This window comes from Microplitis demolitor, chromosome 8 (assembly GCF_026212275.2).
Source record: "Microplitis demolitor isolate Queensland-Clemson2020A chromosome 8, iyMicDemo2.1a, whole genome shotgun sequence".
Taxonomy (NCBI): Eukaryota; Metazoa; Arthropoda; class Insecta; order Hymenoptera; family Braconidae; genus Microplitis; species Microplitis demolitor.
In genome coordinates this window covers 4,161,518-4,233,606 of record NC_068552.1, presented here as the reverse complement: position 1 = coordinate 4,233,606, position 72,089 = coordinate 4,161,518, and the positions used below count along the sequence as shown (strand labels likewise).

Below are 72,089 nucleotides of genomic sequence, written 5' to 3'. Positions count from 1 at the left end.
TATTTTGATCTAATTTTTCTAAAATAGTTTTCATCATAGACTCGAAATTATTTAATAAAGTAGAAGACTCAAAATCTACATTTTTACTAACTGGATTTGACTGTGTTCAATTTTGAGTGTGTTTAGAATTATGAAAATTTTCATTATTGTTAAAATTATTATTTCTATTGAAATGATTGTTTCTATTGAGATTATTATTTGCAAAGTTATTGTTAGGTGGTACGGTAGAAGGCTGTAAAGTCTCTATACTATTTAATTGATCTGTTTCTGTACTTTTGATAGAATTTAATGGACTACGTGTTTTGATTCTACTGTTATTTTCTTTACGATTTTTAAAACGAGGGTTCAGCGCATCAGCTGTTGACTGCCAGGCTCTGACCCGCGTGTACAATTCCGCGTAAGTCACAATAGTCATATCCGAAAATTGTTGTAGAAACTGAGGATTAAATCGCGAGGTTATAATTCGAATCTGCTTCATTTGCGATAACGGATCTTCTAATTTTGCAAATTCGCTTTGCATTCGATTGATAAATGCAACTCCTGTCTCGTCGCTGCTTTGTTTAGCCGAATATATCCCCTGCAGCACCGACTCGTTTGTTTGCTGAACCTGCCAAATCTTAAAAAATTCTTTGAAGGCCACCCAGCTGTGAAATAAGCCTTCGTTTTGGTAATACCACTCGAGTACGTCACCGCGAAGTGTGTTGGTTACCACTGCATGGAAATTTTCAAAAGAAATATCATTGCTGATCATCCGCTACTCGATTATTTTTAAATATTTTCTGGTGTCAATGGGAGAGGATCGATCATGAGACGAAAATGAGACATTCCAAGATTTAACAAGACGACTGGGATCGTACAACCGCATAGAGTTAGACCCACTCATATTTGAATTCCCCGCTGCAACTGTATAAGTATTATGCCAGGTTGACGGCTGAGCATGTGGGTATGCCTGTACTGATTAAGCTTGTGTGTAGGTATTTGTGAGTGCGGGTGCACTATTATTGCTAGGTGGATGAATGTATGTGTACGAGAGTGTCGGCTGAGTATTCATGTGCACTGGTAGCGTATGAGCTGGTGGTGGGACCACTAAGTGCGCGTACGGTTCACGCGCAGGTAAGCCAGACATGGCGAACTGCTGTCCGTTCGCTTGCGTTGCCGAAACGTGTGCATGTGGCTGTGAGATGACTTGGCAAGTAGAGAGGGGGTTTGCTGCCTGTGACGTCACAGTGGCAGCAGGGAACAGCTCTCTCGGCATCCACATGCTCGATGCATCTGGTTGAAAAGACGGGGGTGGAAATTGAGTACCTGGGGGTCGCAAAACCGTGCTCGATATACGAAGCAAGTGCTGACGTTCTGCCCGCAAAGCTTCAATTTCTGTCTGGAGGCCCGAAACTACATTTTGTAATACGGCAGCGTAGGTCGTATTTTGGGACTCTGAAATTGGCACAACCCCACTAACATTGTGGTGGTGGACGCTAACATTACCGCCCGAACTAGTCGTACAAACATTGTTATTATTATTAACAGATTGACTTTGAGTACAAAGGGTACTATTATGTATCTCATCGTTCTGCGTAAGATCTACTAGATCATCCATTGCGCTTGATGCGGTGGGAAAATGAATAAGATTACCCGGATTGTTAACCGAGGTGACTGGGAGAGATGATTGTGGAATCGGCGTTCTCGGTAGTGTCATTTTGGCGGGAAAACTGTCTCAGTAAATTCTTTTTGAAATAATAATTTATAAAAGTTTATTATTAATAAAATTTTTTTTTTCTTAATCCGAACTGATAATAATCTTGTCGGATTATAAATAGATTTATTTAATCAGGAATTATTGTAATTCGAGTCTTTCCAAAACTATCAAGATTATTTATTTATTAATAAATTAATAGTTTATTTAAGTTATTAAATTTCTTGATGACTAATAAAAATTTTGTTTATTACTGTAATGACATATTTTGGGTATTGAAATTTTTAATGACTCCTAAAATTCTTATGTATTATTGCAAAGATTCTATTGATAATTTACTTAAATGCTTAGTTTATTCGAGGACAATTTTGTCGAGCAAAAGATATTTTATTTTAAACCGGAAACGGATATAGTAATCTTTTGTGTTGTACAGAAAATAATAAATTTCTTTACTTAGAAAATATTCGAACCAAAGTTTTATTTTAATATTTTAAGTATTCATTTTTATTAGTTACTTTGGTTTGTCTGTTGTGCGTAAGCAGAGAATAATCAACTGTAAAGAGTAAATACTAGTTTCTCGGGTTACAACGCGTGTAGCTAGTATACGCTCAAGGTCAAAGTATAACGAAATATTTATGGGAACGAAACCGGCACACAATATTACAATGATGAATAATTTTTAAAATAAATAATTTATAATAAATTGATAATAATTAGAATAAATAAATTGAAAAAGCAATTAAATATTTTATAAAATTTTGATGCGGATAATGAATTATGAAATGTAATGGAACGATGAGTGTAGAAAAATGAAATTGTTAATACTGGTAAAATTTTGGAGATTATAACTGAAAATTGTATAAAATTTTTGCTGCAAAACCGTGAGAAAAATCAATAGAATTTCCAGTTGCCCGTTTGAATTACTGCAAAGTCCCTGTTCGAGCGCCAGTTGAGACAAATCGCTTTTATTTTCGCGATCTTTACCAGCAGCCACCAGAATTCGCGGGTTGAACCCTGGCTTAGGCTGGCCTCTAACAAATTTTTTTATTTACTTGGACAGAGCAGTGGGCTGGGGTTCTTGCAAAGCAAAGACCCGCACTTATTCAAACTCGACAACGTATATGAAAATTCATCAACTTACCTCACGGCTTATTATTTATAAATTATTTCTTACAATTACTTCAATTATCTTATGCAGCTTAATCAATAGGTATTGGATCTTATTACATAATTTTACCGAATTTTAAAATATGAATGAAAGATAGTAGGTAGAAAGGAAAGTATGCAAGTTTACTGCCAGTTATAATAATTTCAATTACTTACAATCAATGTTCTCGCAGAATACAATCGATATGGTCCAAATAACAATGAATGGCCACGTGAAAAGCGTTGGTTATCGCACTGATTTTAAGCTTTTTAATTAATATGCTGATACTACAGGTGTATCAGCGGTAACGTAATAATCAACTTAATAAATTAAATATATTTTATACTAAAATAATAATAATATATGATATATAATGAGATCGCAAGCTAAGTTGCCAGTATAATATAAAGTATAATAATAAAAATAAGTAAGAATGAATTGATATAATGCAAGTGAATTGCCAGTTAACAATTAATTAATTTTGAATATTCAAATACGTCTAAACGCTACTAGATCCAAGATCGAAGTCTAAGTTGTCTAACCGATAATTGAGGGTCTGGGACTTGCCTCTGAACTCTGTCCCCACTTCACCCTTACGGTCATGCGTCAACGTGAAAATAAGTCATGTGACCACGGCACTATGACTTGTGTAGTTTCAGACGACAAAAAGACGGGGAAAAATGGGAACCGCAAGGCTGAGGACGACGAAGACAATTCACATAGTCTCAATGTATATATATATATATATATATATATATATATATATATATATATATATTAGGGTGATTCAAAAAATAACAAATTTTTTTTTCTTCTCTCAAATAGGTTCCAAAGTTTCATTTAGATATAAAAAGACGCCTGTGAAAATAAGACCTCTTACTATTAACATTAAGGGGTTCCGCATTGCACTTTTCTATTTCCCATAAGAATAATATAGAAAAATTTTTTTTTGCATGTTCTGATTTTTATAACTAGCTAACGATGCATTATAAAAAAAAATCAACAGGAATGGTTTTGTAGGAAATGGAATGTTCTACAAAAAAAATTTCTTATCATTTTTTGATAAATCCATTTGTTCCAAAGTTTTCCGAGGTCGAAGTTGAATTTATATTAAATTTTGAGATCTTTTTAGTTTTCCGGTGAAACAATCAGACTTATCACAAAATATCATAAGACCTTTTTTGTAGACATTTTTATGTCCTACAAATTATTACTTATAAAGTTTTTTCGAAATCCGAATTGTTTTCTAGTTATTTTTATTTTAATCTCAAGTTCTTAAAATCGATCAGAAGATTATTTTTTTTTATGTGCTTGAGATTAAAATGAAAATAACTAGAAAACAATGCGGAATTCGAAAAAACTTTATTCGTAATAATTTGTAGGAAATAAAAATGTCTACAAAAAAGGTCTTATGACATTTTGTGATAAGTCTGATAGTTTCGCCGGAAAAGTAAAAAGATTTCAAAATTCAATATAAATTCAACTTCAACCTCGGTTAACTTTTGAACAAATGGATTTATCAAAAAATGATAAGAGACTTTTTTATTAGAGCATCCAATTTCCTATAAAGTCGTGCCTGTTGATTTTCTCTATAATGCATCGTTAGCTAGTTATAAAAATCAGAACATGCAAAAAAAAATTTTTCCCTGTTATTCTTATGGGATATAGAAAAGTGCAAAGCGGAACCTCTTAATGTTAATGTAAAGAGTCTGATTCTCACAGGCGTCTTTTTATATCTAAGTGAAAATTTTGAACCTGTTTGAGAGAAGAAAAAAAAATTTGTTATTTTTTGAATCACCCTAATATATATATACATATATCTATATATACATATATATATATATGTATATATATATATATATATATATATATATATATATATATATATATATATATATATATATATATATATATATATATATATATATATTAGGGTGCTTCGTTTCCGGCAAAAGTATGTTTTTTTGTTGGTCATCAAGCAAAATATTGTTTTTTATGCTAAAACAAAAATTCCTGCCAAATTTGAGCTCTTAATTCCAATCCTAAGTACTTTCCATTTGATTTCGAAGATATCCCATTTGAAAAACACGTACATTAAATTACTTTTTTTTTTAACTTCCTAATACTCAGTTGCGTTTTATAATATCGACGCGGTTTCGGTCTCAAATTTTAGGGCATTTGGTGTTCTTCAAAAGTACCCATATTAACTTAGCTGTAATTTCAGCAGGTTCACTGATGTCAGCTGAGGAAGTCATTTTTCGTATCAAATTGACCTTTATTGGCTTGCAGAACGTAAACCAATGAATGGACACCAAAAATGGAAATGGAAATTTTATAGGAAATTTTATTCCCTTCAGAAAAAGCCATATGAGTCAAGTCTCTAAAGTCCATAGTTCCCGAGTTATAGGCGTTTTAATAATTTAAAAAATGAAATATCAATGTCATTTCTTTTTTTTTTTTTATTATTTTTTTTAAATTATTAAAACTCCTATAACTCGGAAACTATGGACTTTAGAGACTTGGCTCATATGGCTTTTTTTTAAGGAAATAAAATTTCCTATAAATTTTCCTTCTACATTTTTGGTGTCCATTCATTGGTTTACGTTCTGCAAGCCAACAAAGGTCAATTTGATACGAAAAATGACTTCCTCAACGGACATCAGTGAACAAGCTGGAATAACTTTTAAGTTACTATGGGCACTTTCGAAGAAAGCCAAATGCCCTACAATTTGTGATCAAAACTGCGTCGATGTCATAAAACGCAGCTGAGTATCAGAAAGTTAAAAAAACAGTAATTTAATTTACGTGTATTTTAAATGGGAAATTTTTGAAATCAAATGGATGTTACGTCCCAGCCTGCTCGTCAGATGTCTCTGACTATTTTTAAATACTAATTATTAAGAGACCGATCTGAGACCTAACTAATTAATTAAGATGTATATTGATAATTTAGCAAGTTGCATAATTAATAAGTTACTCTATATTATAGGATATAATATAATGTAATAATATAGCATAACATAATAATATAAAATAATATGATATTATTTAGAATATTTGAAACATATTGATAAAGTTATTTTTCTCTTAATATTTGTTATGTATAAATAAACGCTGACGCCTCGAGTAAATCCTCGAGACGTGCAGCTGCACAAACATCTATTTTGTTCTAAGATAACTTTTGTTCATAGATAAGTGACTCATTTGTTAATAATAAAAACGGAGAAAGCGTGAGAACGGAGAATGGATCATTCGAGAATATTGCTTATCACGATCCACCCCTCTATATCGAACGATGCGCGGGCCTGATGCCCAAGCGCCTCGTATTGATAAGAGACTTACTCTAGTTTTTCTCGATCAAGAGAAGTCAGTCTGAAATATAGAATCATAGAGAGCAGTCAGGCTCAATACTAAATACTCAACTTCTTTCTCACCCTTTCGAAGTTATTGTTAGACGAACTTTAACAATTTATAAATTGATTCAATTGTATATTTTCACATTATTGAAATTATTCTTTTACAATTGAATAAATCAAATTAAGATATAAAATAACAACCAGTTTATTTCAACCACCGAATGGTGGCTGTTCAACCCCTACTAAATAATTATTTATAATTATATGTAAGTTCTCATTACGTCCAATTCAAATCGACCGCTCAACCACGCCAGCGCCAAAACATCAACCAGGACGTAACAACTTATTATATAATTAAAATTGGTGGCAGCGACGGATTCGAACAGCCCCCGAATACACTGGTAAAATCTCAAAAATCCGAAAATTTTTTTTTACAAAAATTAACATCAAGTTCTCAAAGTGAAATTGAGCAACACAAAAAAAAAATATTACAAATTTTTTTTTTGTCGATATCGGAAATTTTTTTTTCCTAAATAAAAAAAAAAAAAAGAAGTAAAATTGTGAAACAGAAGTGAAAAGTTAAGTGAGAATTGAAGTGAGTGAAATAAATAATAATAAAAATCTAAATAATTGAAATTAAAAAAAATTCAAAAATAATTAAGATAAAATAACAAAATTTTTTTTTCTCGTCGAACATTTAAATTGAAAATTGAATTTTTATTATTCAAGATCTGAAATTAAATTTTTTTTTTTCTGCTCTCAAATAAAATAATAAACAAAAAAAAGTATATAAATTTATAAAAATCATATACATCAAGAAAAAAAAATAAATAAAATTTTGTGAATTAAAAATAAAATTCATAATAAAATTCAAGTGAGTGAAGTTAATGAAGAATTAAAATTTAAAATAAAATAAAACTACCAATATCATTCACGACACCCGACGGACGCAGTTCAATATCAACTACAGCTGAGAAATCTACAGTCATCACACATTCTGCTCAACGTGTTTCCATCAACCTTCCGACGGCAACGAAGATCTCTATATCGACTACAATTACCGATTCATCTGAAATTCAAACCTGTAAACAACTAAGTAGTAAGTCAATTATATTGTTAAAAGTTTTTTTTTCTGTCTTTCGAAATATCTATATAAACAATAATGAGTCTTGAACAAATGGAAGTTTCCCTTACGGAAACCCAAAATGAAGTACTAGCGTTAAAAGCTCAAATCGAACAATTACTAGCAGAAAAACTTGAAATGAAAAATAAATTTGAAGAAAATTGTCAAGCAGCTATTGCTCAACAATTAAAAACACATTTTGAAAGAAATCCACCCGTGGGTACTTCACACCAATTACCTCCCAATCTTAATTTAACGAATAATTTAAGTGCAAATAACAAATTCGATTACAAAGAATTTTTCAAAACTATACCAGACTTTGACGGTATGAGTTATCCAGTAGAATCATTCATACAGGCATGCAAAGACGCGAAAGAATACCTAAGAGAAATAAACGAGGACGCGCTCGTTAGAATATTAAAATCCAAATGTAAAGGCGAACCTTTAATTAGAGTAAGCGGGTCAAACGTAAAAACAATAGACGAATTTATTGCATTTTTAAATTTAAATTTTAGATTAAGCAAACAAGTTTCAGTTTGGTTAAAAGAATTTAATGACTTGGAGCAAAAATCGAGTGAACGCGTAATGGACTTTTACCATAGAGTGAATAAACATTTACAGGACACTTGCTCAGAAATCGCGGATACAGGCGGTAATAGTAAAGATGAAAAAATAGTTTTGGCTAAAGAAACTGCGGTACAAGCATTTATTTCGGGTTTAGAACCAAGACTTGCTTTATTTTTACACAATGACGAATTTGCGGATCTTGCTACAGCCGCTACCGCAGCAATTAAAGCGGAACAAAAATTACAGCAAATGAAAAATATAAATAAACTTTTCAAGCCATTCGATAATAATTCAAATAAAAATTGTTTCGCAATCCAAGACCCAAACCCACACAACACAATTAACCAAAATAATCACCAAATTCGAAATTTGAATCCTTATCAGCAATTTAATAAAAATTATAACAGAAACAGTCGTGAAAAATCGGAACAGGCTAACAATCAAAATCGAAACAACCCAAATAAGTTTTGTAATTTTTGCAAAAGAAACAATCATAATATTGAGGAATGTAGAATTTTAATTCAAAGAAAGAATATTGAATCTAATCAAAGTATGAACAAAAATATTCTTCAATGTGATTACTGTAAAATGAACGGTCATTCAGTAAACAATTGTCGTAAGAAAATTTATAATGAAGGAAAACGCGACGGTTTAAATGCAAAACCGAGTACAGGTACGGGAAACGACCAAGCGTTCCCTCGAGTCGGCGCTCCGATGGGAAACGTAGCAATTCAGCGCCAAAATTTAAACAAAAACTAAGAATACCGACAGAAACTTATTCCGTGGGTGCCATGTCAATTGATTATAAACCTACGTCAATTATGTTCAGATCCAAAGATATAATATCTAGCTATGGGAAAATTTTAGTAGACACCGGATGTAATTTAAATTTAATAAAATACGGGGAAGTAAAATATAAAAAATTAATCGACGTATCATATTGTTACAAATTAAACGGTGTCTCCGAGGCTATCACTTTGGGTAGAATAAAAATACAAATTTTTAATAAGGACACTTATTTTCATATAATACCGGACGAATTTCCTTTAGATTATACGGGCATACTTGGCATGGAATTTTTACGAGAACACGGCGGAATAATAAATTTAGTAGACAATACGGTAACATTTCAACATTTGAATAATCTACGAATATCATTAACAGAAGGAGAATATTTCGTTTTAAAAGCTCGAACGAAAACGGCAATGTTTGTTCGAGTAGATAGTAAACTTAAAGAGGGTTATACACCTCGTATCGAATTTTAAAACGGTATTTACGCGGGCGAAGCTTTAGTGAGTAATAATAACGGAATTGCTTATTTGTACGCAATAAATACTCTTGACAAAGATGTAAAAGTAAAAGTACCCGTAATTCCTCTGTATCCATTCGGGACAAGCGAAGACGAGGATACTACTTTGACGCATGACGACACAGACAATTACGATAAAAGTACCACGGCCGGGGAAAATCGTGTCAACAAAGTGTTAAAACTCTTGCGTTTAAAACATCTGAATGAGGAAGAGCGTAAAGCAATAGTTTCTCTAGTAGAGAAATACGCTGACCTATTCCACATTCCAGGAGAACCACTGCGCGCTACAGACACTGCGGCTCATACTATACCCACTATCGATGACGTTCCCGTAAATACTCGACAATACAGACACCCTCCAGCACAGAAAGACGAAATAGAAAAACAGATAACAGAACTAATGTTAATAGATATTATTGAACCTTCGACCTCACCATATAATTCCCCTTTATGGATCGTACCCAAAAAGGCTGATTCTAAAGGCAATAAAAGATGGCGTTTAGTTATAGATTATCGTAAATTAAATGATAAGACTGTTAAAGATGCATATCCACTACCGTTGATAAATGATATTCTTGATCAATTAGGTGGTGCGATTTATTTTTCAGTATTTGATTTAAAATCGGGTTTTCATCAATTAAAAGTAGATCCTAAAGATAAGCACAAAACAGCATTTACAACTCCTCATGGTCATTATCAATTTAATAGAATGCCATTTGGACTTAAAAATGCTCCAGCAACGTTCCAAAGGTTAATGGATTTAGTTTTACGCGGGTTACAAGGAGCAGATCTCTTTGTTTACTTAGACGATATAGTCATTTACGCACGTTCTCTAGAAGAACATAACACTAAATTCGAAAAATTAGCCGAACGTTTGCGAAGTGCGAATTTAACTCTACAAGCCGATAAATGTGAATTCCTAAAAAAAGAAGTAATTTATTTAGGCCATCTTATATCTGCCGACGGTGTCAAGCCTGATCCCGATAAAATTAAAGCGATCAAATGTTTCAAAACACCTGAAAACACAACACAAGTGAGAGAATTTCTTGGACTTGCTGGTTACTATCGGCGATTTATCAAGGATTTCGCAAAAATCTCTAAGTGCCTATCCGATCTTACAAGCAAAACGCAAGATTTTCATGGGCGCCTGAACATCAGATAGCTTTTGAAACCTTGCGCGATAAACTATGTACAGCTCCGATATTGCAGTATCCAGATTTTTCGAAACCATTTATTTTAACGACCGATGCTTCGGGCTATGCAGTTGGAGCAATTCTCTCACAAGGCAAAATTGGCGAAGACACAATTGTTGCAGCAGCTTCTCGTGTGCTCAATAAACACGAAAAAAATTATTCGACCACCGAAAAAGAAATGTTCGCAGCCTTATTTGGTATGAAAACATTTAGACCGTATCTCTATGGCAGAGAGTTTACTCTTGTCACCGATCACAGACCGCTGGTGTGGGTAAATAATATGAATGACCCAACATCGCGTGTAATGAGATGGAGAGAACGGCTTAAAGAGTTCGAATATACCGTGTTATATAAGGCGGGAAAAATAAACACAAACGCGGACGCTTTATCGCGTAACCCAATAATTGAAAACCGCGAAGTTTATCCAATTAAAATTAAATGGCGACCTGGAAAACCCGGAATCGCTAGGTTGAGGACTTCAGATCCTTCAGACGATGGTAAAGTCTTTAAAAAGAAACCTAAATACAAAACTAATTCAGAGTCAATTAGCTCGAATAACGATAAAAATAAATTACCTACAAATTTTAACAAAAATAATAATTCAAGTTCAGAGGAAATTACTCCAAGTAAGAAAATAATTCGCGATAAAAATAAAATTGCGACTAACTCAGTCGACGGAGTTAGAAAAATAAATTTAAAAATTCAAAATCTTGAGCAAAATACTCAAGCGGTCGGTCTAGAAGATTCGGTCGAAAAACGTCAAATTCTTGAGCCAAAAACTCAAGCGGTTGGGCCAGTCAGTAACAATACTATGGACCCAGTCGTCAAATCTGCTAGCGACGGCAATAGGATTAGCTACCCTAGCGACCGGCGATTAGTTAAAAATAATAAAAACGGATATATCGGTAAAAATAAAAATTTAAAAATGAAAAGATCTGACGTCAGACGATATAATCCATATAAAAAATTTTCGAGCACTGAATCACTAAGCGAAGATGATTTAAGTAAAAATAAAAATGATAAAATATTCACAAACTTGGAAACAAATAATCCTCAAGAACTAAATTCAAATTCAATCAATAAAAACTTCAATTCTAAAAATCAAAATGAAAATAATAAAAATAAATTATATTCTAACGGAAATTCAAATCGCATGCGTAATTCTAACGAGAATGCAAAATTAAATAAAAATTCTAAATGCAAAGTCGTATCAAATCCAGAACCAGATAAATCAATAACTCTTCCTGATTATTCTGACGAATCGTCGTCATCAGGAGACATGTATGATGCTGTAACTCTGAGGAAAAAACTCATTAAAGACAACCCTTCGTATTTAAGTGACGAATCTGATATGACAGATTTCGGTTCGTCTTATATTTCTAATAATTCTATAAACTCTCCAAAACATAAAAATTCACGTAATTTAACACCATCACCTCAATCTCCAAATCCGCAAGTTGAAAGTGGTAAAACCACGAAAACTCCATTGTCATTACCACCCAACGTACAAACACAAGCTACATCTACACACTCAAATCCAAAAATACAGACAGATAAGAAAAATGTAAAAATTAATAAAAATAAATTTAATCCTTCTCAAATCAAAAGGACAACTAAAATGGCAGAGTTTACACCCTCTCCTACAATACGTTCACGTAGAAAAATAAATAAACAAAGTAAGAAAATTGAAAAAATAATTATTCCAGAAACTTCTGATGACGAATCAAACACTGACGAGACAGAAATGACTTATTCAAAAATATATTCAGAAAATTCAAACGACATTAGTACTGAATCACCTATCGAAACAATCCCTATCACTCCAAGAACTCCTATCACACCCAAATCCGTAAATAAAAAAGACATGGGAGGTGCAATTTCTTGGTCTTCTGACGAAGGAGGCGATTATCCAAAAATTATGGACGTCTCTGCGGTAATTCATAATGAACCAGAAAACAACATAAACATGTCAACTAACGACATAGGAGAAAATTCTTTTGTAATTGAACCCATGACAGTAGAATCACCCGACGAAACAAAAACCATAAAAACTAACACAATAACACAGGAAAAAATAGCCAATAAAAATACAGAAAAGACAAAAACAAACACTACAAAAATAAACCCAAATTTAACAGACGCAGACAAGAACAGACCTCACGGTACTGATGCAGAACAAACACATACTAATAAAATTACACCAGAACTACGTAGATCGACTAGAAAACGTAAACTCAAAACATGTTCATGCTGTACAGACTACGACGAACATACACATACACAAAAACAGATTCCGAATAAAATACAACATCTTGCGAAAAATTTTAAAAATAAAACAAAAAAGCCAAATAATAAAAATTCACAACCCAAATTACCAGACATAATGGTTACTCTAAAAGCAATTAAACGTCAACAAAATTTAAATAATAAACGAACTAATGATAGATTGTCAATAATAAACGAAAATACAAGCCCAGAAAATTCACAACAAACTACATCACGTAGAGAATCACAAAACCCTACAGTAAATTCACCTGCTGATCGAAGTTCAAAATCGCCTGAACGAATAAATTCATTCAACGACCTGAACTTCGATCAACAGATAAATTCAGCTGACGACGAAAATTTCGAACAGATAGAACAAATAAATTCATTTAATGACCAAAATTTTGACCAAATCGAACAGATAAACTCATCTGATAATGAAATAGACATACGACAAAATTCGACACAATTAAATTCGGACAGAAATCAAAACAAATCAAACGACAATGCGATCATAATAGCAAACGACAATTTATCTAACGAGGAAATAGACTCTGACGGTAATATATCTATAATTTCAAATACTTCAAACGACTACAGTAACGAGAACGTACACGAAACAAGAGATAACTTAGAAATGCAGAAAAATTGTTATTTATGTTTCATTAACGCCGATGGTACCGTACCAAGCGAAATTGGGAAACAGTTTTTAGTGTCAGGATATTTAAAATTAAGCCCTTTATCTAATTATATAACAGGTCAAGTAATCAAAATGGGAACATCTAAAAAGAAAGTACTCGCGTTGGTAACTCAAAGTGATAGTCGAGATACACCAACTGAAAAAGATTATTGTAAAGCTTTCAAAAATTTAAAGTTATATATGGAAAAATCAAAAATAAAATCAGTTAGTATTTCTCAAGGTAGAAGCAATTTATCAAAAACAGTTTGGACGAAAATTAAAAATATTATTGCTAAAATTTTCAAAGGTAGCGATTTAAAAATAATTATTTGCAAAGATGAAGTAATAATACCTCCAGTAGAGGAAAGAGAAAAAATAATAGCCGAAAATCACGAAACTTCAATAGCAGGACATAAAGGAGTAACTAAAACTTATAATAGAATTAGACAAAAATATTTTTGGGACAATATCAAAAAGCATGTTGAAGATTTCGTTAGGAAATGTATTAGTTGCCAGAAAAAGAAATTAGTTAGAATAAAAACAAAACAGCCGATGGTCATTACAGACACATCCGCAGAAGTATGGGATAAATTAGCATTAGATATAGTAGTACCAAATAAAACTTCAGCTAACGGATATTCATATATTTTAACGATGCAAGATGATCTTTCAAAATACTGTTTTGCAATACCTTTAGTGTCCATGACGGCCAAAGATATCGCGATAGCATTAGTCGAGAATTTTATATTAAAACACGGTTGCCCGAAAGTAATTTTAACAGACCAAGGTCAAGCTTTTATAGGTAAAGTAATGAGTTGCGTAGCCAAAATTTTCAAAATGAAACAAATTAAGACAACAGCTTTTCATCCTCAATCAAATGGTTCTCTCGAGAGAAGCCATCAAGTTCTAACTGATTATATTAAACATTTTACAAGTCACGATGATTGGGATAAATGGTTGCCTCATGCCACTTTTGCTTACAACACAAGTGTACATGAAGGTACGAAATTCACGCCGTATAAATTAGTTTTTGGTAAAGAAGCACGATTACCATCAGAATTTTCCTATCTAGACGAGATTCCTACATACGCAGATTTTGTTAAAGAACTTGCAACTAGATTATTAGAATCACGGAAAGAAGCAAGACAAAATTTAGAAAATTCAAAGCAAAGATCCAAAGTACGGTATGATAAAAAAATTAATCCAGTAAATTTCAAAATAGGCCAAAATATATTCTTAGTAAAGAATCAGAGAGATGGTAAATTTGATGATAATTATTTAGGTCCGTATAAAGTTACAGAAATATTTCCTGATAAAAATGATATAGAAATCGAATGTAAACCGGGAAAGAGAAAAATCATTCATTGTGATAGAGCCAAAATTGCTTATAAATAAATAGTTTTTTTTTCCTCCCAGACACATGCGTCTTTTTGTAGATACATTGAAATCTGTACCTCTCATATTTCTTTCTTTCCTGTTCTACTCTTTTCTTTTTTTTTGCCTTCTCACACAATATATATATATATAGAAAAAAAAAAAAAAAAAAAAAATCATGTTAATAACTTTTATAATTAATGAATGAATTTACTTTCTATACAGAAATTTTAATAAGAATGATAGTACCAATATTATCTGCTATGAATTGAAATTGAGTAATAATGCTAAAAAAAAAAATAAGCTTCCAGTCTATAAACTTTCATCAAAAAAATTAAAAATAAAAAAAAAAATAAAAAAAAAAAGACAAAAAAAAAATAATTTTTTTTTAACAATATATAGACTCAAATAGAATTTTAATATAAAATTAAGAATTCGTAGATTAAGTTTTTCTTTATATATTATTCAATAGATAATTTTAATGCAAATGTATATAGAATTTTAAGCAAAAAAAAAAATAAACAAGAAAATATGCAAAATGCAGGAAAACAAAAAAATTATATGCAAATATACAGAATTAGCACATGAAGGCAGAAAAGTCGTAAGTAATACTAAGAAATAAATATATACAAATATTTAGATATAATATAGATACATCATTGTAATAATATAATAATACTTATTAACATTAATAAACAAATTCAGAAAACAATACTAAAAACTCAAAAAAAAAAAAAAAAAAAAAAACTAACTAAATAATAGAAAGAAAAAGAAAGAAATGAAGAAATTTTTATAACCTACGATAAAATAATATATTTTAAACAGTAAAAAAAAAATTAAAATCATAGTAATAATTACATCAAGAAGACCGAAAAGAAATCACATTCAAATAATAGTTTGAGGTTTTGGAATTTCTTTTCTCCTTAGCATAAACTTCTTACAAACATTATATCTTAAAGTTTTTTTTTGAAAAAGAACATATTAATAATTTAACAAGAAAATTTTATGAATTTGTCCTATTCGTAAAATCTTTTTTTTATATACGCATATAGTCTACTTTTAAATAATTTGAAAAAAAATTAAATTCAATAAAAAAAAAAAAACACGGTAAATAATTTTATGAATATATAAAATATTTTTTTTTTACAAAAAAAAATATAAATTTTTACATAATTTTTTTTGGCCACAGATGCGGCATACGTGACGCATAATTTATCTCAATCGTCAAACAAATAGGATTAGGAAAAAAAAGAACATCGTCATTAAAATAAAACCATAAAAATGTTTACCATGGTTTACAAACAGACGGATTAGAAAGAGAATGGATTTTTTTAAATGTCGCCACTAAAAAGGTAGGCGTCGAGTCATAGGTCACAGGTCGGTACTTAGATTTCTTAAACTCGAAGATGGGTAAAATAGAGTTACAAATAAAACAATAAAGAAAATAAACTACATTTACAACAAGAGCTAAGGCCCAGAACAAGCGGGGCGCTTGTCTACCGGGTGGGGAGGTGTTACGTCCCAGCCTGCTCGTCAGATGTCTCTGACTATTTTTAAATACTAATTATTAAGAGACCGATCTGAGACCTAACTAATTAATTAAGATGTATATTGATAATTTAGCAAGTTGCATAATTAATAAGTTACTCTATATTATAGGATATAATATAATGTAATAATATAGCATAACATAATAATATAAAATAATATGATATTATTTAGAATATTTGAAACATATTGATAAAGTTATTTTTCTCTTAATATTTGTTATGTATAAATAAACGCTGACGCCTCGAGTAAATCCTCGAGACGTGCAGCTGCACAAACATCTATTTTGTTCTAAGATAACTTTTGTTCATAGATAAGTGACTCATTTGTTAATAATAAAAACGGAGAAAGCGTGAGAACGGAGAATGGATCATTCGAGAATATTGCTTATCACGATCCACCCCTCTATATCGAACGATGCGCGGGCCTGATGCCCAAGCGCCTCGTATTGATAAGAGACTTACTCTAGTTTTTCTCGATCAAGAGAAGTCAGTCTGAAATATAGAATCATAGAGAGCAGTCAGGCTCAATACTAAATACTCAACTTCTTTCTCACCCTTTCGAAGTTATTGTTAGACGAACTTTAACAATTTATAAATTGATTCAATTGTATATTTTCACATTATTGAAATTATTCTTTTACAATTGAATAAATCAAATTAAGATATAAAATAACAACCAGTTTATTTCAACCACCGAATGGTGGCTGTTCAACCCCTACTAAATAATTATTTATAATTATATGTAAGTTCTCATTACGTCCAATTCAAATCGACCGCTCAACCACGCCAGCGCCAAAACATCAACCAGGACGTAACAGGAAAGTACTTAGGATTTGAATTAAAAGCTCAAACTTGGCAGGAATTTTTGTTTTAGCATACAAAACAATATTTCGCTTGATGACCAACAAAAAAATTCTTTCGCCGGAAACGAAGCATCCAAATATATATATATATATATATATATATATATATATATATATATATATTTGGGTGATTCATTTCTGCAAAAAATTTTTTTTTAAGTGCTCAAGCTAAATCTCAATTTACATCGAAAAAAAAAATTCTGACCAAATATGAGCTCTTAATTCCGATTCTAAATACTAACTATTTTAATCTGATTTTTTCTCATTTAAAATACACGTAAATTGAATTGCTTTTTTTTTTAACTTTCTAATACTCAGTTGCGTTCCATGATATCAACGTGGTTTTGGTCGCAAATGGTAGGACATTTGGTGTTCTTTAAAAGTGCTTGTAGTTACTTAGCTGTTATTCCAGCGGTTTCACTTATGTCCGTTGTGGAACTCATTTTTCCTATGAAATTGATCTTTATTGGCTTGCAGAACGTAAACCAATGAAAGTACACTAAAAATGCCAATGGAACTTTCATAGGAAATTTTATTCCCTTCAAAAAAAGTTCTATGAGCCAAGTCGCTAAAGTCCATAGTTTCCGAGTTCGATTTTACTCTTTTTTTTTGTAAAAAATAATTTTTCTTCACTTTTAAAAAATTTCAAACGTATACTTGGCGCTAATTTATACAGAGAATCTGTTTTTGGTAGGATAAAAATAATAATATACTTATGATTAATAAAAATTTCGTAGTAATAATTAAATTTTCGCGGTGTTCAGTGGGAAACAAGTCGTGTGATTCGCATATGAGAAAGCAAATGTTCAAAATTAACCCACGCACTATTCTACCCATAAGAGAGGGGAAAATTCAAATTTTCCAGTGCAAATCTGGTAAAAAATAGTATGCACACCACGGAGGAAGTTATTACTTCCCGACCCGCGAGCTTTCACCTTTAGCTCGTGTAGGCAAATCACAAACAGGGGTTGAAATATCTTGTTTTTCTCGCTCGGTCTATAATATACTGCACGGAGAAAAAAAAAGCGTGTTTATTCCATTTTCGCATAGGTAATTTTCCAATGGATACTTAGGTATTTTTACTTTGTCAATAAGGACATTTTTCCTATTCGACATAGTAAATTTACCAATGTCTACATAAGAATTGTACCAATGTTATGTCTATTAGAGTGTTTAAAAAAATAATCGATTTTTTTTTCTCGAAGAACAATGAAAAATCGACAGAGTATCGCTAGATAAATACTCTTCTAAAAGTTAACTCCTTAATATTAATATATAAAGGTGGCGCTTCACAATTTTCTATTTTCCATCGGGACCAAAGTTGACCTCTGTTTTACCGGAGGCCGTTCCTGCGCCCTTTCGGGCAAATACGCGCTGCGAAATCATCCCCATCTTTCAACCCAGACGACACCTTTAGCCGAAAAATAGTCAAAAAAAAAAAAAATAAATAAAATTGAAATCTGGTTTTTATCTTCGAAATTTTTTTTTCTGACGTTTTTCGGCAAAAATGGAAGAATAGTAAAAAAAAATTGATTTTCCATTTCGATGATGATCGCTTTTTGAAAGAAACAAAACTTGTTCCTTTAATTCTTTTGTAAAACTTTGATCAATCGACCCGGAAAAACGGCTCTATAGATCAATTTGAAAATTTACAGGCTTATAGGGGATACAGTAAGCTAACAAAAAACTTGAAACGCAATAATTCTCATGTTTGCGCAAAAGTCATAGCTCTAAAAAATTATTTATCCAAATGTACCGGAACTAGAGATTTCAAGCTATACAATGCTTTTTTTAAAATCTTGATACGATTATTTTTTAGAAAGTGACAGCCTTGCAAAAAGCACTAAAAAATTTCTTAAATTTTTTAGTTCCTTTAATTTTTGGCATGAGTGAACATTTAGTGAGTTTTACATGAATGTCGTATACGGACTCTATATAGGTATGAAAATATGAAAATATACATCATTTTTGGCAACCTATATGTTCCTCTATTTATTGTGTACTTTCCCATATATATCTAAGATATATGGTATTTTTATGCAAGTTTCCTGTTGCAGCTACAGGGAGCGTCCAATTGCTGCAACAGAACTAAGTCATGTAGCAAATACAAGGCCGTGTCCTGTTGCAGCAACGGTTTTCTTTTCCGTATAGAGTTGATGAATTTCTAAGTCAACTACTGTAGTACATAATTTAACCGGAATGATCGATCCTTACCGTTAATAAACGACATTCTGTAGAATCAGGGTTTAGGTGCTCTATCGCCGAAAAGATTGATGGTGTGAATCATTGTATTGTTGTTAAACTTGTTGGGGCATAAGAAATATGATATCAAAACTTCTTGCTTCCAGAGCCATTCCAACGCTTTCCATGCATCGCCGCACTGGTTCCTAATAACCAAAAATGTTGTCGTGCTGCTCCAATAACTTAATTTTATGAAATGATCTTTGATGTGAGCGATTCCATGTAACCAACACTGAGAAAAACATTGTTTTTTACAGCAAGACCATTATTATTAAGTAATATTCCAACTCTACAATAGTTGGAGAAACAATATAATAACATTTCTTTAGTTATCATAACTATAATACGCGTGTTTCTTAATGGGATAGAAAAAGTTAAATTTCTATAGCTTTTCATAGCTGAAGAAACTAATATGTTACGTCCAGCTTAAATGCTGAACATTATTATTTCTCTTTCTTTTTTTTTTTAATTTATTTTACTTAAATTTACTCATCGAAAAATACGTGGCGACCAGATTTTATTTTTTTTTATAACCCTAGAGTGATAAGAAATAATGTAGTTGTAAAAAATATTTAGAATTAGTAAATTTGTTTACTCTGACGCACGTAGAAATCCTAGAGCAAATAACCAAGTGCATTTTTAATGACCCCTCGGGTCATAATAGAATGAAGGCCAAAAGAACATCTGGAAACACTTTTCGTAAAAATTAACAAAAATATTTTATCAACAAAAGTGTACTTACAATATTTTAAAAGAAAATTGAAAGTTTAACAATGACTCATTGTTAAATAAATAAAATAAACAAAGTATGATCTTATAAGCCCTTATATTTTTAAGTGAATTTTTGCAGATAAAATTTTTTGTGTCCACGTAAACGTAAAGCAGATACCTAAAGAAATGAATTTAATGACACGCAGTCCAAAATATTCAAATAAATAAGTTAATTAATAAAATTCAAATAAATGAAAATTATAAGAGTAAATATAAAATTTTACATAAATTGATTAAATTAATAAAACTCAAATAAATAAAAATTATAAGAGTAAATGAAAAAATTTTACATAAATAATTAAATAAATTAATAAAATTTAAAGAAATAAAAACTATGAGAAAAAATTATAAAGTTTTATATGAACAAATGAATTAATAAATAGAATTTACATAATAAAAGATTCATGCAAACAGATATAAATTTTTTTTTAAATAAGTAAATAATTAAACCAATAAAACTTAAATAAATAAAATTTATATAAATAAATAAAAGTAAATAGTCATAAGGAAAATTTATAAAATAGATATACATTTCTATTAATAAAAATAAGTTACAATATCATAGAATATTGTGTATGTGGGTGTATATGTGGATGCGCACACACATAGGTCCGCATCAGGGTATGCTTTTACCACTTACCTTGCGGAAAATCCTAGGGAAAGGGAAAGGACTCAAGGGAACTGTGTTCCGATTGGACACAGTTTTCCCCCAAACGATCCACCAAATAGGACCCGATCGGAAAATATGAAAAGTATAGACACACATCAATCACTCTCAGTTGTTAGTTCCGGGTCAGTAACGACAGGAAAGTATACACTAGTTCCGTACTAGTTTTTCATTCACAAGTGTTCTCACACTTTGTTGTTTTATTTAGTTGTTCAAGTGTCCTCACACTTTATTTTATAACTATATATTAGTGTTTAGTAAATATTGTTTCAGTTAGTGAATAATTAAATTAAAAATATCAAGTTTACGTCAAATCAAATTGTAACCGCGAATAGTATAGTACAATAAACTCAGTATAAGTCAGAAGTATACTCTAGTCTCAACAACTTCAGGTACTGTAAATTTAAGTTAAATTTTCTTTGTAATAGTAAGGGAGCCCAAGCGGGGATTTCGGGATTGACTAAAGCGCGGCAGATTAATATACAGGGGGATACCTTGTACCCGGTTAAGTACCTCCACAAAACATGAGGCCCATATATAAGGCCGCCCGTGAAGGATACAGGATCAGATTAGTAAAAAAAAATTGACCATCAGAAATTCTCGAGCGCGTCAGATTAAGGTAGGGTGAGTTAATTACATCCTAAAAAGTGTATATTCCACTAATCTGACAATTTGAGAGTGACGTAAAAAAAGGGGAGGACAACTAAGTTGTAAAAAAAAACGTCATCTCGACATTCTCGAGCGTAGCTAAATGTTTTTTTATTTTGAAGGAAATAATTCAAGAATAATGAAAAATATATAATCTGACGATTTCCGCAAGCCGAAATAACAAAAATTCGTCGATAAAGTTAAATGCGTGCAGCTGCGTGATGCCTACATTTCCTTCTCCGGATTTCTATTCCTCTCTCACTCTTTCTCTATCTATTACTCTCTCACTCCATCCCCACTCTGGTTTCTGTTGCCATGACGCGATCACAGCTGATCATAAAGACTCGTTCGTGGCATACTGTTTACAACGTGTTTCCAACGTTTTGGTTTTTTTTGCTATTTTAATATTATTTGTGTGAATTAAAGTTTATAAATATTTAATATGAGTGATATTAATTTGAAATGTGTATTTTGTGGAAGATGATTCTACAGATGAAGATGATGATTAATTAATCTATTAATTATAAAACATTCAATTGTTTTAAGCTTTTTTTTAAGTAATTTTCTTATAAATACATGTAATCTACTAAAAAAGCATACACTTATTTATTTGCATGCTATTTCCTGAGCTTTTTAATTAATTAAGTTCAATGATTTAAAAAAATAAGAAAAAAAATTTTTTTGAAAGTGGTTTTTTTGGAATAACTTTTAACCAGCTTCATCGATTGAATTTAAAAACTAATTCGCCTTTGAGCTTGAAAAACCACGTCGATCGCCACCAAGCTGGTCAAAATCGGTTGATTCGTTCGAGAGATATCGTGAACGAAAGAAACCCGAAAAATTGTTTTTTCGGGATTACTCCGAAATTTGTGGTTCGATCAATTAAAATTGCAAAATTTCTTATGAGGATGATAAAACTGCGTCGAATGGTGCCAACCGCGTGAAAATTGGTTGATCCATTCAAAAGTTATTGCGGTTTGAAAATTCCAAAAATAGTGTTCTATGAAACCTCTATCAGACTTTCGAGCTGGGAGAACTCAAATGCATAGAAATATTATTTCTTTGAACTTAGCGAGCTCAAAATATCACATAAATTATATTTTGAGCTCAAAAATGTCATAAGTACAATTTCAAGCGCTCAGAAATGGAATTAGCGGGAAGTTGCAGGGATGGCCTTTAAAGTGAACCGTTTTTCTAATTTTTTATTGTCAGATCAGGCGAATCCCTCTAGATAATCGTCAGATTATGAGACAGTACGTTTAGAACATAAAGATGAACCATATATATCTTAATCTGATGCGCTTGAGTATTTCAGAATGGCGATTTTTTTTGCACATTATGAAAATGGCTGCGAGTTTGCGTCCCATCGAAATCGTCAGATTAGTGAATGAGAGCTTTTTTTTTTGGTGTACTTAACACTCCCTTAGAAAATCTGACGCGCTCGATTAAATTTTTTTTTTTTATTTTCAATCCTTAAATACAACCACCCGCATCATGCAAACGATCAGATTAACGTACGTACATTATTAAAAATACGTAGGGCATTGATGCTATCAATATCTGATGCGCTCGAGGATGTCCATGCAACAGTTTTTTTTTACATATTTAAAAATCTATGGCCGCTTCCCCCACCGATGTAAAGGTATACATCATATAACATTTTTTTCTTCTTATCATCTAAGCTTTGCTCCCAATAGGTCTCTACGACGCTCGAATAAATCCCCATTTAGCCTCGTGGGCTCCCCTACTATAATCAAACAAGTTTCCAACCAACAAAATCTCCTACGAATCATTTTACGTTATCGAAGTAATCTAATAGCGAATATTTTATTAAAAAATTCTAATTATACGAGAAAAAGTAGGCACGTGGCCACCTTTATCCCCGTGTTAATTTTGAATTTATGATAATTTGTGTCTATGTAATTAGCGTTGGCGGATCGCCTCCTAATACATTTATAAAATATTTCAAATTTTGAGATCTGTTGTAATCATAGCATTAAAAATTTTAATTGTAGAATATATAATAGTTGAATTCATATTTACAACATTTTTTTTATTTCGAAAACCCTTCCAGATAATTACTCAGTGTGATCCCGGTCTATTGGTCGAAAGACTAGGGCCGAAAATAATAATAATAATAATAACTTGTCCAACATCACAGTACAAGCTACAAGTTGGACATAACAAATATATGCATGCACTACTTACAATGTTTCTTATCAATCCCTGCGCATGATCACAAAGATCGTTTTACCACTTCGACTAGAATTTGCGCAAGAAATTTTTAAAGACATTGTTGTAGCAGTTTTGGCCTGATTTTATAAAAACGGATTGAATAAAACTTTTACGCTTCTGCTTTTGGTTTTAATTACAAAGTCGTCAGCTAAAACTTATGCAAGATTTCACTGCAAATATCATATACGACTTGCACATGTTATTACATAGAAGTATGTCCTAAATATTTAATATATGACACATTATTAAAATAACAGTTGGAATTTTCGTGAAAAACTTACGCGAAAATCTTTCATGAGCACATTTAGACATGACTTGCAGCAGATTTGTTCAAGATTGTCATAGAAATAGTCGAATATGTTGACAGCAATGTAAGTCGAATAAATGTAACTGTAAAAGTGGTTGAATCAATTCCTTGCTAATTAAGTGAAATCGAGATAGCTACCGAATTGTTTTTTTTTTTTTACTATTTTATACTTCCAGTCAGTATGTTCATTAGCTCAAAAGTTGAAATACGGAAGAGATGAACTCTAAATAGTAACTCTAGATTAAAATGTGAATAATTATATAGGATCAGTATTTAAATTCATTGTCTATGCAAAAAAAATTACTAATGAAACTTAAAAAATCGTAACGGATACTTAAGAAATTGACGACACGTATTAGATAATTTACTATTTGCAATTTTTAAATTTCCCATATTGACACCCAGGCTCCGGTTTATAATTTCAAACAATATTTTTTAAAGTTTGTTTTTTTTTTCGTGTACTTATATATGTAGCGTCCCGTATGAAAAAAATATATATGTTAAAAATATATTGTAAATATCGGATATTATATGTTGCCAAATTGACTATATTATTAATTATATGATACTTATATAATACATAATATACTTCTTTTATATACAATAAATTATATGATCCATGCTTAAAAAATCCAATAGATTCTCATAAAAAAATTTTTATGAGAATGAATCGGTAAAGTTGTCACGTAGCGATTCGAACGTGAATCGCTGCGCGCGCTTTTCCATCTTGCCGTGAATTTAACAACACTTCCTAGCTCAAATTAAGCGCATTTATTTACTATAATTCATTATTATTTAAATATTTATATTATTTTGATAGATTATTTTAGTATGATTTAATTATGGATTTATTGATATTATTGTTTATTATGTTTATATATATGTTTTGATAATTATTTTGAACTTATGTACTTAATCGATATTTTCATTTCAGTCAGTAGCACGCGTGTATGTAGAGTATACATAAAAATATCGACCAAAGTGAAAGTCGATATAGTGGGGATAAAATTGAATATGTTTCGTCGCAACCTTACTCATATAATTTATTTTAAAGCATTATTTTCATATTGATTCATTTACCGATTTTTAATTTTACTCATGCAAACAAAATTTATTATGTTTAAGAAAAAATGATAATTTGTTACTCTGGGAAATATTTTCAATCTTACTAAGTCATATTTTATAACATTTCCATTTTTTGTCACTGAAAATTCTTATCTTAAGAAACCGATTGTAAATACATTTTAAGCCGATTTCTTATATTGCTAGGGAACACTTGGGAATTTCCAAGCACTTAGTCCTGTTTCCCAGACCTTAACATCCCAAAATAATACAGCCAGTCAGAGTGAATCTGCGCAGGCGCAGACTTCTCGCGTCAACTTACACGCGCTAGTATCATCCGAGGCCCTACTGGCCACCGCCATAGTGGATATCGTGAATCCACAAGGAATTTCAAAGGCATGCAGAGTTTTTTTGGATGCCGGTTCCCAGGCTCATTTTATTACTGAAGTTACAGCTAACTTTCTAAAGCTTGACCAAACTGAAGTAAACATATCGGTCAGTGGTGTCGACGATCTAAGTACAAATATCAAGTACGCCACTCGCGCTATCATAAAATCGCGATTCAATAAATTTTCTAAAAATATTGAGTTTTTGATAATTCCGCAAATTAGCAAAGCAATGCCGTCGGCTCCTATTGATCTCGCTGGGCTGAAAATTCCGAAAAATATCGTTTTAGCTGATCCAGAGTTTTGTAAACCTTCCTTAGTAGATGCACTTATAAGAGTCAATCTTTTTTACAAGCTTTTAAGCGTCGGACGAATTAAATTGAAAAATCACCCGGAGGCCATTTTGCAAAAAACTCAGCTTGGGTGGGTGGTCGCTGGTGGTTTAAATTCTTCGTTTAAGAAACCAAATTTATCATTCCATCTTATTTTCAACAACCAAGTTAATAATACTAATCTCACCCGATTTTGGGAAATAGAAGAGCTTCCCGCGGCAAAAATTCTGTCCCCTGAAGAACAGTTGTGTGAGGAGCATTTTCTTCGCAATACTACCAGAGATACTACCGGTCGATACACGGTTCGGCTGCCATTTAACAATAATGTAAACAAACTTGGTGCTTCATACCCTTCAGCTTTGCGGCGTTTTCAATCACTTGAGAAACGTTTGGTGCAAGATAAAGAAATTGGAAATGAGTACACTGCCTTTTTGCAAGAATATCTAGATTTGGGTCACATGTCGCTTGCAACCGATTCAAATGTTGAGGACTCGGACTTTTATCTTCCTCACCACGCTGTAGTTAAAAAAGACAGTCTGACTACCAAAACTCGGGTCGTCTTTGACGGTTCTGCTAAAACTTCTAGCGGAATATCCCTAAATGACGCTCTCATGGTCGGCCCTAAGCTGCAGGACGACTTATTCATTTTGCTTATTCGATATCGGTCTCATACTATTGTTCTTACTGCAGATATAGAGAAAATGTACCGTCGAATTCGGGTACATCCTGACGATACCATATATCAAAAGATATTATTTCGAGGCAATCCTTCTAAACCTATTTCTACGTACATACTCAATACCGTCACTTACGGCACAGCATGCGTTTCTCATCTTGCCATTCGTTCTCTGCAGCAGCTCGCTAGCGACGAGGGTTACGCTTATCCTCACGCTGCCGTAGCCCTAAAGCACGATTTCTACGTTGACGACCTTCTTACTGGCACAAATACTACTCCGGAAGCCGAAGTGTTACGCGATGAGCTAAACGAAATTTTGAAAAAAGGTGGCTTCAACTTACGAAAGTGGGCTTCAAATGAGCCCTCTCTCTTATATAAGTGTGACGAGCACCCAGTCACGACTCATATGTCACTTGACCCAGGCACGTCTATCAAAACTCTAGGCATTCATTGGAACGCCAAAGAGGACAGCATATTCAATAGCGTAAATGCCTGTAAACTAAAAACAGTCACTAAACGCTCCATTTTCTCTCAGATAGCCAAACTGTTCGATCCTTTGGGCCTGCTAGGTCCCGTCATATTACATGCAAAAATAATTATGCAATCCTTATGGAAAACTGGCGTGGCTTGGGACGAATCAATTCCAGTCGACTTGCACACGTCATGGACTGCTTATGTGGAGCAGTTTCCATTAATTTCTGATCTACGTTTCAGTCGTTGCATTACCATTGCTGACTCAACTAACGTTCAAATGCATGGTTTCTGTGATGCCAGCGAAAAGGCGTACGGTGCCTACCTTTACTTACGATCGGTGGATCAAGATGACAAGATCCACGTAAAATTAATTTGTTCTAAATCTCGAGTGGCTCCGGTTAGCTTGATTTCATTGCCTCGCCTAGAGCTTTGCGGTGCTCTTTTGCTTGCTCGCCTATTCCATACAGTAAAACAAGCACTCTTAATTAACATCGATGAGATTTTTTTGTGGTCTGATTCTACAATAGCCTTGCATTGGCTAAACACTCCCCCGCATCGCTTAAAAACATTTGTCTCAAATCGCGTTGCTGAAACTCAGAGACTAACAAGCGCTTGCCATTGGCGTCATGTTGCCTCACTTGATAACCCCGCGGATCTTGTATCTCGCGGCCAACTTTCATCTGAATTCGTCCAAGGAGAGATCTGGCAACAAGGTCCTTCCTGGCTTTGGAAGGAGCAAGTATTGTGGCCTAAGACTATTTTAGCTCATATCGATCTGCCTGACTTAAAACCTGATATCTCCACCACCACTCGCATGAAGCTAGAATTACGCGGTCATGATTTGATTGAGCGATACGAATCATTTGAAAAGGCAACTCGCCTCGTCGCTCAACTTCTTCGCTTTATTAATAATTCAAGATGCAAGGAGCCTCAGCGTATCCGCGACCACTTAACTCCTGTAGAAATGACGGCTGCCCGCGATACCATAGTCAAACTGGTCCAGATGGCTTCTTTTGCTACCGAAATAAATTGTTTGAAGAAGGGTATTCCTATCCGCGATGGTAGTAAATTAACTCCCTTAAATCCTTTCCTTGACTCCAATGGTATTCTACGGATAGGCGGCAGACTTGCTTAATCGGAAATACCTGAGGGGCAGCGTCATCTAATGGTGCTTCCCAGTAATCACCACATCAGACGCACTATCATACGCGAAGAACACGTACGTCTAAATCACGCCGGGACTCAAGTTACTTTGTACTCTTTGCGCCAAGTTTACTGGCCTCTAAATAGTCGTAACATTACTCGGAAAATCATATATAAATGTTTATAATGTTTTCGAGCCAAACCTAAGCTCGCTGATCACATTATGGGCGATCTACCTTCCTATCGGGTATCCCAATCACGTCCTTTCCTGCACGTTGGAGTTGATTACTGTGGGCCGCTATATATGAAAGAACAAAGGCATCGTAATCGTCAAAAACTCAAGGTCTATGTCGTTGTTTATGTATGTATGTCTACGAAAGCGGTTCACCTCGAATTAGTCACCAATCTTACTACGGAGGCATTTATAGCCAGCCTCAAGCGCCTTTTTGCTAGGCGTGGAAAGTCTACCGATATTTATTCAGACAATGGTACCAATTATGTAGGTGCCAGTCGTGAGCTCAATGAGCTATACGCTTTGCTTCATTCCTCTGAGCATAAAACTCCAATGCAGCATTTTATGCATCAACAAAAAATTAATTGGCATTTTATCCCCCCCCCCCCAGGGCACCTCATTTTGGAGGGCTCTGGAAAGCCGCAGTTAAATCCTTTAAAAACCATTTTATAAGAATTGTAGGAGATACTCTGTTTACCTACGATCAATTGGAAACATACATAATAGAAATAGAGGCAATACTAAATTCTCGTCCGATTTCCCCATTATCATCCGATCCTAACGACCTCCTGCCTTTAACACCTGGCCATTTCCTTATTGGTGGTCCACTGACAACTTTTCCACAGGTTGGTTTCACTGACACCAAGTCTAACCGGTTGTCTCCGTGGCAGCATGCTCAACTAATGAAGCAACACTTTTGAAAGCGATGGTACAAGGAGTACCTGCATCAGCTCATCATGCGTCCGTCTCATTGCCAAAAATCATCCAATTTAGAAGTCGGTACGCTTGTTTTGATTTCAGAAGACAATCTGCCACCGCTTCAATGACCCGTAGGTCGCATTATTGCAGTTCATCCCGGTCGAAACGGTGTCGTACGAGCCGCGACGATCGAAACTGCCAAAGGGGAATACGAGCGCTGCACCAAGAAGCTGTGCCCGCTACCATTCGAAGATGACTCCACGGCTCATCAAGATTGAACTAAATAGTTCAAGGGGGCGGAATGTTTCGTCGCAACCTTACTTATATAATTTATTTTAAAGCATTATTTTTATATTGATTCATTTACCGATTTTTAATTTTACTCATGCAAACAAAATTTATTATGTTTAAGAAAAAATGATAATTTATTACTCTGGGAAATATTTTTAAACTTACTAAGTCATATTTTACAACATTTCCATTTTTTGTCACTGAAAATTCTTATCTTAAGGAACCGATTGTAAATACATTTTAAGCCGATTTTTTATATTGCTAGGGCACACTTGGGAATTTCCAAGCACTTATTCCTGTTTCCCAGACCTCAACATCCCAATTTTACTATTTTAAAAGTATTGTTAAAAGCATCTGCTCCATAAAAATGGCTGTTGTACAGCTAATTTTTTCTTGTATAATTGCAATCCCACTTCCTTTCCAAAAAGTTCTCTTTACGGTCAAAATATTATGGCTCTAATCCCTTAAGCCCCTCATAAATCATAACTTCCTTGTCCTCAACTATCTGCATTGCTCAACTCTGACCTCCCTACCTAAACTCCGTCGGTCCCAGTTAAATTCCCACTTACAAACCTAGCCAATTACCAATGGCCAGATACATTATCCCTCTTTTCACCTTCTTGCCCTTAACTGCCCAATAATTTCCTTGCATTTTCCCTTAGTTACTTTTCGCCACTAAAATAACTCCGCCTCCAAAGAACTTCAATTATTTTTAAATATAATTATTTTGTATCAGTAACTCACCAGACTTGTAAAGAGCAGCAAGCTCAGTTAAATAAAGTACCTAAGATTATTGTATTTTTTGGTTTTCATTACTCGAGCCAAACTTGCCTTTATTTTTTTTTGTATTTACTATAAATCATCGCATCAACCATTATCAAATTAATGTCATTACTGCGGTAAACTAATCGCGGTACAAAACAGAATATTTTTCCCCAGCCATGTGGTGCACTGAAATAATTATTATGCTATCGTTTAAAGGGTTAATAATTATTATATTTATGTTAATAAATAGGAAATATTGTTTAATGTATTATTATGACATAATAATAAATATATATATATATATATATATATATATATATATATATATATATATATATATATATGTGTAAAATTATTATGGATATATATATATATATATATATTTGTTTCGTTGTCATTCCACATGGTGCATGCATTCTCGCTCGAGATTTTGTCCGGTGATCTCTCCCCTGATTGTTATTGGTCTTGACCGTTTTGTAAAAAAGGGCTGACGCCCTCGTGCACCAACCCAGCCTAAGAAGCTGGTCCAGGCACACCTTTAATTTATTTATAATTATTTATTATTTTTAGTTATAATTATTATCGTTATTTATAATTTTTTTTTCAATACACTTGGGTGACCACATACGAGTCCGGGTTTGTTTCACGTCTCCGTCGTGAAAATAAAAACGGTTCACGTTATAAACTACATAACAAAAGCATAGTTAATTGAAAAATTGATGTAAAATTTTTTTTTCAGTGGATTATTATTAATCGATGTGTTTAGAAAGAACCAAAATTTTTTTTATTTCTTAACATTTATATTTAATCGGTTCAAATAATTTTTTTCGATTATGCTATTGATTCTATCAACGCGCGTGCATGCGCCACTACCGGTTTTTAGTCCCATTTTCACCGCTAAATTAAAATTATAAATATTGTTGGTACAGTTCGGGGAGACAGGACTTTTTTTTGGAAATTTCCTGCTCTTTGAGGATCTTTTTACAGATTTTGGATATCTCAAAGTTATTGAACAATTTGTAAAAAACCAAACCACTTTTTAACTTCCCGCTAAGAAAATCGACGATTTTCAAAAATTTCGGGAAGTTATTGTTTTCACCCCGATTTTCGAAAATCGAGTTTTCATCAGATGTAGACGTTTTGAGGTCCTAGGAACCTATTCTGACTCTTTTCAGAATGATGTCCGAGTGTGTGTATGTGTGTGTGTGTGTGTGTGTGTGTGTGTGTGTGTGTGTGTGTGTGTGTGTGTGTGTGTGTGTGTGTGTGTGTGTGTGTGTATGTATGTAAACTCTTTGTAACTTTTGAACTAATGAATCGATTTGGATGGTTGAGGTTGCGATCGAAAGAGCTTGTTGGCCATCAACTTTCCTAATAATTTCAGATTATTTGATCGAATAGACTCGAAAATATTTGCGAATTACGAAAAAAAAAAAATTTTTTTTTTTAGTTTCTTATTGATTTCTCAAAAACGACTTATATGATCGACTTCAAAATCTAATCAGCTCTAGTACTCAATAAAACGCGTCGATTTCCACCTCAAACATCAAAATCGGATAATTCGTTCGAGAGTTATCGCGGGAGAAAGAAATGATGAAAAACGGTTATTTCTAAATATTTTCGAAACGACTGACGCGATCGATTTTAAATTTTAATCAGCTCTAGAATTCGATAAAACGCGCCGATTGCCACGTCAACTATCAACATCGATTGATTAGTTCAAAAGATATCGGCGTTGAAAAGTTAAAAAAATAACATTTTATGTTATTTTTTCCCGATAAATCATAATATAACGTACTAAAATGTGCCCGATATCATACCAACTCATCTTTTTTACGGTTTCTTTTGATCCTATAATGTCATCGAACTTGGTTTTTAGTTTAAATCATAATATCAACATAAAAATCGATAAAACGTAGTTTTTAATATTTTTATCGGATATTTCATATTTTATTGTTTCTTACATGAGTCAAAACTTATTTATATCTTGATTTTGATCCCTGACATTGCTTTCTGCCTCAATACACTTATTTTACTGAACATAATCAGGAACTAACTTTTAAAAACCGCTTCATTGATGATTTTCGATTCTTAAATTTTCAAACTTCAGCATAACAGATAACTTGTTAGAGCTTGAAAAGATCGTAAAAAAACAATTGCATGTGATAGCATTTCCGAGCTCGAAGAGCTCGAAAATATATCTATACTAATGTCTTCGAGCTCTTTGAGGTCGAAAACAGCGGGAAGTTTTGGGGCTGGCCCGCAGGGTCAACTGATGCCCAGAATTTTTTTTTTTTTTACTGAATTGTTAATAACTTACAATTTTTGCCAAGCCCAAATTTCAACTTTAATTTTTTTTTATAGATGGCATTTCGAATCAAATCAGACCTCAATCATAATTTTTGGTGGTCTTGGACAGATTTTCGTCAAAAAGGCACTTGTTGACTAGACTGATATGTTTATATGCGTAAATACCGTAACTTACATGAGACAACAAGTCATTTAACATACAAACGGGAATATGATGAATTTTATTACTTTCTCATAAAATTCAATTATTAATGACAGGATCATTTTCTCATGCGTTCTTATTAAAACAGAAATTTTGTAAATTTTATTATTTTCTTTTAGAATCCAATTATGACTGATAAAAATATTTTCGGATACGTTCTCATACAAACGGGAAGTTTATGACTTTTATCATATTCTCATAGGATCTAATTATAAGTGACAGGATCATTTCCTCATACGTTTTCATTAAAATAAAAATTTTGCTAATTTTATTATTTTTTCATAGATTCCAATTGTAAGTGACAAGATAATTTCCTTATACATTCTCATCCAAATAGAAATTTTGTCAATTTTTTTATTCTCTTATAGATCCCTATAAATCCCGTGAATATTTCATCCCATCTAACCTTTTAAAAACTTATTTTTTATAAACATTTGTATTTTCCGATAGATTCTTATAAAGAATTCCTTATCAGAATCTATGAGAAAATAATTACCTCCTATACAATCTCACAAAATTCAGCAAGTTATATGAGAAGAAGACTCCCGCTTCCCATAGAACTCATTGATTCTTATAAAATTCCTATGAGAATTTATAAGAAGCTATCGGATCTTATGAGATTTTTTAAACAGGGATGCTACTTATAATAAAACATTCGTATTTATTATAAATTAATACATGATATATATGACCTATTATTTATGGTTATTACATGATTTTATTATATTTTAAAATATACATTTACTTATTGTATCTTACAATGTATTATCTATCATATAAATTCCGATATATGTTTTATCTATATATGCCCAAATATATTCTTTAGTATATATATAACATATACACCGTCAAAAATATGCAGAGAACATAGAGATTAAATCCGAAGTGAATGTCAAGCGGATGATTTTTGACTTATTTAATTCCCTTAAAGTGAAATTTCTTTAAAGGAGAATTTATTCTGCATTAAAACGTGGATCGGAGTAAATATGGAGATTATATTATTATAGATATAAATATAGAGATTACATTTATATCACTCTAAACCACTCATCTGAATGAAAACTCCGTATTATTTACTTTGTATGTGGAGTGAATTCATTTTTAGCTCTTGAATTCCGAGCGAGTGACGGAGTGAATTTAGATCAAAGTAAATCCGAATCATATCGCCTCCGAGTTCACTCCCGAATTTTATCTAATATAATGTAATAGGGGAACCTGGAGAACGAAGGCCCCCCTCAAAAATTAGGTAAAATTTTTTTTTATTTTCCGTCAAGTTGTGACCTCTATAGTGTTTTCATCATATTTTAGGTCAATATGTGATACATGTGGTAAAAAATTGTAACGGGAAAAAAATTTTTTTTTCCTGGGGCACGGCGGCCCCCTCCCAAATTTTTTTCGAGTGGTCCATTTCACCACACATATCATATATTGGCCTAAAATATAATAAGAACATTATAGAGATCACAACGACGGAAAATAAAAAAAAAATTTTTTTATAATTTTTTGGGAAAGGGGCTGCCATGCCCCAGAAAAAAAAATTTTGTCCGATTTTCTGCAAAATTTCGACTGGTTCTTCCGAAATAGACGGAAAATAAACGAATTTAATGGTTAAAAGCCACAAAAAGAAAAAACCGGATTAATAGGGTCGTCGTGCCCCAGGCTCCCATGCATAAGGAATTATAATAAAAAATATTCGCAAGTATATTTTATATGACAAGAACAATATTAATCAATGTAGGACAGATTATAGGTGATCGATCCTATCGATTTTTAAGTAGAGTTTTGAAGATGTGGGTGTAAGCACCTTTATTTTATTTGTTTATACGCCATAAGTATATTATAAAATATTTTAATTCTAAAATGACTACTTTAATGTAACTCTACTCTAAATTATCTCTACTATTAATATCCGTACAACAAAATAAAATTAAATTGATATGTAAGAGTAGAGATACATTAGGATAGAGATATCTAAGAGTAGAATTAAATTTATATACAGATATAAATAGTAAACGTGTTATGCATTTGCACATTGTCATCAATTTTTTCTCCAATTCCCGAAAACCCATATGTGAATATGTTACATGATAATGCCAACAATGAACGAGTTAAGAACTAGTGCAGTCAAACTTACAGTGACTATGGCTCTTATCACGCATATCGAGGATTGATCAAAAGATAGTTTAGGACTTACAGTCATCTAATGAGCAATTTCTTAAAGTTAGTAAGAGTTTTAACTAGGGTAAGAGCACCAGTACCCAGCCCCTTACCAGTAGCCAGCTGCTCATATACTTTAACATTGGCACAGAATATATATATATATATATATATATATATATATATGTGTGTGTGATTCCACGGTGTATTCACCGAGATTCCATGGTGTATCCATGGTGATTACATGGTGTACGTGGAATCACGGTGGGTACACCGTGTAACCATCGTGGAATCATGGTGATAACATGATAAAAACCCACCGTGTAACCGCCGTGGATCCACCGTGATTCCACCGTGTTTCCAGGGTAATTCAAAACCGCGAGGGAAGTGTGGTGTTAAAATTAACTTAGACTGGTATAAAAGGGTTAATGAGAATGTGACAATTTTCTACCGAATAATAATATTCAAATTAGCCACAAGTGTAGCTTTGTAATCATGAAATAATAGTTATATACTACTGTTTATTTAAAACTATTAGAGTGAAAATATTGAACTGACAATAACCCAATTACTTTATTAACCCTCATCACTGGCTTGGACTAGAGGGTTTGTTATATTTGTGAAAAATTATTCAAAACGGGTTAATTCATTTTTGAGATCTTAAAGTTCCTATACGATGATCAAAATAAGTATACTTTTTGAGTTATCTTAGAACGGACAACTTTTTTTCTTTATACATATGACCTCAAGATTATAAAAGCCAATCTTTTGCGGGAAAAATAATAGAAATTACAAGTTATGAACTTTTGAATGAAAAACTTTGTTTTCCTTGATTCTTAAGCTTTAAAAATTTTTCACAAAACCCCAAATGAATTTCATACATTAAAACTATATGCGTTCCAATTTCTTTACATTAAATATTAGCCTAAAATTTTTAAGTCTAAGTAATGCATACACGGAAAAAATATGCGCTGCAACAAGACACAGTCCTGTTGCAGTCTATTTTTTTCGTGTACAATCAGATCCAGAACATTCTAAAGTTGCTGGAGTCTATATGATCCCATCTTAGAGAATGTGCTACATTTCAGAGGGATGAGTGATTAGAGGGTTAATGTAAATTCAATATTTTGACTCGGTGGTCCAAACATTTCACATAAAAAACAAAACACCAAGATTTTGTGAAATTTCAAAAATATCTGAGATTAATTACATACCTAAACTTCGAGTAAAAAATCGTAATGAAAAAATTTTCTATAAAAAATAATATTTCAAATTTATTCCTTACTTTTGATAGCTTTTTTATGGTCTTCATATCCAGGTGCAGTCTATTTTCTGAAGCTATTACTTTATTATTATTTTCAAATGAAAACTTTTTTATTTGTTATGTTACGTCGTTAAAATGATTATTAGACGAAAGACATTTATTCGAAGGTATTGTATTCTTGATCCTGTAATTATCAATATTACCAATAATTTTATTACAATAATATTAAACGATGTTAGCCTAGTTCAACCCCATTGTTGTTAATTAAACCCGTTTACACACCGCTTTTCGTACACCATACACAGAAAAAAATTAATTTCTTTCAGTCTTTCAATATTCAACTAAAATTCATGTATAGATTAAATAATTTTAAACTTACTGACTGAGTAAAGTTTTTTTACGCCAATTATATTTTGTTTTTATAGGAATTTCGTTGGTACTTCCGAATAATATATACTTCTTATAGGATCCTCGTTTGTTTTTTTCTCTATCTTCTTTGGTTTTATTTTTTGCCGTTGTGAAATAAATAAATTACATAAAATTTACCAATGCTTAAATAATATTCCTTATGTATGTATATAATAACAAAATTTTTATTACTTTTACTTTTAATATTAAAAATCATTAATTTTTATCGTTCTTATAAATATATATATATATATATATATATATATATATATATATATATATATATATAAACTTTAATTAAACACGAAACAGACTGCAAAGATTTAGAGACCGATTTATTTAGGAAAAGAATAGTCACGTCGATGTCAACTCCATACTTCAACTTTTCAAAATATTCGCTTTTCGTCACAAAATTCATTTTGTTTTTTGTATTTTAACTTCAACTGAGCACTTTAAATAAATTAATTGAGCACTGACTTTTTTACTCAAACTCTAAAAAGTTTTATGAGCAATCAACTTTCTTCGATATTTAAAATAAGAACGCTTGGTCTACACTGAGTCTCCAAAGCAACTAAAAAGATTTTGAACGCATATTGTCACTGAAGTACTAGTGATACATTGTTTATACATCTCCAAACACTCTTATTTATATTACATATATATATATATATATATATATATATATATATATATATATATATATATATATATATATATATACTCGATACAATCTTTTCTTTTTAACTTATATCTATTAAAGCCATTTTGAAAGTTCACTTTAAAAAATCCTTAATCTCCAAAAACATATCGATTCACTCAATTACTGTTATCATCATCATCAGACCACTCAATATCATATCCCACCGTGTATAATTCTTCACCAAATTCAATGAGTTCTTGCTCGAATTCATTGAGATTTTGCTCAAACTCATCTAAATTATTGTCATCAACATTAAGCTCAGATTGATCCAATTCATCTTCATCTAACTCATTCTCATCAAGCTCAATATTAACACTTTCTTCTAGATCATCTATTGTCAATAAATTATTTAATTGCTGCACTTCATCTTGATTTCCCAACGTATCTGGCCATGTTTCACGTAAAACTCTTGTCATGAAATAACTTTTCAACGATGGTACGGTTGTGTCATCATAAATGATACGAAACCACCATAAGAATTTTTCGTGGATTATTTTTAAATTTGCAGACACCCCATTAATTGTGATTGTGGCTCCATCAATCCCTAGATCATTGAGTATAATTGTGAATAGTTGGCTGCTAATTCTTTGTTGTAGTTCTTCTATGGTATATCCCATCATCCATTGATATGGTAGCACACAATCATATTCGAGTAATCTGTTAATAAAAAAACCATTTCGTTGTATTGTTGATGTCGAATCTTGATATTGAACTTCAAGATCCAACCAAAATTCCGATAAAAGATCACCAGTAAAAAAATATTTTGTTGAAATAGGCTGTGTGTCACCAGGGATTTTAAACCACCATGATAGTTTTTCATTTATAATCGTTAAAATAGTTGGACTATTATTGTGCACAATAATTTCACCGTCAAACTTATCATCATCATCATCATCTAATCATTTTAGTTCTTCAATAATATTATTGATTATGGCATTAAAGTTATTATTTTGCAACCATTCATGTGAAAATATGGCTTCATATATTAACGCATTCCCCATAATTTTTAATTTATTGTTCCAATAAAAATATTGAAAAAATATATAAAATACTTATAATAAATATTTTATTATCTTAGAACTGTTTTTTTTGTTTAAGATCACTGTATATTAGCACACACTAATTACGCACTCTAAATAATCGACCAATTAGATATTTTACAACTTAGAACAAATCTCTTTTCTTCACTCGGAATCACTTTTAGTATTTTTTTAACGATCTTTTCAATTGAAGATAGAACAGAAAAGTGATGCTTAATGACTCCACTGGAATATTTGCTATAGCGTCACAACTAAGACCATAAAATCAAAACAATAAATATACAGAGTGATGATTAAAACTAAAAGCATGTTCCTTTAATGTTAGTTTATTGAGACGTATTTCTTAGATCATTTGTTTATTACATTCTTTACAATTTTTAATCAACTGAACTTCATTAAAAAGTTCATCATAGTCTATTAAGGTAGGATTATAATGATTATAACAGGGTCTGTATCCGATCATGTCTCTATCATTTTTCATAGCAATCGGTAATTTTTCCCAAACCTTATCAATTTTATCAGAAGCAAATTGTATAATAAAATTTTTCGGCAGCATATTAATATCCTCTGCTTTTATTTCTTCAATATTTCTTTTCAACTGATAAAAAATTTTTATAGACCTTTCTAGTGATGGCTCCCCAATATAATTCTTTATATACCACTTTTTCAGGATTTTAACGTTGTCCAAAGCACAACAGCAGTTGCTAGTTAATTTAAAGTTTTTATGATCATCGCATATCGATAATGTTTTATTTTTAATTCCAGGACAACCCAAATTTTTTAAATTAACAATGGTCTTATTAGGTCCAATAATTTGACGTAGCCATTTTTTCTTCTCTTCGCCTTTTACATAAATATATTCGTTATCCTTAGTTATATACTTTATTACAGCTTCCAAATTATTGTAGGGTAAATCACCAGCATTCCAAGTCATTCCATCATGGTAATATTTGAGCCAGTCATTTAGTCGCCGATAATGTTGAGACAATAATTCCCACGCGTAAGGTGGTTTAAACAATACATGTGATATTTCTTCAACATTCATTGTATTTTTCAGCGTTATAGAAACGAGTTCTTTTATAATAGAATTATTTTCAGCACCTCAGAAACCCTGCACGTCTAATAAAATTTCCATTTTAAAACAACGTATCAATAAGATGTACAAGAAAAAACTAATCAATTAATGCTAACATTTTAGCTAATATAGTATTTTTATTATATTATGAAAACTTCGCATCCAATCAGGTTCTCCGAATTGAGAATATTATTATTCTTTGGTTATCATCCGTCATCACCTTCATCAATGATTATTCTTATTTAATTCTCAGAAAAATAAATATTGCTGCATAGTATCTGTCATTTATATTGATGAGGATAATAATAATATTATAAATAAAAAAAAATTTCACGCTTTTTTATGACTATATAGCCAGTGAGCTGATAGTTGAATAGATGACGCGCTCAAAATATCACATGACGCGGATGATAACACGTGATACAGACGTAATTGAATAATAAAAACTTATGGTGTTGATCATTTTTTTTAACGAACCATTAGTAAGCCTCTGTCTCAATAGATGGCGTTAAGAACAGCGCGCGTAATCATGAGAATTACATATAGTATAAGAAGATTTTTGAATTGATATCAGTTTCATCATGGATTCTTCCAAAGATTTAACAATTACTCGGGTCATAAGAAACTTGATAACAACAGTAGCTGAAGCATATGATGAACTTTGTCAAAGCGGTTCAGTAAATAATGAAGTATCTTTAAGATGGACAAACATTTGTATCGATAATATTGATTATTTTAATTCAATATTGTCAGATCCGCGCTCTAGTGTTCACGAGAAACGGTGTGTACAAGCAAACATTTCACTTTTATATTGGTACAATGAAAGGTTTATCCAGTTAAGTGGACAAGTTATTGGTGGTGATTTAAATAACAGAAATTTGATACAATGGCAAGACTTAGAAAATGCCTTCCAAAATCGTATTAAAACTGGCTGCATAGTGAACCTCGGTCACACTGTTTTGCGTGAATTTTTAAATGATGCAAAAAATGTTGTGCTCGGTAAAATTGAAAATATTTTAAATCAAAAAGGAGGCCTCAAAGTGAGTACTATACTATTGAGTAATTTTCAAAATATTAAAAGTGATACAACTGTAGAAGAAACAAAATCATTTCAAACCAAAAGTGATGAAGTTCTACCCGCGAAATCACTTAACGAATGGTTTGATGATAATGTCTACGATAAGCTGTTAAAAAAAGTAGAAGAATTTAATCAAAAAGATTCAGGTTGGAGTTTGAATGAAATAATTAATCTAACTATCAACATTTCAAGGTATGTTTTAATCCCATTTTTTTCACAAAATTTTTTTGTCTCTGATTTATAATTAAAATATTTTAAGGTATGCGCCTTTGCAAGCCGGTTATTCTACATTCATCAAGCTGCCTAAATATATCCGAGACAAAAAAGCAGTGCTGAATATTGAAAATTATGATGAGTACTGTTTCCTGTGGTCCATCAACTCTGCTATATATCCATATATGCCAGCTCATCCCGAAAGAACATCATCTTATCCTCATTTCAGCACAGTGTTAAATTATCGAGGTATTCAATTTCCAATTCAACTAAAAGACATAAGTACTTTCGAAAAACTTAACAATTTATCAATAAATGTTTATGGCTTAGAGTCAGATTTTGTAAAAAGAAAAAAAAATAAGTCTAATGATATTGTACCATTATATTTAAGCGATAATATAAATTCAGCTAAAGCAACGATTTATCTGTTAATGTTGGAGACGAATAATAATAGTAATGAAATTGATGACAATCCTAGCAATTATAGACCTATATTTCATTTTGTTTGGATTAAAAATTTTTCACGTTTAGTTAAAAATCAGTTAAGTCAATCTCATGCTAAATTATTTTTTTTGTGATCGCTGCATTTGTCATTTTAAGCATGAAACTGCTTATATGAAGCATCGACTAGATTGTTTAAAGTACAATAAGGTTAGAATGAGATTACCAGAAAATGATGAGAAAATTATGCGATTTAAAAATTATAAACTTAAAGATTCAGTGCCCTTTGTTGTTTATGCTGATATTGAATGTACTCTTAAATCTGAGTTTGATGAAGTTCAAAAGCACGTCCCGCACAGTGTAGCTTTTTATACCCACTGTAGTTATGATAATTCACTATCTAAATTTGGAATAAATCGTTCTGCTCATTGCATAGAATGGTTTGTCCAACACTTGAAAATTTTAGGGCGAAAACTTGATAATATTATAAAAAATGACGTTAAAAAAATGCATCCACTTAGTACTGCCGAAGAAAATTATCATAAAACATCAAAAAACTGTCACATTTGCGGTAAACCATTTGTAGCTCTCAATGAAATAAGATGTTACGATCATTGTCATTTTACTGGAAAATATCGGGGTCCTGCACACAATTCATGTAACTTAAATTATAAGCAATCTCATACTATCCCGGTAATATTTCATAATTTATTTGGTTATGATTCCCATTTCATTATAAAATCTTCAGTATCGGTTTTCAATGGTGCAATTACAATTCTACCGGTAAATAAAGAAAAATATAAATCTTTTACTAAAACTATCTAAAATACAAATGTTGAGTTACAATTTATTGATTCACTTCATTTCATGGCTTCTAGTATAGAAAAATTGGCATCATATCTTAGTGATGGTGATAAAAATATAACACATCATTTCTATCCTGATCCTGAGAAATTTAAATTAGTAACACGTAAAGGTGTATTTCCATATGAGTATATCAACTCAATAGAAAGTTTTGATGAACGATTACCCGAAAAAAAATCTGGGCGTCGGTTGACCCTGCGGGCCAGCCCCAAAACTTCCCGCTGTTTTCGACCTCAAAGAGCTCGAAAACCTTAGTGTAGATATATTTTCGAGCTCTTCGAGCTCGAAAATGCTATCACATGCAATTGTTTTTTTACGATCTTTTCAAGCTCTAACAAGTTACCTGTTATGCTGAAGTTTGAAAATTTAAGAATCGAAAATCATCAATGAAGCGGTTTTTAAAATTTAGTTCCTGATTATGTTCGTCGACATTATATGATCAACAGAAACCATAAAAAAGATGAGTTGGTATGATATCAGGCACATTTTAGTACGTTATATTATGATTTATCGGGAAAAAATAACATAAAATGTTATTTTTTTTAACTTTTCAACGCCGATATCTTTTGAACTAATCAATCGATGTTGATAGTTGACGTAGCAATCGGCGCGTTTTATCGAATTCTAGAGCTGATTAAAATTTAAAATCGATCGCGTCAGTCGTTTCGAAAATATTTAGAAATAACCGTTTTTCATCATTTCTTTCTCCCGCGATAACTCTCGAACGAATTATCCGATTTTGATGTTTGAGGTGGAAATCGACGCGTTTTATTGAGTACTAGAGCTGATTAGATTTTGAAGTCGATCATATAAGTCGTTTTTGAGAAATCAATAAGAAACTAAAAAAAAAAATTTTTTTTTTTTCGTAATTCGCAAATATTTTCGAGTCTATTCGATCAAATAATCTGAAATTATTAGGAAAGTTGATGGCCAACAAGCTCTTTCGATTGCCACCTCAACCATCCAAATCGATTCATTAGTTCAAAAGTTACAAAGAGTTTACATACATGCATACATACACACACACACACACACACACACACACACACACACACACACACACACACACACACACACACACACACACACACACACACACACACACACACACACACACACACACACACACACACACACACATACACACACTCGGACATCATTCTGAAAATAGTCAGAATAGCTTCCTAGGACCTCAAAACGTCGACATCTGATGAAAAGTCGATTTTCGAAAATCGGGGTGAAAACAATAACTTTTTGAAAATCGTCGATTTTCTTAGCGGGAAGTTAAAAATTATTTTGTTCTAAACTTAATGATGAGAGTGTGTCTGATGAGGACTACAACCATGCTCAACAAGTTTGGAATAAATTCGGTATTTAAACACTTGGCGAGTATTCAGACATATTTAAAAACAGATGTCTTGATATTAGCTGACATAATTGAAAATTTCCGTAAAAGTTGCTATGAAACATATGAGTTAGACCCTTTACATTATTATACTGCTCCGGGACTTGCTTTTGATGCTATGTTAAAACATACAGGCGTTGAGTTTGAATTATTAGACGATCCAGAAATGATTCTGTTTATAGAAAAACGTATCAGAGGTGGTGTATCGCAGTGTGTATATCGTTATGCTCGAGCTAACAATCGTTTTATGGGAAATGATTTTAATCCAAATTTAGATGAATCGTACTTGATGTATTTCGATGTAAACAATCTGTACGGGGCTGCAATGTGTTTGTCTTTACCGCAAGGATCATTTGAATGGGTAGAAAATTTCGAATGCACACAAAACAATATTGAAACTCTTTTTGATTGTAGTGAAAATGAAGGATTTATTTTAGAGGTGGATTTGAATTATCCAATAGAATTACATGATCTTCATAAAGTCTTGCCATTGTGTCCCGAACATTTTGTACCTCCTGACAGTAAACAGTCAAAATTAGCGACAACTTTATATCCAAAAGAAAAATATACAATTCATTTTAAAAACTTACAGCAATGTCTCGAGCTAGGTATGGAGCTTGTAAAAGTTCATCGAGTTTTAAAATTTAAACAATCAGCATGGTTGAAACCTTACATTGACAAAAATACTAACTGTAGAAAAAATGCCAGAAATGAATTTGAGAAAAATTTTTATAAATTGATGAATAACGCGGTTTTCGGAAAGACAATGGAAAATGTTAGAAAGCACACGGACGTTAGATTAGTTAATTTATGGGCCGGTAAGCATGGTGCTAAGAGTTTAATTTCAAAACCTAATTTCCATAGTTTCAATATTTTCGATGAAATTATGGTAATTGTTGAAATGAAAAATTTAAATGTATACTTTAATCAGCCAATTTATGTTGTTTTCAGTATTCTCGATTTATCAAAGACTTTCATTTATGATTTCCATTATAATTGTGTTAAAAATATTTTCGAAAATGATAAATCAAAATTATTGTATACTGACACCGATAGTTTAATTTATGAATTTAAGGTTCCAAATATTTATGATATCATTAAACGTGATATCCATAAATTCGATACTTCTGATTACCCAGAGAATAATGTTTACGGTATTCCTTTGAAGAATAAAAAAGTTATAGGTCTGATGAAAGATGAAATCAATGGAAAAATAATGTCAGAGTTTACTGGCTTAAGAGCAAAACTATATGCGTTTAAAATTTAATGATAATCAAGCTAAAAAAAGAGCAAAGGGTGTTAAGGGTTCAACTTTAAGGACTATCACGTTTGATGATTTAAAAAATTGTCTTTTCGAACATATCGATGTAACAAAACATCAATACTTAATAAGAAGCCGTAAACATGAAGTTAAAACTATTAAACACATTAAGTTAGTACTAAGCTGGAATGATAAAAAGAGAAAATTAATGGATGATTCAACGGATACTCCACCTTAGGGATACCAAGAATCAAAAACTACTAGTGATGATGATGATAAAATCATTATTGATTAGAAAAAAAAATTACAAATTATAAATTTAATATAAATAATTGAGGATTTGAGGTTTATAAATAAATGTGTTGTAAATATTTAAGTTGTTTCATTCATTTCTATTTTAATATGTATATGAAAATTTTTACAGGTCTGATTCATTAATCCAGCTGTTGTGATTACTATCGAAACCAAGCCACTTAACAAACAATATGTTTCCACGTGTTTTAATGATTTTTTCAACTAAATGCACTCCAGGATACTTTACTTTGCTAAGCTCTTCCTCATAAAATCCACCTTCAATTGGTTGATCTTGATAATCCACTAGTTTGTATGTCGTAGGATTAGTTTTCTGCACTGTCTTGATAGTAAAAATTTCAGTCGTCCAATTTGGTGTATATCCTTTTTCAAAAACATGTTTGTATTTACTTATTCTAACTTTATCTCCGACTTTAAACTTGATCTTCCGTTTTTTCGCTACAACTCGAAGAGGTTTGTAAATATTCTTCAATATCTGCTTTTCATTTTCAGCAGTTACATCAACAGGTTTCATTTTAATAGTACGATGTTTGGTATTGTTATAAGAGTTTATCAATTCTTCCAGCATATCATTCACTTGTAATTACCACGTGCGGAAAATTCTCGCCACATTTTATTTTTAAGCGTTCGATTAAAACGTTCACAAATTGACGCCTTTAGGTTGCTAAACGTGGAGTATAAATTTATTCCATATTGCTTCATGAGATCCTTGAATTCTTTATTATAAAATTCTTTTTCCTGATCAACATGTAAATTTTTAGGGATTCGCCCTAGTTGCAGGATAGATTTCATAGCTCTTGTGACATCACTGGCACTTTTACTTTTGATAGGAACTGCCCAAGAAAATTTTGAGAAGATATCTATGACTGTAAGTAAGTATTTATAACCTTTATTGGAAGTTGAATACGGTATTATTTCTACTAAATCTGCTTGCCAAGTCTCATCCAATCCCCGGATCTCAACATGACGACGCCCTCGCGGTTTTGATTTACCCTGGAAACACGATGGAATCACGGTGGATCCACGGCAGTTACACGGTGGGTTTTTTGTCATTTTATCACCGTGATTCCACGGTGATTACACGGTGTATTCACCGTGATTCCACGATGATTACACGGTGTACCCACCATGATTCCACGGTGGTTACACGGTGTACCCACCGTGATTCCACGTACACCGCGTAATCACCGAGGATACACTGTGGAATCTCGGTGAATACACCGTGGAATCAGGGTGGGTACACCGTGTTACCAGCGTGGAAACACCATGTAACCAGCGTGTATACACGGTGATAAAATGGCACAAACCCACCCTGTAACCACCCTGGATCCACCGTGATTCCACCGTGTTTCCACTCCCAGGGTGTTTCCAGGCTGATTTAAAACCGTCAGGGCGATGATGATTTCTGCAAGCCTGTTTGTGAAGCTCATAAGCAATTACTGACTTATTATCCTCCATTTTTTTTCCTAGTCTATACATTTCCCTCTAACTCTGTGATTTGTTGAATATTATCATATACGGCTTTTTTCAATTTTAGATAATTTTTTTCTAAATTACTAACAGTGGATTCTAATGTTACCACTTGAGCATGCAAATGTGAAATGACTCCAGCCGGGTCTTTTGTTATCGTATCATACATTAATAACAGCTCTTTTCGAACAAATTCACGTGTAAATTTTACAGATGCAGCATCTCTATCTTCTAGTGGATGACCGATGTGACACAATTTCTTGTCTTTTATATCATAATTACCATCAGCAGTTAGTTTAAATCCTCGGCCAGGTCGTGCTGGTGGGCCAACTATTCCTACACCCGATGGTAAAGCACGTCCAAAAATATCAATACTCATGGTATAAGTCTATCCACAACAATGGTCACAATTCAAATAACAAGAAATATTTGTATGAGAGATTAATAAATAATTTCAGCCTCTCGTAACTCTTCGATAATTGAAATTATTTCATTGGTATGACTAGGATTACCAGCTGCTTGAGAAGCCATGAGAAGACGAAGACGATCAATCAGTTCATTAGGATCATCCCAATATACATAGTCTATGGGTATTTTCTTCTTTTTTGCTATCGTTAAATTTGGTATTCCCCTTCCTGATGATAATGCGTAATCATACTTAGCGAGAAAATCAGCAATTTAATTATCAAATTTTGGTGTTGAATCTATAAAAATATCACCATCCACCTTGTAATGTTTTCTGTAGGTATTAGTTTTTTCAAGAATTTCAAAGTATTTCTTTTGATCATTCTGTAAGACAAGCGTGTCAATGGGTGACTTTTAAATGATAGTTCTAATAGCCCAGGAGTCATCGGATATGATTTATCTTGAACAATAATGTTATTATCCTTAAATGTAATATAAGAATCACCGATAAATAATTTATTAAACTTTCTACGTACACCATACCGTGAATCTATTTCATTACTGAAACTATTGAATTTATTTAAGTAACTTTTCGATAAATCATCCGTTTTAGCTGGCGTACTTGTTGAAGTAGGTGTTCTCGACATAATTGTCTCATCAAGATTTTTGCTTCTTGCACCTGTATTATTCTGGGAAATTATACTATCGTATAAACTTTCATCATCATCGTCATTATCGTTGTCATGCTCAGACAGATCCTTTAACGATGAGTTCTCTTGTTTGATCTCTTGTTTGATCTCTTCTTTAATTTTTTGTTTTGATGTTGATGGTGATGAGTCTATTAGACTTTGCAAAGGTGTAACTATTGGCTTAAACATCTCACTCATGGCCTTTTCAGCAGTATCTTAACCCAACTTTAACATTTTAAGTTTCTGTCGGATAGCATCGCTGGCCTGAGATATTTTGCGCAATATATCCCTCTGCTTTATTATCTCCTCACGCTTCATGTTGACAGACTCAAGTTTAGATTGCGTATGATAATAATGACTATTCCCTTATTAATTCATACTGATATAAGAATCGAATCCTTTTCTATACCTGCCACCATTCAATTCACTATCTTTATCAACAACTACAAAACCATACTTATCATTATTCCAACAAGTCGAGCATAGATCTTTGAATAAGCTGTATGACATATCTGTATTAACATGATCATCATGTATATGCTTTAAATTCATCTCATCTTGGCGAAAAAGTACTAAAAAGTTGGCATTATCACGTATTAAATGTTTAGGAATCCTGGTGTACGTTTGACAGAGATAAAAGCTATCAATATTCCGGTGACGATCCATACAAAAAAATGCTCTAATATGATCTTGTTTTTCACAGGCTACATCATCATAGATCATTAGTGAATTTAATTTTGCATCTTCAGGTTTTATTACTTGTGCATGCTCATCATACCGGTAAAATCCAATGCCGTTAATTGGTTTTAGTATAGATTCCAAAAACTTGTATTTTGGTTGATTCAACGATGTTGAGTAGAGATAAATATTTTCAAATCTCAATCCATTGGGTTGTATAATAAGTGAAAGTAGAGCATTTGTTTTTCCACAATTTGAAGGTCCACAAAATATTGCGCGTAAACTATTGGGTAATAACGCACCATGCCTTTTATTTTTATTTTCCAACCCGGAACCTTGAAAAATTTTATCAAAATTTATTACCGGTAGTTAAGCCTCTCGTTTTTTTAAATCCATGTTGATGGTTCACCATAATGTCACAGACTCAGTTATATAAATATAAGTAGCAGCTTTTATAAAAATTTAGTTAGGGATCATGTTGTTATAATGGAGTCTGATGTAAAAAAAAAAACTTGTAGTAAAGGTTTACTCAACAGGATCATCAATAAGCTACCCGTTAAATTACACATACCGGGGTATCAGTACTGTGGACCAGGAACAAAGTTGACTGAAAGGTTAGCTAGTGGTGATCCTGGTATCAATCCTTTAGATGCTGCATGTAAAGAACACGATATTGCGTAGTCACAGAATCGTGAGAATTTAGAAGCACGACACGCAGTTGATAAAATTCTTGCTGAAAAAGCCTGGCAACGTGTAAAAGCGACAGACAAGTTTTGTTGAAAAAGCTGCCGCTTGGAGTGTAAATAAAATTATGAAAATGAAGCGAAGATTCGGAATGGGCTTAAAGAAAGAGGGGGTGAGGGGGAAGAGGGCGAAAAAGAGGGGGAAGGGGATGAAGAGGAGGGGGGAGCGGGTGAAGAAGATGGGGAAGGGAATGAAAAAAAACCTCGTGGCATTAAGAAAAATTGTAACGGCAGCAAAAAATTCTATACATCCTGGGGATAATTCAATAAAATCAGCTCTTCAAGGTGCTCGTCGGGAGGTTAAGAAATCAGGTGGAAAAAAAATATTAGATTTCCTCGTATATTGCCTGTACCATCCAAAATTGGTGGAGTACTTCCATTCCTTATACCCCTATTTGCTGGTCTTAGTGCTACATGAGCATTAGCTGGCAGCAGGAATAGCGAAAGCTAATAATGATGCGAGTGCTGCTAAACAACAGTTAGAAGAGAGCAAACGTCACAATTCCAAAATGGAAGAAATAGCTATGGGTAAAGGATTATATTTGAAACCTCACCGGCGTGGAATGGGTTTATATTTAAGACCATATCGTGTTGGTAAGGGAGCTAAAAATGTAAATAAAAAAAACAAGTAAGGCTACCGCACCGGGCACTCACAAATATTGATTTATTGAGATATGCTAAAGAAATGAAAATTCCGTACTTTCGAGGTGTTTTCTTGCGAAATGATTTACCAAAATCAGGTCCTAATAAATACGAAGCAGCTATTGTAAACCTTGATGACAAAAATACTCCTGGAACGCATTGGGTGGCATACAAGAAAAAAGGTAAAAGAGTAATTTATTTCGATAGTTTTGGTAATCTGCAACCGCCTAAGGATCTTATGGAATATCTCGGTGTTGGTAGCGTAAAATATAAACACAAAAGACATCAAGAGTTTGATACAATTATCTGCGGTCATCTTTGTCTTAAGTTTTTAAATGATCAACTACAAATTAATGGTATTCAGAGTACAATACATCAGTCATGGCTGAGTCATTCACATTAACGTCGACGGGTACATCCTCGGTGTTGGAGGCCAATTATTTTTCTCCAATTGAGTTGTCACCGAAAAAAAATTATGTTCTAGGATTGATAGAATTATTAACATTTAATTTAATACCTAACATTGATGAGGGAGCTAACAAATTTTATGTAATCTTACCACCTGTTAAAAAGCAAAGAAAGAGAGATGTGCAGGGTAATAATGTATCAGATGTGGTACCCCGGATAAGGACTGAATAGGGTTTTGAAATTATTGGTTCAGTTGATGAGAGAGTTGTGGTGATACCTACAGGGAGTTATGAAATTGGTGATATTGAAAAGTATATACAGAAGACATTACCAAAATTAAGTATCAGCATAAAAGCAAACAACAATGAATTACGAAGTGAAATCAAATGCGATCAGATTGTAAATTTCATACCTAACGATTCTATTGGTTGGCTTTTGGGTTTTACAAATCGTATTCTTGAACCAAACAAAACTCACTTATCAAATTTACCGGTAATAATTTTGAAGCTCAACGTTCTCAGAGTCGAGTGCAATATCACGTCTGGGGCCTACATTAATGCACGTAAAGTTCATACTGTCCATGAATTTTTCCCGGGTGTGCCACCAGGATTTAAGATCGTTAACTTACCATCACACATCATTTACCTTCCAGTCTCCGTAGATGCTATACATAATTTAAGACTACGGATAGTAGGTCAGGATGGAAATTTAGTAAACTTTAGAGGTAAAACTATAACAATAAGATTACATGTGAAATCTCTTTAATAATAATAATGGATATTGTATTTGAGACAAAAAGCGGTAGTGGCTATAAAAAGTCATCAACATGGCCAATGAACATCAGTCACCGGAAACCCTACAAACCGGTAACCCATCAGAACATTCAATTTCCCCGGAGCCTAGGATTAAAATTACGTGGAAAATTAAGAAAATAAAAATTTACTTTTGTTGTTTCGAGTGTACACGACCATGGCGGCGACGGCGACAATCTTAAACATTCAGAGGCCAATTACATTCAATGAATCAGTTGCACATTATGAATTACATGCACATCAACCGTATGCATCATCAACGTTGAATAACAACGATGAAGTTCGAATTACTATACAAAATCAAAATTTATGCATACTTCCAACTAAAAGTGCATTACATATAATTGGTAAATTTACGAAGAATGATGGTACTGCAGTTGCTGAAACTACGAGACTAGTTAACATGGGAATTAGTCATATAATTAAAGAATTACGTTTATTTATAAATGGTGTTGAAATTGATCGAAATTCGATGTTGGCATTACAAGTCTCATGAAAGGATATTTAACATTTAGCCCCAGTGAATTAAGTGCTTTAGAGAATGTAGGTTGGTTGTCTAATGACGATACGCAATTAACCAACGCAGATGGTTATTTTGATATTTTGATACTACTGAATTTACTGAGTGGATTTGCTGAAGATTATCAAAAAATTCTTATAAATGTTCAGCTAGAGTTAGTTTTAACCATTTCAAATACCGAAATCAATGCATACATACAGAATCCAGCAGAAAGAGCCGCAGCTGAAAATGATAAAGAAAGAATTCAAGTGTTAAATTATATTACTAGTGATCCATCTATTCCTATTAGTTTTAGAACTTGGGAGTTGTATGAATATCCACATTTACCTGCAACACCAAGACACATTTGGGCTGTCAAAACATCAACTCAGCTTGGAAAACCAGGCTATGTAGTGCTTGGATTCCAATCAGCAAGAAAAAATACTAGTCAATTCGACCACTGTAGCATTAGAAATATAAAATTATTTTTAAATTCACAGAGCTATCTTTATGGAGATCTTAATCTAATGATTGATCAAAATCAGTATGCGTTATTGTACAGCATGTGTACAAATTTTCAGTCTTCATACTACGATAAACAATCCGAACCACTGCTGGCGAAGAAAAAATTTTTGGATAACGCGCCACTGTACGTTATTGATTGTTCTGAACAAAACAAAGCGATCAAGTCTGGACCGGTAGACACACGTTTAGAATTTGAGTCAGCAGTTCCATTTCCACCTAACACGACTGCTTACTGTCTAGTTATTCACGATCGGATTATCTAGTATAACCCTATAAGCAGTACTGTAAGAAAATTAATCTAAAAAAATGGTGGTGGAATTTAATTTAACGCCAACGATACATTATATGTTCGCATGGAGTTATGCGTACAAAACAGCTAGACGAGGTCCATGGGAACAAGCAGCTCGAGATAGAGAAAGATTTAAACGCAGAATCAATAACTTAAACGATATTATTGAACCTGTAATGTTAAAAAAATATAATGATATAATGAAAGATAAATAAAAATGTTTAATAGATGAAAAAATGTTTTTTTTTTTTTTTTTTATTTAATAACCTTGAGTAATACATTTACTTTATAAGAATATTATATAATTTTCAATTAATAATCTTGTACAATACATTTCGTTTATAAGAATATTATATAATTTTTTGATATTATTTATTCATTTGACATTTAGGGCAATCTTTTCGGTATGGATAAAGCCATATTCCACAGATATCCCAATCACCACCAGTCGCTGGGTAATGATCCATACAAAATGAATAATCTCTTAATTTATCATTGTTCTGTAATTCGAGTGATAATTTATCCCACACATGAAGTATTTGAGTCCTTGCAATACGTAGAAGAACGTGATAATCGAGACAAGCGATATCACATTTTTGCATTTTTTTCAGATTAGACGATTGATAATAAATTTGTACGGATCTTTCGTACGATGGTTCGTTACCCCAGAAATCCAAAAACCAACGCTTCAGTTGTTGTACATTTTGGTAGGTACATGAATGTGTTCTTCGGCGATGAATGCTTTTATATGGACATTTTTCCTTCTGATAGTTATCCACGTTTTCAAATGAATAATGTCTCATTAGTTGAATATCGATTATTGATGTTGAGTAACCTGTCATAATCTCCAACCATTTATCCTTTTGCTTTCCATCAACAAAAAAATAACTTGCTGTGTTTACCAATTTTTTGATTATTCTTGGAAATTGGTCGTATGGTATTTTACCAGAGTCCCAGCGAATTCCATGGCCACAACCACTCTCATCAACACTTTCTTTTGTTATTACGCCATCGTACTCCAATGGTGGTTGAAAGAGAAAAAATTTACACTCATAAATACCTTGTGTGGTTTTAGTATTAGCTATATCTACTACGCACAATTCTTTTACAACGAACGTTTTATCAGGCATCTCAAACCCAACAAAATCAATGATATAATCCATTGTCGCTTATTTTTTATCGATGTGTTCTGCTAATTTTTCTAAATTTTCAAGTTTTTTATATAATTCTTTCACAGAGTCTTTTAACGCGCAACAGTTCGGACAGACTTTCATGTCACGTCGAGTTCTAATAATATCCAAATTATCTTGAAGAAGATGAAGGTCACGTAAAAAATTCTTAACACAGTCCTGAATAGGTTCGTCGAAATAACGTGGTAATAACTCAGTATAAAACACAGCGTATGGTGGATGATTTACTAAATACTCTAGTTCGTCTTCACTTAATTGATCCATATAAAAAAAGAGACCACAAATGATTCGAAAGAATGAGGATAAACAACTGACGATAAAGAACTAAGCGTCAACGGAAAAGCTTCTTTATCCCCACTTCCTCTCGCAGGCACTCGTACTACACGTAGTTCGAATATATGTAAATTTTCGTTTAATATAGCACATGAATTCCTGGATACTCTCCTTAGATTTTAGTTTACCATTCTTCTGTAGATATTAGCTAGAATAAAAAAGGAGTATTCAGGAATGCATATCTTCAATTCTGTTTTACTGACCGAGGATAACGCCGCTAAATGATCCGCTGCTGATATTACATTCTGATATCCACTGCTGATATCTCAAATCAACACCACCGTCGACATCCGGCCGCCCGTCAGCACCATCTGTCGGCACACGCACGACAACAGCTGTCGGTAGAAGCGCGAAGGGCACTTACCGACGGTCGATAGATCAGAATGCGGTGTTATCGGGGGGTAAACTCCCTCAAAATAACTACTAATTTTGAAAATGATTAATTTTATAGAATGACAACTGTGGAGAAAATGACGAAGATGGTTTATCAGTAATATCTTATAAAGAAAATGTAGTTCCTGAAGTTTTGACAGATATTTATGCTCAGAAAAGCTGTTTGTTTAGCAGAATATCTGTATCTGAAATCGAAAAAATTATTCACTCAAATTATACAACAAATTATTTAGTTAATAATTATAAGCCTGATATTAGAATTGATGAATCACAATCAAATTGCATTGTAGACGTAATTGCTAACAATTTGCTGTTAATTACTGAAGACTGCGAAAGTCCGCACTATGAGACTATTGCGAAAAATATCATAAAAATTTTTCTCAGTGAAGATTTAGCTACTTATTATGTTCCATGATTATTAAAAAAAAAATCTCGTGACAATGCATAGCATCCTTCTCGCGGGAAAATCGTTGACAAGTTCAAAAATTCAAAATATGAATGTCGCAAGTATTCAGGACGCTGTCAAAAAAGATTGAGATATCCGTCATCAGATGAAAATACTGCTAAGATTCCAAAACTTGATGGTAATATTTCTTTTTCATACACATTCTAATTCAAATTAACATAAAATTTCTTCAATTAATTAGGGAAGGAGGGGGGGGGGCGAAACGGGGTAGGGGAGGCAAAACGGGGTACCCCCGAAATTTTATCAAAAAAAAATTTTTTTTTCTTCTAATTACTGTATATCCGATATATTTGCGCATTTTTACCCCTACGCATGACACCTGGGGCAAAATGGACCAGCCGAAAAATCGAAAAAGTGATTCTTTCAAATTTTTATCGTCAAATTAAAAAAAATTTAATATATTTCCGCATTTTTAGCCCTACTCATAATACCTGGGGCAAAATGGACCAGCTGAAAGTTCTGAAAAAGTGTTTCTTTCATATTTTTATCGTCAAATTAAAAAAAAAAAATTAATATGTTATTTCATTTTTCGGCTAATTTTCTGTAGTTGGGGCAAATTCGGCTACTAAAAAGATTCGAGAATAATAATTTAATTTTTAATTGATAACAATTCAATTGAAAAAAAAAAAAAAAAAATTATCATTTTTTGGAGGGGGGCCTCTCTGTCCCACAAAAAAAAAAATTTTCTGCCTTCGTATCCACCAATGATGTGAAATGTAATTTTTTTTCATGTATTTTACATAAAAAAAAAATTTAGTTTAATGAAATTTGATCAACTTTCATAAATTTTTTTTTTTTTTTCAACTTTTTTAAAGGATACCCTATTTTGCCCGCCAGAAAAGATAATTTTGTTTTTTAACGGCAGCTAAAGATTTTATCTAATCATCTTGAATATCATTAAAAAAAAAGATTTAGCGTATTTTGGTCCTCAAAAACTTAGTATTTCCTTAGGTACCACGTTTTGCCCCCCCCCTCCCCTAATTGTTCTATAATAATTTGCAACAAATTATTTTTTTCAGAGCAAAACTTGAGTGTGCAAGATAGCGTAAAGTGGTTAGAAGAATTCGAGTACCCGAATGAAGATCTCATTACACATTGGAATATAACAGCTAACTACCAATCGGATTGGATAAAAAAAAGCAACTCCGGAGTAGCCGATATTATCACTGCATGGCCGGTTTTAAAAAATCCTACTGTTGGTATCAAATTAATTCTTGAAGACTTTAATAACTTAGGTCTAATCACTGGAAATCCAATAAGTAAATAGGATAAATTTATAAAAGATATCCGGGGTTTAAAGACACCACCAAAAAACGACAACGTCAAGACTTTGTGTGAAGTCATTGAGTTGGAATCATCATCAAAGAGTATAACATTTTTCATATTTTCTTATACAGAGTTATTAGCTTTAAATTTATTTCTCTAGTTTCAAATGTTATAGTAATTGATTCTATACCTAGATTCTCGAGTTGTTGCTCAGTTATTATTGATCCCTCATCTTATTGCTCCGAAAGTTAAATTGTCGAAAACTAATGATTCAAAATCTCCAAAATGTTCAACTCAAATTACAAAAAACAGTCTTGTAATTATTGTAAAAGTAAGTATAATTTTTAATTTATTATAAAAAAATACTCAAAGTGCTCTCAATAAATAAAGTTAGTTTACTTTGTTACATAAATAATTTAAAGAGTTTCGATATTAAAATAAAAAATATTTTTTCGTTTTGACGTTATTAAAAAGAATACGTTTTTCAGGACGAAAGTTCGATTGCTAAAGCGCATGAAGATATAAAGAAAGCTTCAGGTAATAAATTTTTATCTCCGCACATTATTGCGATTGGGCAAGCTGTTTCCTACATCAAGGTATTGTATCTGTGTGTGGATTCGATTAAGTATCCTGTTGAATACAAGCTATTGACGCTTATTTTAAATCTTACTTCGTTTTTAATATTAACTACCCTAAAGCAAGCCGTTATATATGGAATATAATACAACAAGTTTTATACAATTTTACAACTAAACAAGATTATCAAGAGTCTCATGTAATGAGATTGATGAAAAAGTTGCGACGGTCATTTAATGATGACAATTCAACGTGAATAATTGACTAATTTCTATGCCAATATTCAAATAATGACTTCATTACCAACCCGGCAATTACCTGAATGAATCACAAAGAAATTATTTTATTGCATTTTTTTTTGTTTAGTATGATGAAATTTTTTTTAATTATCTAATAACTTTCTTGATTCTGGTTAAAATTTTTGAATATCTTTGGTATAGCGATTTAAAGGACTGAAGTTTTTCATGTTAAAATATTTACTTAATATTATTTTATGTTTTACTAAAAATCTTGAAAACGTGTTGAATGCATATGTTATTGAAATACTACACATATATTAAGATCATTAATGTGATTACAATAGAATATTGAGAAAAATAACAGAAGATTAATAGTATTTTTCTCGAATAGCGTATACTGTTCAATGCTTAAATATTTCTTTTTATTTTATAATTGCAATTTATTAATTAATTGATATACTAATCAAAGTTTTCCCAAAAAATTTGTTTACTACTTTATTCTTCAAATAAGTCTCATAAAAAAAATAATTTGTAATACTCCAATATTATTTTGATATATTAACTTGATTATACGATCGATAAAAATTAATTATTATCTGTTTAATTGATTTCTTTTCCATATTTCTAGATCATATTTAATTATTTTAGGATTAGTATGGCCCACGCATGCCCTTTCTGTCAAAAATATTTAGATTTTTCTGACTTAAAGACTCATATTAAAATAGATCATAAATTGCAAAAACAACAACAATGTAATTATTGTCATTGCTATAGTAGATTCAAAAATATCTATAGCTATATGAAACATTTAAATGCAAAACATTTGGATTCAAAAATATTTCCTAATAGTTCAGTCTGACGAGTAAACTCATTAAATAACGTTCCTGTTTTTTTAAACAAATGTATTAATGAATTGACCGAAATCACTCCTTTAAAAAAATTAAAACTTGACGAATCATTATCAAAACAATCAGAATCAATTGATTGTAGTAGTTCCTCAATTGATACTACTTGTTGTTTAATTGATAAAGAAGATGAATATGAACCTCATAATCTAATTTTACAAAAGAAAAGATCATTTTTGTCTAATAAAATAACACAAAAAGATTCTTAAAAAAATCAACTAGATACACCACATTGTTTTCTAAATAATTCTGTGGCAATTCAAACAGAAACAGTGAATAATTTTAGTGGTCAGATAACAAAAAGTTCTATAGACAATGATACCTTACTTGATTACGGCAATAAAGCTTTTAATAATGTAAATAAATTCACAATGAAATGGCACAGTAAATTAGAAATATCGCGATGTATGGCCCAAGAGCTGATCAATGACGTAGCTAATTTAAATAATTCTCTACTATCTGACACATTCAATCAAATAAATTGTTCTTTGGACCGTGAACATATGAATTCAATATCACAAGTAGCATAGAATACTTTTTCCCATTTTAAGACAGAGCACCTGACACTAAACATTTTTAAAGCTTCTAAAAATTATATACCACCCCGTTCGCTCATCATAACAAATGTTTTACATTCGAGAAAAATAAAGAAAATGCGCAGTCTACGAAGTAAACCATTAAAAATTGAATCGTTAACTGTTAAATTGGTTTTAGAAAGATTTTTGTCTCTTCCAAATATTTTCAAGATAATAACAGATTATATGGAGACAGTAAAGTGCAGTAACGTGTTATCTCACCTCTACAAGGTGATCTTTGGAAAAATATAAAAAAAAATTTTTGGGTTAAATTGTATTACTATTATTATTATATTTTGATGACTTCAAAATTAACAACGTTTTAGGATCTCATCAAGGTTTACATAAGCTTGGTGCAGTTTATATATCTATGTCTTGTCTGTCAAAAGAATATTCTAGCCTTCTTAATAATATTTTTCTTGCCCAGCTGCATAATAGCAAAGACTATAAAAATTTATCGAACCGTAAAATTTTTGCTCAGATTAAAAAACAACTAGCTGAATTAGAGCAAAATGGCTTAGTTATCAATGTAAATAAAAAAAAATAACTATTTATTTCGCGCTGTTGTCAGTTATTGGGGACAAATTAGGACAGCACGAGCTATTAGGATTTACAACTACTTTCCGGCATAATACAGCGTGTCGCATATGTTTGGCAAATAAAATTATTCGTAGTAAACAAGTGTCAGAAAATAAAAATTTACTTAGAAAAAAAATTAATTATAAAAAACATTCACGCGAAAAATCACATGGAGTTACCAAAGAATGTGTGTTTAATGATTTAAAAAATTATTATATTATTGATAACGTTCCAGTTGATTGCATGCATGATTTGTATGAAGGAGTTTGTCGATACATTATTCCAAAAATACTGTATAATTTAATTAAAATTCATAAATATTTTTCGATTTATACTTTAAATTTTACAATAAAAAATTTTGATCACGGTTCCTCTTATGGGTTAAATATTCCTCCTGAAATAAAAATTGCTGCTTTGAAAAAAGGTTCGCTTATAATATCCGCATCTGAAATGAAAACATTAATTAAATATCTCGGTTGTTACGTAGGAGGTCTTATTCCTCAAGAAAATAGAGAATGAAAACTATACACATTACTAAGGCAAATAATATCTATTGTTGTTGGCTACTGTTACATTCCGAGTCAAATCTCAAAACTACAAAAACTTGTTTCTCAACATCATTTTTTATATATGAAAATTTTTAACAAGCCTTTAGTATTTAAATTTCATAATCTTATACACTACAGTCGACTGATGAAAGTTCTTGGGCCCTTGAAATACTATTCTTCAATGCGCTATGAAAGATACCATAAAAAATTGAAAAAAATTTCTAAAGCCACTAACTCGAGAGTAAATCCTGCACACACTTTAGGAATAAAAAATCAACAACAATTATGTCAATCATTTAATGACAATTGTCAATTTTCATCAGGTTTATCGTGTAATATTTCAAATCAACAAAATGTCTGCTCTGTTGATGAATATTCAAATTTTGCATATATCTTGCCGTTGATATTATCAAACTGCATTGTAACGAAATCATTAAAAATATATGGAACAAATTATGAAACTAATATGATCTTAAAAATCGATGGTGGTGATGATGATGATGAATCACATGCAAAATTTGGTCGGATTCGCTATATTTGTCTCAATAACGAATATTCAATTGATAAAATCGCGTTTTTATATACATCTATGGAAAACGTAAATTTTTCTTATCAGATTCAGGGACTTGAAGTTGATGACAGTATAGAATGGGGCATAATTTTTCATGATGTTCTTGACAATTACAAGCCACTTGAGATTCATATAATAGAAAATAAAAAATATATTGTAATGTTATAGCGATGAAGCTATTATAAAAATGTGCTTATTTATAAAAATTGAAAAAAAAAACATTATATACTCAATGATACCCTTAAATATTTATAATTTTACCATATAAAAATGGATGTATTGGTTTAAAAAAGAACGTCTTGTAATCAAACTTTGTATATTCTTGAATTAAATTTATAAATAAATGTAAAAGTGTTATTTCTTATGGATAAAATTCGACTTAAAAAAAATACATAAATTTTGTAATAAATGTTCAATTTACTCTTCATCTGTTATATTTTCATATAATTTTTGGTTTGATAGTGAAAACTTTTAAAGATTTCCTACACCTTATGCTTCATTAGCACTACATCCATATTTATGTAATAAATAAAAATTTATTATTACTCGACGTGATATCAATTTATTTTAAATATCAATGACTCAATTTCATCAACTTCAAAGTGAGAAAAAAAGTTGAAAATGTAAATGAGAACATCAATACATCGAAGTAATTTATTATAGATTTATAAGTAGAAAAAACGTACTGTAAATAAAGGTGTATTGTCTCTTAAAAAAATGGCAGAGTCTTGGAACCGTAGTTTACATATTTCTGACAAGACAACACTTGATTTAAGCAATACTAATCATCATTGTAGAAGAAAAGAATTATTTTCAAATAGTGTATTTTATATTTTTACAGTCCAACTACAATACTACTGACCAGCTTCATAAGAAATGATTGAAGTGTGTTTTTGTGTTGCGAATGAACTTATTTTATAAATAAAAAATATGAATACTCTTACAAGATTTAAATTCTTCAGCTCAATATTATGTTTTATTTCTATAAAATACTATTCATATAGCAAGCAAAACAACATTTTTGACTTTCTTTATTCATTAGCTCTGACGTAAATTTAATACTTAGAAAGAATTGAATTATTTATAATATAAAACAATAAAATATTTGATCTAAAATTATTTTATCAACAAAAGAATTTATCATATACATCTACTAGATCACTAAGTATTATAAGTAATACAAAAAGACCTTTTTTTTTTAGAATTTATAGCATTGTTCAGATCAATAAGTAATGCCAAAAAATAGAAATTTTGATCGTAATAAATGCAAAAGTTTCTTGCTTGTAGCCGTTTTACTTTAGTAGATTATTTCAAATCTACTGAGATTAAAATTAAATGTAGTTAAAAAAAATTCTTAGTTTTGTAAACAACATTGGTAATATAGTAACTATATGATTTTATAAAGATATACGTAATTTACTCTTTGTATATAAAAGAACAAATAATTTTACGTTCAACAAATTGCTTTAGTTAAATTAGCTTTTCTTGATTGAAGCTTATTTTTATTTTTTTGCAATTTTGAATTTCTTGTGTCAATAATTTTGTTTTTTTTTTTCTCAATAACTTTGGACCATTTCCAACTAAATATTTTCATCATGATAAGAATGTTACTATTACAGTAGCTAACAGAAGACTTTGTAATGAATACAAATATTTTTTGAGCTTCATACATAAAGTTCAATCAATTAAATAGGCTTTCATATTAAATATTTACAGAATTACAAGAAATCAATTAACTTGATTTACAGAAAATTCCATTGTATTATTGAGATCCTTATTTTATAAAGACAAAGAAAATATATAATCATATGAAAAGTTTTCTGTTATTAAATGTTTGAAATTTTGAGAGAAGAAATGTTTAAGTTTCTTTGAAAATTGTTTTCGCTTTATGATAAAAAAGCTGTATTTTGAAAAAAAATTACTGAGCAAAAAATTGTATTTTCTTCAATCAATAAAGTAAAATATTGAAAATTTTCAACAAATTAATTTCTTGTAACAAGAATGTACTTATTTGTCAAAAGTACTTTTTTTTCTCAGTGTAACATGAAATCCTCTAGATCCAGCTGATTATACTTTCGTAAAGCCTTAATTTTCTCAATTTTCCTCTTACGTTTCATCAACACTTTTTGTAATTTCCGTCTCTCAGCATAATTCAAATGACCGGTTTCGAATAATTTCATTGCGATTCTATTAATTTCTTTGTTTAAAGGATGACTTTGAACGGTGGTAAACACGCGATAATGAAAGGAAAAGTCATTGGAAATATTTAAGTTCTCGTCAATGTCTTCAAGTTCGCTGTATTCAGCTCTGCACGCAGCAGAAGAACTTTCCCTGACTTTGTTCAGGCATAATTCATGTTCCCACGGTAACAACTTATGCAAATAGTTGGTAGAAAAATCATCGTCCCAGAGTTGACTGTCACGTAATACCTTAGCAGAATTGTGAGACCAGAAATATACATGATAGTTATGATCACGTAAGTCATTGAGATTTGCTACATTCCTATTTCCGGGCCTAGTTAATAGTGAAGTCAGTTGACCTGACAATACCGGATGCAATACCGGATTAAATATCAATCCAAATAATGTCGCACTCATAAACGTTATATGCATCGACATTTGCAGCATTGGAGTCGATATTCCCATGTCGAGGAGAAATGACAACAAATCTAACACAGTTCTTCCCAAATCGTATCGCTGGTTAATATACATCATCAGAAACAAAATAGTAAGAATAACGGATGACATTGTCACAGTTTTCCATCGGAAAAATCTGTCGATCACCTGATCAAGGGTTTGTATGAAGCTTTGTTTTCTCGTGATTATACCGTAGCCTGTTTGCTCGTAATACGGCATAACGTTAGTATCTTCAATGATAATATCATCTAGTAACGATGGTATCTTCAATCCAAGGAAAGTAACGATCGCTTTTATGCCGAGTATTTTTCACAGGAGTGACGTTCATTGCAGAAATTAAAGATTTATAAAAGAATTCCGTTTTCTGTAAGTGGTGCCGTTTTCTAATATCGGAGATTCGAGACTTGAATCCATTTGAAAACTCCGCTTTGTCGAAAGTTAAGCTTAAACAATTGTGAGCATCGAAAAGAAGATAATAAATATTCTATTAAGTAAAATATGGCATTAATATGATAATCCTATCTAAAACAGATTCTCTGTATAAAGTAGTACCAAGTACACGTTTAAAATTTTTTAAAAGTATAAAAAAAATTATTTTTTACAAAACAAAAAAGTCAAATCGAAAAAATACCAAGTACCTAATATGATGCAAAGTCATGAAAAACATTTTCATAAAATTTAAAAAAAAAATTGTATAACAAAATTTCAATGTACTTGGTGTGCGTTACTACATGTACTCAAGCAACATTAATATCTAATAAATCAGAACATGTCCTTTTTTTACTATTTTGTAAGCATACCAAGTACATTGAAATTTTGTTATATAATTTTTTTTTGAAATTTTATAAAAATGTTTGTTATGACTTTGCATCATATTAGGAACTTGGTATTTTTTCGATTTGACTTTTTTTGTTTTGTAGAAAATAATTTTTTTTTTACTTAAAAAATTCTAAACAAGTACTTGGCGCGACTTTATACAGAGAATCTGTTTTTGGTAAGATATTTAAATTTTGGGCTGAAATTTTCAGCATAGTCATGATTTTACAAATATAAACTATTGCTGCTACGAGAAAAAAAAATTTTTGAAATAGCGCCTGGCGCCCTGATAGTATTGAGACTGGAGGCTAAGGATAGAGAACGGAGTTTGTAGCGCAAAGGAAATCCGGGCGTATTAACGTATGCTTGGATGGATTTTTTTTGTCGTTATAAAAATTGGCGCCCTACGTGGGGCCCGACAAAACAAAAGGCCCACAACACCCACAAGCCTTGCATCATTTATCCATTTTTGTGTAGATTTATTTGCTTTTTTAGTTTTAGATTTTCGATTAGAATTCGTGATTTAAGTATTTAAATTATTTGATTTTTGAATTAAGAAATTATGAAGAAAAATAATTTCCGCTACAGAATATTAGTCATTATTAATCGTACAAATAAAACTATAAATTCCAGTTTAATTTTAGCTTATACCTTTTGTCTAATTCTTAGTGTCTACAGGAAGAAAAATACCGATCATAAAATATTATTTTATTTTGTTTCATTTTATTTTATTTTATTTTATTTTATCTCTAGCTTAAAATATTACTTAAGTTAGTCAAGTAAAAATAACATACATGGGGTATAAAATTAAAAAAAGGAATCATATTTCGTACCTGGTAAAGTCTCGAGGAGACAAACATAAGGGAACGATTCTGTCATAATTCTCAGTATCGAGTGTAAAAACAAAATTCTCATTGTAATGCACTCAAATAATCCGCTAAAGAATGCCGATGAAAATATTCGTCTACAGTTCGAAGAACTACAAAGAGTCTTTGTTAAGTACTCGAGTTACAGAGGATTAAGACGTTACTGCGTCTATAAGTTACAGTGTTGTAGTGTAAACAACAAGTTGAGGCATGTAAACCTCTCACCCCTAAATTGGCAGAGCATGACATTGACGTCGGAGACAATCCACCAGTCAAACAAAAACCGTACAACGTCACGCCAATACTCCTGGAAGCTATATGGAAAGAAGTCGACAAGATGCTAGACGAGGATATCATTGAGGTATCCCACAGTGAGTGGTCTAGTCCAGTAGTTATGGTGAAGAAGCCAAATGGGAAATGGCGGTTCTGCATTGACTACCGAAAATTAAATGCAGTTACAGTAAAAGATGCCTACCCGATCCCTAATATGACAAGCATACTGGATCAACTAAGACGAGCCAGATACATCACAACTCTCGATTTAAGTCAAGCTTATTTCCAGATACCGCTTACCGAACGAGCAAGACCAAAAACTGCTTTTGTAGTGCCTGGTCGTGGACTGTTCCAGTTTAAAAGAATGCCTTTTGGCCTAACAAACGCTCCAGCAACATTCCAGCGTATGATTGACCAACTAATTGGTCCAGAAATGTATCCATACGTGTTCGTATATCTCGATGACATTATTATCGTGACGGAGACATAGAGGAACACCTGATATGGCTACAGAAAGTATTAGACAAGTTACAGCAAGCCGGATTAACAATCAACCGGGAGAAGAGCGAATTTCGTTGCTCATGGGTAAAAAGAAAGTGGAGGAGCCATGGTCAATGATCGCTACAGACATTGTGGGTCCATTACCAAAGAGTATGAAAGGACATGCCTATCTATTGGTAATACAGGACTTGTATACTAAGTGGATTGAGTTACGACCACTTAGGCGAGCTACAGGTACAGCGATAAGTGAAGCTCTAGAAGAATTAGTCATTTGGAGATGGGGTAAACCTCAAGTCCTTTTGACAGATAACGGTACAGAGTTTGTAAGTAGAGACATCAGATCTCTAGCAGAGCGAGTGGGATTTCGGCATATGACAACACCACCATATCACCCACAAGCAGATCCAGTTGAACGAGTTAATCGAGTGCTCAAGACGATGATAACAGAATTCATCGACGAAAATCACCGGGAGTGGGACAAATATTTACCACAATTTCGCTTTGCCCACAATACAGCGCACCACAGTTCCATTCAAACGAGTCCAGCTTTCCTGAACACAGGAAGAGAATTGTCAGCTACAGGTTCACTTCGACAGGAGGTGGACGGGGAACCAGAATTAATATATGGTCCACCCCAGGAGTGGCAAGCAAGGATGCGACAGCTAAACAACCTGCGGAAAAGCATCGTCCACGCGCTAGATACAGCATTCCAGAAACAAGCTCATTATTATAATCAACGGCACCGAGATCGTGAATATCAAGAAGGAGACCTAGTGTGGAAAAGACATTTCTCATTGTCTAGTGGGTCTAAACACGTGTCAGCCAAGCTGAGTAATAAGTTCAGTGGTCCATTCACGGTATCAAGGAAAATATCACGCACGATATATGAGCTGAGTGATTTAGCAGGCTGAATACTCGGAAGATTTTCTATTCAACACTTAAAACCTTGTATACCTGCTAACTGACTTTCTTTCTGTCTCTTTCTTGCTACAGTTAGGATACGTAAAGGCTACAGAACTTAATAAGTTGTTTGTTTCAGATTTTTGAATATAGCTACAGTATGTCGGGACAAGACCAAAGAAATTTGCAAGAGGAGATGGATGGCCTCGAAGAGGTCTTGCTCATCGACTTGTCCACCGACGATGACGATGTATCGACGGCTACGACAATGCCGGAGAAGACGTTGGGAGACGAAGAAGCGAGTAATCCCTTCCAGAGAGAGACGCCAGAAAACCAGGGGGCATCAGGCTACAGTAAGGAGTGGGAGGCTAATCAGGAGGACTACGCCAGCGATACAGGCACGGAGACCGACAGCTTGTACGAGGGTCTACCCGGAGAGCTTCCCATGAGGCTCGATGAGAACACCCTATGGGACCCCATCCGCCCATACGTCAAGCATTTGAGGTGGCTTGACTATTTCAAGCCTGGTCTGCTCAAGGCACTGGGGAAAGTGGCTGTGCGTATGAGCCATCCCAGAGATATTAGTTGTCCACTCCAGGAGCTATCTGGAGTGAAGTTCAAGCGGTCCACTACAAGTGACATCCGAGACGTGGATGCCACTCGTGATATGGGAGTGCAGGTTCAGCCGCTAACATTAGTTAGTTCCAGCACTCAGACTGAACTTGAGACCATGACGCTACAGACACCTATAGAGGTGGTACAGGAAGCGGTTTCAGCCACCCTAGGAACCGGAAAGAAGGTAGTGTCGTCCACCTCGACACCAACAAGCAATGCTCCAGTTATCAAGGAGGCGACACCAGCTCAAACCTCCGGATCCAGTAAGGGTCAACCTAAGCCACCCTCAGGACCACCATCCCAATCCTTACTGGATTGGAACAAGAAGATCCAGGAGAGAGAGGCGGCGCGACTAGCTGCACCGAACCCACCAAAGACACCACTGGGAAGAACATCAGTGCAAGACAGGCTTTAGCGTGCCCGAGAACCGGCACACAGTACTACATCAGCTCCAGGTCGAGAAAATGCGGCTCCAGCAGACGAGATCAAGAGGAAGCAGTTTACGTGGATGGGCAAGCCACGTCTTTGTTGGAACTGCCGTAAAGAAAGGCATCCATTCAGTGCATGCCCAGAAGCAAGGAGGACATTTTGCCAGATGTGCGGTAGGGCAAACTATACTGCTCGTACGTGTCCCAGTTGCGGGGAAAAATGGAAGGCAATGGGACCGTACAGGAAGGAGTACGGGGGAAATGTTCCTCGGGAGCAGATGAGGAAGGCTCCCAGACATCGGGAAGACGAGCGGTCGCCTAACCGCGGTCGACCGTATTAAGGTTCCGTCTCCAAGCTACAGGAAAAAGGCAATGACATTGGCGCTATCGGACTACGATTGAATGATTTAAGATTTACGCTACAGTTAAAAGAAAAGAAAAAGTATCGTTGTACCTTGCTACAGCGTTGTACTTACAGTGGCTTTGGCCGAAAGAAGTTATAAGAGGTTGTGGAACCAAAAGTTACAGGCAAATTTGCAAAAACCTGCATAGGTTTGATCAAAAGTATGTCTCAGGACATACGCGATATCGCTACAGTTATATGTTTCAGGTCGTGGGTTCGAGTAAACAGTATTAGAAGTTTCGAGGATAAGAGAATTCGAACCACGATCATGGTAGAGAGTATCAGCAGTATAGCTCTAGAGTCAGTAAAACGAACGCATGCAGAAATCAGCTTCAGACTTCAGGATAAAGTCCAAGACGACGTAGATTCACTGTACCGTAAAATCCTCCCCAGGAGGACAGAAGTTGTGACGTTATTTTTCATATGGGGGTCAAATCAAAGTGAACGTCACAAACACCAACTGATTTTTACTGTATTTACGAGCATGGTAACTCAAGACTTAGAATTTAGCGTACAGGTATTAACGATTTTGATACAGATTTTTGATTTAAGTTATAGTTTAAGAATTAAATGTGGAGTAACGTTTAGCTATAGTTATGGGTTTAGCTGAGAAAAATTAAAGTAAAGGATTAGAATCTGAGTTATGGAAATTTAATATGGAATATGTTTTGAGATGTAAAGTTGAGATAATGATAAAGTTTGAGTTTTGGTTTACAGTTTGGAATTTTGAGTATGTGGAGAAGTCAGTGTTGCCGTGAAGTGGGACTTGAGTTAGTCACCCGGTATCATCTGATGATAGAACCTAGTTCTATCCTTATGAGACTTTGTCACGATATTTTAATATCGCGGCAGTCTCGCATCAGGTCGGTGGGCAACAGAGGGCAGCACACGCTGCTCACACGTCTCATCCGACACTGTATTATAATTGTTGTTTGTTTACATGTAAGATTTTATTTAATTATTGTGTTAATAATACGTTATTGATTTCTTAGGTATAAATTGTATTGGAAGCAGGAGATTTCACTGACTAATTAGAGTATATATTTGGATTTTGTAGCGCTGGGCAAAATAGTTGCGCATTTCATTTACGTGCTTATGATTATTTTGAATTGGTTGGCGCATGCGCGTCAACGCAACAGTTGGCATCCGTAGGTTTATTTATTATAAATAAATCTACTAGTTTTATGAATAAATAATTGGTTGATTTATCGGTAAATAATATTGAGAATTAATTATGGAAAATACAATTGGTCATTTAGCGTCGGGAACTGGATAAATTACACGGCCACAGTTATGTAATACGTTGGTGGTACTGTAAAAAGAAATAACATGCGACAGTTGTATATCTCCATTGGTCAAAGTGAGATATACGACAAAATGGCGTCGGCCTAGGTGCCGGCGTGAGATTCACGTGCTGCCATGGTCAGACGTGGGATAGTCTCTGTAAGAGTAGCGTGTGTGCTCTGTTACATTAACTTAAGTATAAATTTGTCGCCATTTGGTATTTTGGGTAGTTAATATACACCCAGTGGCATTAGTTGAGCATTTGATAAATCGCATAAAGGGAAAATACATTTACCGTATTAGCGTGCAACCGAGGGAGTTGAATAATACGTAAACTGTAAGTACTTTTTGGCTAATACATTGGCGTGTAATTTTGGTTCCCGAGTTGGTGATCATTTGTATGTCCTAAGCGTGAGAGAGAGATAGTAAATTCTGAGTATTAGTAACTGGTCATAAGCATATGATGGAATGCGTGAATGTTATACTCAGTAAATACGAGTACAGTCAGTGAAATTATTCAATAGTTGAGTATTATTTATGAATTATTATTGATTTGATTTATTTATTATTATTCAACGGAATATTGCTTACGAATTATTATTATTTAGCGTATTGATTATTCCTAAATTGAATTATTAATTATTATTTATTTGAATATTGATTATGAAGTATTATTAATTTGCGTATTAATATTAATAATTCGAGTTATTACTTATTGTTTAACTGGATATTGAGTGTAAATTATTATTAATTTGAGTTATTAATTATTGTTAATTTGAATGATTATTATATGTAATTTGAGTTTGATTCATCAAGTCTTATTTAATTATCACGTGAGAGTGATCAAGGAATAAATACCAGTCATAAGTATTATACCCAATAGGTGATATTTATTTTATTATTTGTGTCCAAAACAATATTATTTTGGAATACCGTAAATTCACCAGTGGAATTTACTGGGAATTTGTTACTGGAAATAATTTTGCTATTTCTTTTGCTTATGTTCATATGCGAGTGAACTATTAATTATTCACAAATATATTTTTTTTTTTTGTTAACACATTTAGTGCTTACGCAGAATTGTTATTATTTGAATTTTATATGCGCATACTATTATTAATATTTTTGTAAGTGATTTACTATTATTTTTGAACATTAGTTATGTGAGTATGCGACATATATGACTAATTAATTTATTAAATGATTGAGAATTAAAACAAATGGTCATCAACCCGGTATTTATTTAATTTTATTATTTTAATTACTGCTATCTTTCTTGCTATCCCTATTCCTAAATCTGAAATCGCTATTCTGTTATTTAATTTATTTTCATTTACATTTTTCTCCGTTGTGTAATTTTGGGTTAATTTTGTTCGTGGGGCACACGAACTGGCGCCCAACTAGGTTTTCTAACCCAGCCTGAGCAGAGCAGCCAGTCCGGGGAGATTCAGGATATCTCCAGGTGGGACATTTGTTTTCTGGGTTTATTTTATTTGTCAGTTTTCGACCAACGGAGAGCCATAACGGCTATTGAGCGCCAACTACACTCCGCCGTGGGACGCGTGAAATAGTAGAGAACGTTATAACTTCTTGGTAGATTGCAGAGGTCTAGCTGAATTGCTAGTGACCGTTACTGTTGTGGAAGCCGTTTGGTCAATTTCAAGTGTTTTTGTCTGACAGGCCTTAGAGGACAAGCCATGACCACATGTACCGCCGAGGAAGTCATAGGTCACTTAGTTTTAAGTTTTACGATCCCAGCTGAAGTCTGTTCCAGGAGAGCAACTACCAAGGATATCCATACTCAAAGTCAGGTTTAGTGAGTACGTTTGGTGAGGTATAAGCCTCCAGTTATCGAAATAGTAGAGTTTGGGAATTGATTTATGGATTTAGAATATAGTGGTCAGTTATAGATAATGATAAGGTTTAGTTTTGGATTTTGGATTATTGAGAAAAGGGGAGTCGAAGGGAGACCTTCGAAGAGGACGGACGTGAGCATTCGGCTCTGGTCGCCCGAAGCGAGCAGACGTGTCCAGAAATGGCGTTACAGTTCATGGCATTGCGGAAAGCTTCAGATCAAGAGTATTGTTACAGAAGTATTATTTAAAACAGTGTAAGACGTTACTCGATATTTTATTCCAGTAGTAATCAGGTATGAAATAATTATTATAATTATTAATAATTAATTAAGTTCGAGTCAGAGTCTTGAGCAATGATGCTATTGTTTTAATTAAAGAAAATATTTAAGAACTGAGAGAATTATGAGGATATTGTAAGAGTTTAGAGTCATGTTCACGATTTATTGTTAATATTACTTTATAAATGATTATAAGAAATATGTTTAGTTATTAAACCAATTGTCGTCTAATTGACGTCAATATTAAATCCATGTACCTTAGTTTTACTAGTTTTGTTGAAGAGAATGTTCTAGAATATCGGCTTTGTAATTTATTGATCTAAGTTTCTGAATATTAGTTGATTGTAAATTAGCTCTAGTAATTAATTAATTTATTTTTAATATATCGATACGCATCGATTAGATGTCAGTTTACCTTTTTGTTAAGAGTAATTCCATTATTATTAGATTCATTATTTTGAATTGTTTGTGCGAAGCTACAGGATTTTGTAAAATGTTAAATAGAGATTTTAGATTATTTGTTGTTTAATAAAAATTGCAAATTCACTGATAATCTACATGAATTTGGAATGATGTAACCCGGACCACTCCCTCTCTCCATAAACCTACACACTGAGCGACACCATGGCATACCGTAACTCTGTTTTTAGTTTTCCCGTCTCTGGTTTTGTTTTTGCTTACAAGTTTTGAGCATCTTTGTTAAGTTTTAGTTATAGTTTTTTTTTAGTTGCGTGGTTTTGTTGATAATTTCACAGATCAAAAATTATCCGGGTTTTATTTATGCGTGGTTTTAAGATAGTTCCACAGATCAAAAATTTATCTAATTCTTGAGATTTACTGGTTTGGTGATTCCAGTGATAACAAATTACCTGTCGCCCTGATAGTATTGAGACTGGAGGCTAAGGATAGAGAACGAAGTTTGTAGCGCAAAGGAAATCCGGGCGTATTAAAGTATGCTTGGATGGATAGATTTTGTGTTATAATATATATATATATATATATATATATATATATATATATATATATATATATATATATATATATTTAAATTTTTTTAAAAAACATTTCACTTTTGTTGTTTTTTTTTATGAGTTTCTCTACCACTTTTAAAATTAAGATGTTAAAGTATTAGAAAAATTACATTTTTTTTTCTTTTAATGTAATTAATTTGTCACTGCTTACCTTTTTGTTGAATTTTTGTTGGAATTTATATATTTTAATTACTAAATATTTATATTTATTATTATTAATTACTCAAATAAGTATATACTAAACCTTAAAAGTTGAAAATTCATACTTACCTACAGATCAGTTCATTATCTAAGAAAAATCAATGTTTTGCAGGAAAAAAATTTTATTTTAAGTTATAATTAATTCAGAAAATATTCTTGTCATTGAAACTATGAATCTTATAATCTTTTTATTTATGTTTCTTTCTATATTTATAAAAAAATGTATTATGTACATATATGTTTCTTCATGGATTTATAAAAATGTATTATGTATATGTTTGCATACATATAATATTTATGATTTAATGATAAACTCAAACTTATTGTATCGAGTTCCATAATATTGAAGCTGGAGTTTCTGATTTTTCGCCAATTCGTTTAGTTATCAAGCTCATCTTCATTGTGACAGGGTAATTTTAATGAAC

The 72,089-nt window shown here is 32.4% G+C and overlaps 2 protein-coding genes across 2 annotated transcripts; both read left to right on the top strand.

Moving 5' to 3' along the window:
* The first annotated feature begins 43,274 nt into the window (after positions 1-43,274).
* On the top strand, positions 43,275-44,795 carry LOC128668392 (uncharacterized). The gene is made up of 2 exons (XM_053741281.1): positions 43,275-44,020; positions 44,154-44,795. The coding sequence occupies exons 1-2, from the start codon at positions 43,321-43,323 to the stop codon at positions 44,261-44,263; spliced, it is 810 nt and encodes a 269-aa protein (XP_053597256.1). The 5' UTR covers positions 43,275-43,320; the 3' UTR covers positions 44,264-44,795.
* A 6,319-nt stretch (positions 44,796-51,114) lies between these two features.
* On the top strand, positions 51,115-51,909 carry LOC103574399 (uncharacterized). The gene has a single exon (XM_008553842.2). The coding sequence runs from the start codon at positions 51,115-51,117 to the stop codon at positions 51,907-51,909; it is 795 nt and encodes a 264-aa protein (XP_008552064.2).
* The last annotated feature ends 20,180 nt before the right edge of the window (positions 51,910-72,089 follow it).

What these genes read in the sequence shown, in the direction of transcription:
- LOC128668392 (XM_053741281.1), top strand. Translation starts at nt 43,321, where the DNA reads ATGTTAAAACATACAGGCGTTGAGTTTGAATTATTAGACGATCCAGAA. An exon ending in ATTAGTTAATTTATGGGCCG is followed by an intron (nt 44,021 to 44,153) that starts GTAAGCATGGTG and finishes TGTTGTTTTCAG; the next exon opens with TATTCTCGATTTATCAAAGA.
- LOC103574399 (XM_008553842.2), top strand. Translation starts at nt 51,115, where the DNA reads ATGAAAGGATATTTAACATTTAGCCCCAGTGAATTAAGTGCTTTAGAG.